General features: G+C 36.0%; 1 long non-coding RNA gene and 1 pseudogene across 1 annotated transcript; one reads left to right on the forward strand and one right to left on the reverse strand.

Annotated features, from left to right (window-relative positions):
- The first annotated feature begins 11,919 nt into the window (after nucleotides 1-11,919).
- On the forward strand, nucleotides 11,920-13,331 carry LOC140498564 (citrate synthase, mitochondrial pseudogene; annotated as a pseudogene).
- A 687-nt stretch (nucleotides 13,332-14,018) lies between these two features.
- Nucleotides 14,019-38,773, reverse strand: LOC140498566 (uncharacterized). The gene is made up of 4 exons (XR_011965132.1): nucleotides 38,492-38,773; nucleotides 19,973-20,136; nucleotides 17,549-17,608; nucleotides 14,019-14,814 (listed from the first exon to the last, which is right to left on the reverse strand). It is a non-coding gene; the product is annotated as an uncharacterized lncRNA (long non-coding RNA).
- Nucleotides 38,774-72,089: the final 33,316 nt, after the last annotated feature.

The raw sequence follows: 72,089 nt of genomic DNA on the forward strand, positions 1-72,089 counted from the left end.
TTTTTTTTATGACAACTTCCAGGTAGTTTGACTATTCTTCTATTTCCTCCACTTTATCTGTTCTCCAAATCAGTTATTTTTTTTTATGTTACTTTTTGTTTTATTTTCTCATGGTTTTCCCCATTCATTTTAAGTCTTCTGTGCAACATGACAAATGTGAAAATGTATATGTAGATATACATATACATGTACAATGTATATGTAGAAACCATATAAGATTGCATGTCCTCTTGGGAAGAAAATTAAAGTGATTGTTGAAAACAGAAAACAAGTTAATTATTAAAAATAGTGATAATTATTATTCTCTATAATAATAAAGAAACTGCCCTGCCCTGCTCTCCCACCCCAGCCCCTAAATTCTCATGAGTCAGCAGCTCTTCCTCATTCCCTCCATATTTGAGCTATAGGTAGGAAGGTCTGAGAAGTACAGAATGCATGAGAGAAGTCATCAGGGAGATGTAAGTTACCTCCTGACAGAGGGAATCTCTTAAGTGGAGCTAAACAAATATGGGTTTAAGGGTTGTTAGAAGACCCAGGTTCAACTCTGGCCTTTGAGAGATTTGAACTTGATTCTTAAACACAGTGCTTAATTTGGACTTTGTGGTATCCTGAGGGTGATGCTAATAGCTGGTGTCTCTAATAGCAACAAAGTCAAGTGCAAGTCATGTCATTATTTCTCTGATGGCACGGTCTTTTCGGCAATGAAGGACAAACACTCACTTCAAGATTTGGAAAGCACTTGATATCTGTTGTGTCATTTGATCCTCAAGACACTCTGTGAGGCAGGTGCTATTACCATCCCCTTTCTACAGATCTTGATCTTTAGTTGTCTCAGTCTAGCTGAGTAGAGTTGGAAACTTCATTCCAGTATATAAATTTCAGAAAACAACAAAAATAATTTTAAAGATATGGACTATGCTTCTAACCCTGAGCAGGCATTTTTCTAATTGGTGGCACTGTGTAAGCTGAGGGATCCATCAGTGCTTCATAGCAGTGAAAGGGGAAGTCACAGTAGTGAAGGGATTTGAAATGAGGTAGAGGAAGAAGAGGGTTTGATTGCCTTTTGTGGGGACCTTAACTCTTTTTTTTTTGATGATGTAGATTCTTTTTTTGTTGTTGTCTTTTTAAATTAATTAATTTATTTAACTTTTAACATTTATTTTCACAAAATTTTGGGTTCCAAATTTTCTCCCCATTTGTCCCCCTCCCCCCACTCCAAAAAACCTAGCATTCTAATTGCCCCTATCATCAATCTGCCCTCTCTTCTATCATCCCTCCCTTCCTTTGTCCCCATCTTCTCTTTTGTCCTGTAGGGCCAGATAACTTTCTAAACCCCATTACCTGTATTTCTTATTTCCTAGTAGCAAGAACAGTACTCAACAGTTGTTCCTAAAACTTTGAGTTCCAACTTCTCTTCATCCCTCCCTCCCCACCCATTCCCTTTGGAAGGCAAGCAATTCAATATAGGCCGTATCTATGTAGTTTTGCAAATGACTTCCATAACAGTTGTGTTGCGTAAGATTAGTTATCCTGTCCCCCATTGCTTCTATTCTTTCTTTTGATCCAGTCTCTCCCCAAGAATGTTGACTCTCAAATTGCTCCCTCCTCCCATTGCCCTCCCTTCCATCATACCCCCCAGCCTGCTTATCCCCTTCTCCCCCAGTTTCCTGTACTGTAAGATAGGGTTTCATACCAAAATGAGTGTGCATTTTATTCCTTCCTTTAGTGTAATGTGATGAGAGTAAACTTCATGTTTTTCTCTCACTTCCCCTCATTTTCCCCTCCACTAAAAAGTCTTATGCTTGCCTCTTTTATGACAGATAATTTGCCCCGTTCCATTTCTCCTTTACTCCTCCCAATATATTTCTCTCTCACCACTTAACTTCATTTTTTTGAGATATGATCCCATCCTATTCAATTCACTGCTCTCTCTCTCTCTCTCTCTCTCTCTCTCTCTCTCTCTCTCTCTCTCTCTCTCTCTCTCTCTCTCTCTGTGTGTGTGTGTGTGTGTGTATGTGTGTGTATATAATTTGACCCAGTACCCAGATACTGAAAAGTTTCAAGAGTTACAAATATTGTCTTTCCATGTAGGAATGTAAACAGTTCAACTTTAGTAACTCCCTTATGACTTCTCTTTGCTGTTTACCTTTTCATGCTTCTCTTCATTCTTGTGTTTGAAAGTCAAATTTTCTTTTCAACTCTGGTCTTTTCATCAAGAAGGCTTGAAAGTCCTCGATTTCATTGAAAGACCATTTTTTCCCCCTGAAGTATTATACTCAGTTTTTCTGGGTAGGTGATTCTTGGTTTTAGTCCTAGTTGCTTTGACTTCTGGAATATCATATTCCACGCCCTTCAGTCCCTTAATGTAGAAGCTGCTAGGTATTGTGTTATCCTGATTGTATTTCCACAATACTTGAGTTGTTTCTTTCTAGCTGCTTGCAATATTTTCTCGTTGACCAGAGAACTTTGGAATTTGGCCACAATGTTCCTAGGAGTTTCTCTTTTTGGATCTCTTTCAGGCTGTGATCAGGGGATTCCTTGAATACTTATTTTGCCCTCTAGTTCTAGAATCTCAGGGCAGTTTTCCTTGATAATTCCATGAATGATGATGTCTAGCTTCTTTTTTTAATCATGGCTTTCAGGTAGTCCAATAATTTTTAAATTGTCTCTCCTGGATCTATTTTCCAGGTCAGCTGTTTTTCCAATGAGATATTTCACAGTATCTAGCGTTTTTTTCATTATTTTTTGTGGGGTTTTTTGTAGTTTCTTGGTTTCTTATAAAGTCATTAGCCTCCATCTGTTCCACTTTGATTTTGAAAGAACTATTTTCTTCAGTGAGCTTTTGAACCTCCTTTTCGATTTGGCTAATTCTGCTTTTGAAAGTATTCTTCTCCTCACTGGCTTTTTGAACCTCTTTGGCCAATTGAGTTAGCCCACTTTTAAAGTATCATTTTCTTCACCATTTTTTGGGTCTCCTTTAGCAAGTTGTTGACTCACTTTTCATGACTTCCTTGCATTTCTCTCATTTCTCTTCCCAGTTTTTCCTGCACCTCTCTAACTTGATTTTCAAAACACTTTTTGAGCTGTTCCATGGACTGAGCCCATTAAATATTTATTTTGGATGTTTGGGATACCTAAGCCTTGATTTCTATGTCTTTGCCTGATGGTAAGCATTTTTCTTCCTCATCAGAAGGGAAGGGAGGAGATATACGTTCAACAAGAAAGTAACCTTCTATGGTTTTATTTTTTTCCCTTTTCTGGGCATTTTCCCAGCCAGTGAGTTGACTTCTGAGCTTCCTCTCCACACCCATCTGGCCTTCAGATGCACCCATGCAGTGCTTGGGGTCTGAGATTCAAATGCTTCTTCCCAGCCTCAGGGCTTTCAGCAGGGGTGGGGCTGCTATTCAGTTGAGATTAATTTCAGGTGCTCAGGTGGGGGCAGGGTCGCTTCAGGAGGCTCAGTTCCCTCAGGGGGTTTATGTGGAGACCTTCAATAATGGATCCAAGCTCCTGTCTGCTTTGGAAGCCCTTGTCTGCTGCCTCCTCCAATGCTGCCTCCCGAGGGGGCCTGAGTTATGGAGATACCCCACTCTGCTCTCAGCCACCCAAAAAGATTATCTCACTGACCTTTGTCTCCTGTGTGTGGAGGGACCTGTACGGCCACTGGAGATTCTGTCCCTGGAGCCTGTTCAGATATGGTCCTTGCAGTGCTGCACAGCCAAGGCAGGGCTGGGCTCTGCTCTGGGTCTGGAGACCAACGGACCTTTTAGGTCAGTTTTTCAGGGCTCTCTGGAACAGAAATCTCCTCCACTCCTTTGTTCTGTGGCTTGTAATGCTCCAGAATTTGTTAGGAGTGTTTTTCTACAGGTAATTTATGGGCTGTGAGTTTGGAGCTAGCATATTTGCATCTTTCTACTCCGCCATCTTGGCTCCTGCCCAAATCAGTTATGTTCTTATGAAATTATTCACATTTTTTTTCAATATTTTCATTCTTTATACTTTGTTTTATTATTTTTGGGTCTCATAGGTGGTACTGATTTTCTCTTGCCTAATTCTAATTTTCAGGGAATTGTTTTCCTCCTTAAGATTTTGGCTGGGGGGGAGCCAAGATGGCAGAGTGAGAGCAATAACTCACTTAAACTCTTAGAGAAACTCCTTCAAATACCTCTAAGAAGAGAATGTGACCAAATTTTGGAAGTTAAGAAACCAATAGGAGGCAGACTGTGGCAGATTCAAAGTCCAAGATATACTGAAAGGTACACATGAAGGACCTGTTCCACAGGGTGACCCCACCATGCACAGCACAGCATGTCAAGCACAGAAGAGTGGGAGGGCCCCGGAAAACCTGAGACAAAAGCAGGCAAAACAAGCTGAGCCACCACAGCAGCTCCATTAGACTTTCAACCTGGAAGATTAAACGTCTGTAAGTCACCTACTTGAATTTTCAGGAGCCAGGATGGTGGAGTGATCAGTAAATACTCTCTCCTCCCCCCTTGATGACCTTGAAAGAAACACCAAATAGTTCCCCAGGAAAATCCTGGATCAGTGGAAACAGCAGAGGGAGCAAATAGTCTTATAACACCTGAGGCTAGGAAAATAGTTAAAGGGGATTCCTCCTACTGTGGCAGAGGCCAACTAGAAGGAAAGGGGACACAGGGAGGAGGAAACTTGCAGTAGAACCCAGGAAAGTCTCAGGGCTAGGAGAGGTACCCCAGGAGGGGTGGAAACTTGCACTAGGATATAGGCATGCCTCAGCACTTCAGGGGAAATGGGAAGAAAATAGGACAGCAGGGATCACCATCCCCTGAGTTTGCCTTTGCCCCAGTTCAGCTGAGGAGATCTCCTGTGACCAGACCACCCCTCCCCCACACTTAAACAAGCTAACCCCAGAGCTGATAGGAGAAACACAAAACAAAAACCTGCTCTTAGCTTTTTCACATATGTCAGATCAACACTAAGTTCAGCAGCTTCTAACTGAAAAAAAAACAGAAGTCACAAAACACAATCATTGTCATATACAAGAAAAAGCAAAAGAAGGGTGAAAACACCATAGAATCAAATAGCAAAGCAAATACCAAAGAGGTCAGAGGTGAGACAGTATTTCCATCTGAAACTTCAGAAGGGACAATGAACTGCTTGTACACACAAACACCTCTCCTGGAACAGCCAAAGAAGGAAATAGCAGAAAAACTGGCCAATGATTTTAATGATTTTAAACATATATATATATATATATATATATATATATATATATAAGAATTCACTGATGAGAGCATCTCTTTCGAAAAATTGAACAAATGGAAAGGGAAGTACAAAAATTAGCTGAAGAAAACAACTCATTAAAAGGAACAATTGGACAAATGGAAAAGGAGATGCAAAAGTTAACTGAAGGCATTTGATAAAAATTAGAATTGGGCAAGTAGAAACATATGACTATGAGACAGCAATAATCAGTCAAACAAAATAAAAAAAATGAAAAGATAGAAGAAAATGTAAAATATCTAAATGGAAAAACAACTAACCTGGAAAATAAATCCAGTAGAAAAAATTGTAGAATCCTTAGCTTACCAAAAAGCCAAAATGAAAAAAAAAGGGTCTGGACAATATTTTCCAGGAAATCATTAAGGAAAACTGTCCAGAAGTGCTAGATCCAGAAGGCAAAATAGTCATTGAAAGAATCCACTGTTCACCTCCTGAAACGGATCCCAAAATAAAAAACCCAAGAAATATCATTGCCAAATTCCAGAACTATCAAGTGAAGGAGAAAATACTACAGACATCCAGAAAGAAAACATTCAAATATTAAGGAGCTGCAGTCAGGATCACACAGGACCTTGGAGGTTCTACATTAAAAGACTGAAGGAATTGAAGTCCAATATTTCATAAGGCAAAGGAGTTGGGGCTAAAACCAAGGATCAACTACTCAGCAAAGTTCAGTGTAACATTTCAGTCAAGGAGATGGTCATTCAGCAAAGTAAGGGATTTCCATTCATTTCTGACAAATGCCAGAACTTAATAGAAAATTTGATCTTCATACACAGGTTTCAAGAGAGGCATAAAAAGATAAACAGGGGGTTGAAAAAAATTGTAACTCAATTTGAGCGAACTGTTTACCTCCCTATAAGGTAAGATGATACCTGTTAATCTTAATACTTGCACATCTATTATGAAATATAAAAGGGATATACTTAGAGTGAATGGGTATAAAGTAAATTATGTCACGTGAAAAATATGATTTAAGTATGCAAAGGGATTGTAACAGGAAGTGTGAGAAGGAGCAAGCAGAAAATGGTAAATTACACCAGAGGAAGAAGTACAAAATTACAGTGGAGGGAAAGAGGGGAGTGAGATGAGCATTGTTTGAAGGTACTGTCATCTGATTTGGCTCAAAGAGGGAACAATAAAGTTAAGTATATAATCCTAACTAGCTCCGTAGACAGTAAGAGGGGAAGGGAGAAGAAAGGGAAGGGAAGCCAGAAGGGTGGGAAGAGGCAATAAGGGTAAAGTGGAGTAAAAGGGAGAGGGGATAAAAGTAGGAAGGGAAGTCTGCAGGAGGAGGTGGTGAACAGTGAATACTATTGAGGAGAGGAAGGGAGGTGGGAGAGCTAAAAGCACAAACTGTGGGAAAGAGGATTGAGGGAAATACACAGAATGAAATCATAACTGTGAATGCGAATGGAATGAACCCTCCCATAAAACAGATAAGTATAGCAGAATGGATTAAAAGCCGTAATCCAACAATATGTTGCTTACAAGAAACACATTTGAAATAGGGGGGTATACACAGGATAAAGTTCAAAGTTTCAATCAGAATATATTGTGCTTCAACTGATGTAAGAAAAGCAGGAATAGCAATCTTAATGTCAGACAAAGCAAAAGCAGAAATAGATCTAATCAAAAGAGATATGGATGGAAACTATATTCTGCTAATAGGCACTATGGAGAATGAAGCAATATCATCAGTAAACATGTATGCTCCAAGTGGCATAGCATCTAAATTCTTAGAGGAGTGTTTGGGGTAGTTGAAGGAAAAAACTAACAGCAAAACTATACTAGTGGGGAATGTGAACCTCCCCCTCTCTGAACTTGAGAAATGTAACCTCAAAATAAACAAGAAAGAGGTGAAGGAGGTAATTAAAACTCTGAATAAGGTAGATACGGCAGATCTCTGGAGAAAATTGAATGGGAATAGAAAGGAATGTACCTTTTTTCAGTTGTACATGACACATATACAAAAATTGACTGCATACTGGACATAAAAACCTCACAATCTGGTGCAGAAAGGCAGCAATAATCAATGCATCCTTCTCAGATCATAATGCAATAAAAATTATATGTAATAAAAGGACATGGAAAGATAAAGCAAAAATCAATTGGAAACTAAGTAATCCCATCCTAAAGAAGGAGTCGGTTAAAGAAGAAATCATAGAAACAATTAACAACTTCATTCAAGAGAATGACAATAATGAGACAACCTACCAAATATTATGGGATACTGCAAAGGCAGTTCTTAGGGGAAGTTTTATATCTTTGAATGTCTACATAAATCAAATAGAGAAAGAGGAGATCAGTGACTTGGGCATGCAGATGAGAAAACTAGAAAAAGAACAAATTGAAAATCTCCAAGGAAATGCCAAATTAGAAATACTGAAAACCAAAGGAGAGATTAATAACACTGAAATTTATAAAACTATTGAATTGGTAAATAAATCAATAGTTGATTTTATGAAAAAACTAATAAAATTGACAAACCTCTGTTCAAATTTGATTAAAGAAATAAGAAAGAGGTAAATCAAATTACTAATATTAAAAATGAAAGGGGCAACTCACCTCCAATGAGGAGGAAATTAAAAGAATAATTAGAAATTACTTTGCCCAACTTTATGACCACAAATTCAATAATCTAAATGGCATGGATGAGTATTTTAAAAAATGCAAATTGCCCAGATTAACAGAAGAGGAAGTTGAATACTTACACAACCCCATTTCCAAAAAAGAAATTGAACAAGCCATCAATGAACTTCCTAGGAAAAAATCTCCAGGGCCAGATGGATTTCCAAGTGAATTCTATCAAACATTCTAAGAACAGTTTATTCCATTACTATATATACTATTTTTGAAAATTGAGGAAGAAGGAGCACTCCCAAATTCTTTCTATGACACAAATATAGTTTTGATAATTAACCAGGAACAGACGAAACAGAGAAAGAAAATTATAGACCAATTTCTCTAATGTATAGATGCAAAAATTTTAAATAAGATTTTAGTAAAATGAATACAGCATCTTATCACGAGAATAATACATTATGATGAGGTAGAATTCATACCAGGAATGCAGAGCTAGTTCAGTATTATTAAAACTATTAGCATTATCAATCATATCAACAAAAAAACTAACAAAAACCTCAGGATTATCTCAATAGATGCAGCAAAAGCTTTTGACAAAATACAGCACCCATTCCTATTAAAAACACTCTAGAACACAGGAATAAAGGGACCTTTCCATAAAATAATAGGCAGTATCTACCTAAATCCTTCAGCAAGCACTATACGCAATGGAGATAAGCTAGACACATTCCCAATAAGATCAGAGGTGAAACAAGAATGTCCATTATCACCACTATTATTCAATATGGTACTAAAAATGTTAGGTTAGCTATTAGACAAGATAATGTAATTGAAGGAATAAAAACAGGCAAAGAAGAAACTAAGTTATCACTCTTTGCATATGACACGATGATATACTTAGAGAATCCCAGACATTCAAGTAAAAAACTACTTGAAATAATAAACAACTTTGGCAAATTTGCAGGTTATAAAACAAACCTGCACAAATCTTCTGCATTCCTATGTATTAGCAACAAAGTCCAACAGCAAGAGATAGAAAGAGAAATTCCATTTAAAGCTAGGGTAGACACTATAAAATACTTAGGAGTTAACCTGAAAAAACAAACCCAGGGACTATATGAACACAATTACAAGATAATTTTTGCACAAATAAAGTCACATCTAAGTAAATGGAAAAACATCAGTTGCTCATGGGTACGCCAAGCTAATATAATAAAAATCACAATTCTACCTAAATCAATTTACTTATTTAGTGCCATACCAATTAAACTATCAGATAATGATTTTCTACAGCTGCATAAAGTAACATCAAAATTCGTCTGGAAGAACAAAAGTCCAGAATATCAAAGGTACTAATGAAAAGAAATACAAAGGAAGGTAGCCTAACCCTACCAGATCCCAAATTGTATTATAAACCAGCAATTATCAAACTCACTTGGTAATGACTAAGCAACAGAAGGGTAGACAAATGGAATGGATATGACACTCAAGACACAGTAGGCAAGGAATATAGCAACCTCCTGTTTGATAAACCCAAGGAACTCAGCTTCTGGGATAAGAACTCACTCTTCGACAAAACTTGCTGGGAAAAGTGGATAACAGTGTGGTGAAAATTAGGCATCGACCCATGCCTGACACCGTACACAAGAATAAAGTCCAAATGGGTACACAACCTAGGTATAAATATCGATATCATGGACAAACTGGAGGAGCCAGTAATAGTATATTTATCAGATTTATGGAGAAGGGAAGAGTTTTTGACTAAAGAAGAGATAGAAAGCATTATCAAGTGCAAGACAGATAATTTTGTTTACATCAAACTGAAAAGTTTTTGCACAACCAAACCCAATGCAACCAAAAATTGAAGGGATGTAGTAAATTGAGAAAGAATTTTTACAGCTAATCTTGGGGATAAAGGCCTCATTTCTAGAACATATAGAGAATGGAGTCAAATGTACAAACAACACAAGTCATTTCCCAATTGATAAATGGCCAAAGGATATGAATAAGCAATTTTCAGATGAAGAAATTAAAGATATCTACAATCATATGAAAAAATACTCTAAATCACTTTTGTCTAGAGAGATGCAAATCAAAACAACTCTAAGGTACCACATCACCCTATTAGATTAGCAAACATGACAGAATAGGAAAATGGTAAATGTTGGAGAGGATGTGAGAGAGTTTGAACACTAATTCATTTTTGGTGGAGCTTGTGAGCTCATGCAACCATTCTGTAGAGCGGTTTGGAATTATGCTCAAAGGCTTTATAGCTTCTATGACTGTATCCCCAAGAGATCATAATAATGAGAAAGGGTCCCACATGTACAAAAATATTTATAGCAGCACTGTTTGTAGTTGTTAAAAACTGGAAATCAAGGGGATGCACCTTAATTGTGGAATGACTGAATAAATTGTGGAATATGAATGTAGTGGAGTACTATTGTGCCATAAGAAATTTTGAACAAGATTTCAGAGAGGCCTGGAAGGACTTACATGATCTGATTCTGAGTGAAAGGAGCAGAACCAGGAGAACTGTGTGTACAGCAACAACCACAATGTGTGAGAGTTTTTTCTGGTAGACTTGGAACTTCATAACAACGCATGAATTTGAAAAAGAAATTCCCATTGGTCTTCTAAGGCAAAATACCTTTCCAGAGAAAGAACTATGGAACTCATTTGCAGAATGTAGCAGATTGGTGTGTGTGTGTGTGTGTGTGTGTGTGTGTGTGTTATGTTTTGATTTGTTATATGATTTCTTCCATTTATTTTAGTTTATCTACACAGCATGTCTGTAGTGAAAACGTATTCAGTAGGAAAGTATGTGTAAAAGGTATATAGAAGTGTATGCTGTCTTGGGGAGGGGGGTTGGTAGGGGGTAGATAGGGGGGAATATCTAAGTTTTGTGGTAGTGATTGTTGAACATTAAAAATAAAAAAAATTATAAAAAATGATTTTGCTTCTCTTTTTCTAATTGATAAGATTTCTTTTCATAAGCTTCTTGATTTTCTTGGATTGTTTTTATTTTTTAAAACTTTTCCTAATCTCTCTCATTTGATTTTTAAAGTCATTTTTAAGTTCTATGAATTCTTTTTGGGCAGATGACCATTTGACATTACTTACTTTTTTGGCATGAGAGGCTTTGTTTTTTTTCCTTCAATATCTTCCTTTGAAGATTAACCCTGTCTTCTCTATTTCCATAGTAATTTTCTATGATTGGTGTGTTTTTTTTCTCCTTTGCCTGCTTTTAAAAAAGTATATCAACTTGATGTAATTACCACTAGTTCTAAGGTATGGGGGATACTGCTTCTGGCCTGATATATTCTTACAGTTCCTCTTGTTTGGAGCTGAAACTAAGAATTCCATTCTCCTGTAACTTCTCAGAGCTATAAATGTCCCCTCCCTACTACTTCTCCTCTCACCAAACATGCTAAATTTTTCTCACCCAAGACCTCATCTTGGTGGCACAGTTGAGCTAGTGTCCTTTATCAGCATAGGTTCCCCCAAAATTGTCCTACTCAGGGACTCAGATGCCCAATTCCCCAAACTGTACAGGAGATAAAATTCCTGTAGTTAGGGCTAAGGCTACCTCTCAACTCAGCCAGACCAGGGCTTGCTGCCTATTGTTTAAGTGGAATTAACCTGAAATTGTTTCTACTTCAAGAGAACTAAGCCTCAGTCCTGAGATTTTACTTTTGTAGGGGAAGGGACTACTTTTCTGCCCTCAACATTTTTTTTTAGTTTTTCTCCTCTACATTTTCCCTGAAGTATTATTTTGTCTTGATTGTGGGGAATGTCTGGAGAATTTGGAATTTTCTGATGTACTTTGCAATCTTCCCAGAATCCTCTCCCTGAAAGAAAAAATTAAAAACTGAAAGCAAACTACAAGTTCAGCTTTTCAATAATTACAACACACACACATATAAAGATTCAATATGCATTATCTTGAGAATAACCTAAAAGAAAGTAGACAATGAAAGAAATGGTGTCCACTCCTCCACACAGCCTCTGATGTGGCCATGGCTTTGGTTCATGCTGTGGGTCCCCTCTTCCCTCCCTTGCCAGCAGCTCCTCAGGCTGTCTGCCATGGCCTTATTCACAGTGGCTACCCAGCTCCTTGAGGCCAAGAATGCATCCTGTCTTGTTTTTGCTGCCTGACAAACCAGTGGTTCTGCAACAAATTTGAAGTACATTCTCAATGACATGATACCTAAGGAACAAACTAGAATCAAGAACTTCTGGCAGCAGCATGGCAAGACTGTAGTGGGGTAGTTCACTGTGGACATAATGTCTGGTGGCATGAAGGATATGACAAGATTAATATATGAAACATCAGTTCTGGACCCTGGTGATGGTATCTATTTCCAGGACTACAGTATACCAGAGTGCCAGAAGTTGCTCCCTAAGGCCAAGGGAGGGGAAGAACCCCTTCCCAAGGGTTTCTTCTGGCTGTTTGTGACTGGAAAAATTCCAACTGAGGAACAGATGAGCTAGCTCTCCAAAAATGGGCAATATGAGCTGCTCTGCTCTCCTATGCGGTCACCATGTTGGACATTTTCCTTACTAATCTGAATCCAGTGTCTCATCTCAGTGCATCTATCACCATCTTCAACAATGAAGGTAACTTTACTCACATTTATTCTGAAAGCATCAATCAGGCCAAATACTGGGAGCTGATTTAGGAGGACTACATGGATCTCATTTCCAAGCTACCTTGTGTTGCAGAAAAAAATCTACCGGAATCTCTATCATGAAGGCAGCAACATTGGGGTTATAGACAACAAAACTGACTGGTCTCATGACTTTACCAGAATGTCAGGCTACAGTGATGCCCAGTTTACTGAGCTCATGTGCTTATTCCTGACATTCCACAGGGATCACAAGGATTGCAATGTAAATGTCCACACTAGCCATCCGGTAGGCAGTGCTCTTTCAGATCCCTATCTATCCTTTGCAGCTGTTAAGAATGGACTGGCTGGGCCCCTCCATGAATTAGTCAATTAGGAAGTACTCATCTGGCTGAAACAGTTGCAGAAAAAAGTGGGCAAAGAAGTAGCTAATGAAAAACCATGTGACTACATGTGGAACACACTGAACTCAGGCAGAGTGGTCTCTGGCTACGGCCATGCTGTTCGAAGAAAAACTGATCCACAATATACCTGTCAGCAAGAATTTGCTCTGAAACATATACCTAATGATCCTATGTTTAAACTAGTGCCTCAACTTTATAAAATTGTACCTGATCTCCTTTTCAAGCAGGTCAAAGCCAAGAACCCCTGACCCAATGTAGATGCCCACAGTGTGGTGCTTCTGCAGTACTATGGCATGACAGAGATGAATTACTAGACAGCTCTTTTTGGAGTTTCATTGGTGCTGAGATGCTGGCACAGTTCTTTTGTAGCAGAGCTCTGGGCTTCCCCCTGGAAAGGCCAAAATCTATGAGCACAGATAGCTTGATGCAATTTGTAAGGTCAAAGTCGTAGGGCAGGGAGGGGAAAGAGAATGTCTGCCAGAGTGAAGAGACATTTAAGAGAGACATTATACACTTTTTTGTTTTCATTTCAAGGGCCCTTTAAAGACTTTTAGGATTAAATTATATTTGAAGCACTGATATTAAGTTTGAGGTTATTTAAAGTGCAAATTAAGATTTAATAAAAGAAAAAAACAGAGATGAGACTATCTTTCTTAACTATCCCCTCTCCCCTGCCCAATATGAGAATTGCTAATTGACTGTAGGTTGAATTACACTATTACATATGTGGGCCAGGATGAGTTCCCTGCCTCATCTCTGGCCCAACAGAGTCAGTGCTGGTTACTGAGTATCTGCAATTATTTCTTGACTTTGGAGATTTAGGGATTAAATGTTTTACTTAGCCTATCCCCATCCCCAAACAAACATCTCCTCATCAGTAGGCTAAAAACCAGAATTCTGACCACCAAATCACTTTTCCATGGAAATCATGTTGGAGTGTCAGAACTAAACCCAAGCACATTAAAACTGGCTCCACTGTCACCTCTTCTCTTCCTTCCCACCCCCAATCTCTCTCATGAACACACACACACACACACACACACTTACACACTCACATACATACACATATGCTTGAGCTCTTGGTGGGACATTTTGGCATCCTCTGTCACCAGTTGAACAGAGGCAACAACATTGTTAAGATTTTGACTGTTTTTGTTTTATTTTTCCTGTGAAAAGTGAGATCTTGGGTACCTTTCACTACTGTAAAGAAACTACCTTCACTTGGATTTTAAGTACTTGTTACTCCCTGGGCTAAAAGAACTTTGGACTCACCATACTGGGGACTTCTCTTACCCTTCATTTTGTTCATACCAATAGTTTTGGCCTCTTTCTGTCACAGTCTCCTGGTCTTCACCCTCCCATCCCCACCCCATGCTTACTGTGAAATGTGTTCTCATTCATATAGATAAGTCCACAAAATTCTACCCATTTCTTTTTCCCTATGTATTCTAAAGAGCAGTGGTCTGTGTATGGCCTAGTATGTTGTCTTTACAATATGCTTACATAAATAATTTTTTTTCAAACCTTGGAAGTGAAAATTATTTGAACAGATTTCATTATTTTTGTATTAGACCCCAGGGCTTAGGGCATTATTAATATAAATAACCACAACTTGCTATCCCCACCCCTCCAAAAAATAAACTTTCTTATCCAAATGGTCTCCTTCCCACACCCCCACTCCGCCAACATTATTCCTTATTCTCTAATAATGAACATTTGTACAGGTTTTTCAGTGATTCAGAATGCTCTGCTGCCGATTTTTTCAGAAAGGACTGAAATACACTCCTCTCATCGTGTCCCCTTCATCCAGTCCATCCAACCCTGCCTGTGTTTCTGTGGATCCTCTATCTCTAGAACCAAGCTGTTGAGATGGACACATTGTCTATGAACCCCTGAGTAACTGTTGAGAGTTCTGTTGCAGACTTCAGGTCTTTCTGTTTAAAACACAAAATAAATGCTTTTATTAACAAACAAAAAGATAAAGAAACAGATAGTCATTTAGTGTGTATTGTCTCTTTACACAGATACTTTATATCATGTACTAACTGCACAGGACTAGAGGATGGATGTTCCCTCAGGAAAATTATACATTTGTTATTGGGAAAGTGAAAGTAGACAAATTTCTTTCTCAGTGTAACTAGTCAGATGTAGGATGGCAATATTACTGGCAAGTATAACTGAATAAAAATAAAACTAAGGATATAAGTCTGTGTGTGTGTGTGTGTGTGTGTGTGTGTGTGTGAACATAGCTGGTTCATCTTAAAACTAAAGGGAGAACGGTTACTAAATACTGACCAGATTAAAAATGCAAGAATGATTATCAAATTGGAAGAATATAACATATTTTAACTTTATGTAGCAGAGATGCACTATATTAGATCTGATCTCTTATCATCCCCAAAATACAAGAGTCATGAAAAGTAGAGATGAGGAGTGACTGTTGCAGGGGTATAAATACGTAGTGATTGTAACCAACACTTGCCATATCAATTAGGTATAATTTTATTTTAAGTGCTTGGCCAGTAGATAACATACTCAGAAAGACTAATACATTGAGTTTCAACCTCAGAACTCTTCTCATTTTATTTCTAAAGGAAAACTAATCTTAAACCAGACCTCTTATATCAATGACATTCAGTTCAACAAATGTTTATTAAACAGCAAACTAAGAACCTTAACAACATAGATCATCTACTCATGTTTACTGGGATGTTGAATATGGGAAAAATTAACTTAAAATGAGATGATGGCAATCTTTACAGTTGAGTTTAATCATTAGCACAATGAAGACTTGGATAAATTCATTTCATGACAGCAGTCAGTGCTAGAAGGAACCTCAGAGATTAGATGATTTCAAAGTTATGTTTTAGATCATAATTCTATTTTTAAAATGATCAATTGTTTACTTTTTATCTCTGCCATAGTACTTTAAGATTCTTAGGTTTTGATCAATTCAATAGATTTCTATTTGGTCATTTTGCCTTGAGTGTCTTTCTACCCATTCCAAAGTAACCTTAACTCTACTGTCAATTGATCTTCTTAAATGGCAGGCAATCCAGTTAACTCTCCTCACTCCCCATTACATTCAGGGTAAAATAAAAAATATTCTAGAATTAAAAAAAAAAAACCTAAAAACTTAACGTCCTGAAGACCTTCCTACCTCTTTGATGTTCCTCATACAAAATATTCCATCATCCTTCTCTGTTCCTTCCCACCGGCTGCCCTGTATTTCTGGATTTCTCTCCCTCAATGCATCTGTCTCCTGGGTCCCTGACTTCATTCAAGGTCTAACTAAAATGTCATTATCTGTATGAAACCTTTGAAGAGAGATCCCCCTTAATGCTGCTCCCTTCCAGCTATTATTATCTCCAATTTATTTTGAATATATCCTATTTATACATAAAACAGTATATGTAATACTTTGCATGTGGTTTGTTCCATGCTATTATGAGCTTCTTTGGAGTCAGCACAGCTTTTGGCTTTCTTTGTATCCCTTTCACTTAGCACAGTGTCTGGCATACTATAGGCATTTAATAAAGCCTTATTGACTACTAATTCTTAAAAGATATTTTTCATTGAATACAGAAAGGGAAAAAATGTTAATATGGGTGAATAGGGGTATAGAAGAATTATCAGTGAAGATTTTAGTCATTTAAGTATATATTAAATTATTTACTCAAGAAATATTTCTTGAATGTCTTCTGTGTACAAGGCACTGAACCAGTTATGTCGGGAAATAGAGATATGAATAAAACATAGTCCTTGCCATCAAGACAATGCAAGAGTAGGAGAATTGTTATTGGTTATTTTAAACACTTCCTAAAATTGTAGTTTGTAATGATGCTTCTTACCTAGGAAGAGTTTGGCTTGAAATTTTTAAGATACATCTGTCATTTGAACATGCACAGGAAAATAGAAACAGAGGCCATTTAAACCGTACCAAATATATCACTAAGAATAAGGTCTATATAAACAAGGACTATGTTAATATTTATAAAAACAGTGACAGGAGGGTGGAGGGCTGGCCTGGAGACCAGAATAAAGGTTGAAGAAACATCTCTGAAACAAATTAACAGCAGGATTCTGGGCAAGTAAATGAACCATTTCTTGCTTCAGGCAACACTAAGCCCTATAGTTAGGGAAAACAATTTGTATTTGTGGTGGAAATTTCCATAACTTGAGTGTCTCACACATTCAAATTATATGGGGGCAGGGTTTACATTTTTCTTTTTTTTTTCCACTTAAAAAGTGAAATAAAAGATCCTTGTTCTCCATTGTGCTTTTTAAGAAGTTCAAATTTATTTGGTACTAAATGCTGATATAGGAAACTTATAAGATAGTAAGAAAACTAAATTAGATAATTGGGGCGTAATGTTTGGAATATAAAGAAAAGTAAGGTATATTTGCAGTTAGGTAACATAGTGGATGGAGTGCCTGACCTGGAGTCAGCAAGACTCATTGATTTAAATATAGCCTTAGACATTAGCTATGTGATCCTGGACAAGTCACTTAACTGTGTTTGTTTCAGTTTCCTCATGTGTAAAATGAGCTGGGGAAGGAAATGTCAAATCGCCACACTATCTCTACCAAGAAAATCTTAAATGGGGTTGTGAATGGTTGGACATGACTGAAAAGCAACTGAGCAACAAGAAAGATTTAATTAAATACCTGAGAAATGCGTTGTGTTGAGTTAGTATATAGGACATATGATGAAAAAATCGAACAGTTCTAACAGGGAGAAATAATAAACAGAAGAGATATTCTATGATTAAATATTATATATTAACTTTTCGAAAGAAAATGTTTTTTGTTTCTTGTTTTTTTTTTACAAATAGGGAGGATAGAACATCATTATTACTCTTCGTTTAATATCTTAATATCAGTGCTCATTTTCTTTCAGGACCACACAGTCAGTTAGCCAAAGAAAATCTTTGTCTTTTCCTACTTTTTTTTTGAGTGTGCTTTTGTCGTGGTGGGTTTTTTTTGAGGGGGTAAGGGATATCTCCCATTATATTTACGTTATCTCCATTCTTTTCACCTATCTCATACTTTTATCTTATCAAATGTACCTGTTACTAATTTTCTGCATTTTTTCTTCACTCCCAAATCCCCACATTTTCCTAATTTCCGTACAAAAATTAATGGAGTGGAAAGCACATTGAATTCTGAAAGCTAGTTATGTATTTAGAATAGAAAAAGGTTCTATAGGACATTTAATCAAACCCCTTCAAGGTATTTACAGTTAAATTGATGTCTAGAGAAATTCATTAATTTGTGCAACGTCAGTTAAGGAGCAAAAGTCAAGGCTTGAATTTCAACTAAGATCATTTGATATCAATTTCAGTGTCCAGTGCATTACATCAGGAGTCAGCTGACCTTGATTCAAGTACTAGCTCTGACATATACTACCCAGGGCCATTCATTATTCCATATCCCACCTACAGTGTTATATTCTTCTTCTGGAAAATGGAGATAAAGATCGTTAGGCTGCCAATGTCAAGGAACATTGTGAACTTTTGTAAAATCATAATAAATGAGCTGTTACCCTTTCTGATGTTTTCTTTTTCCTGCTATTGGCCATGTAAATGAAAAGAAGGGATACAAACTGGGAGCCATGAAATCCAGAGAGCCCTATAATATTTCAACTCTCAGACATTAAAGGGCATTGTAAGTCTTGGCAGTGGGATCTCTATTTTGTCCATCAAATAATCAACTACTTTTGTTTACCCAATATTTCACTCTCTTCTTGCATGATTCTCCTTTGAAATAGTTGACTAGAGGACTGTTGCTAGATTCTTGAACTTTTGCTCTGCCTCCCATCCACCTCCAATCCACAATTGCTAGTGTTCCTGCTCTATTTCTTCTGCATAGTATCTGACACTTCAGCAATCCAGGCCTGGTTTTGTAGCCTGTCATGTCAAAAATTGGAGAAATGATTTTGACTGTGCTGATAGCCTTATATTCTTGAACCACATGACACTGCAGATTGACTTCTCACAGGATCAAATGTATTTTTTCTTTTGATCTCTGCAATACTAGAGTCAGAAACAAGTGGCAGGCCCAGAAATCTACCAAGGTGAGTAATAGCCCTGAAACTCTATGGACATACCTAGCACCAGTAAAGAGACCAACGGTGTCATTGTGACGTTCAAGCAAATACCAAGTGGACATTACTAAATGCTGAATTTGGATGCATTCCCATTGCCAGTACCCCAAAGTAAGGAAGAAATAAGCAACTTGAGATCAATCTATTTCATGAAAACAACTCTAGATGGACAAATTTGAATAGTATTTCAGAGTCCTTTGTATTGAAAGGGGTCATATAGGGATTTTAATTTCAGTCTTTTAGAAGTGAAGAAAGCCTCCAATCTGTTTACACTCTGACTGCTTAATTTGCAATTCAATTAGGATGAATAGCACTAGAGACAAATTACTGTGAATAGCATTTCTAGATTCATTTATGAAGATACCTACTAGATAATGGAAACTCAGTATTTAGAAGTGAGGGTGCTATGGAAACCTAGGTAATCTATGGAGAATTACAATCCTTTCTAATCAGGAAAATGTATGCAAGAGGTACTTCAAGCCAGTTTATTCATCATTCTTGAGCTGCTGACAAAATGCTTAAGGGTCTACTCTTCCAGAAGGGAAATAAGAAAAAAAAATCCTTTCTTTATCATGCACATATACAAGTATGCAAGTACAAACAAAATACTGTACCTAAGGTCCATTTTTTTAATGACACAATGCAAGTTTTTTACAAAGTCATGGATTAGCTACTACTGATAATCATCTCAGTACTTTACACATAAGCATAGTGCCATTTGGGAAATATGCATGCATCTTTGTTCTCAGAAAGACTTAATAGCCACCTAATTCAGTCTTGAATTATTGTAATTGACTAGAAGGACGAATTATAGTTCAATATTTCCAGAAAGTAGAGATTTTTCTTTTCTTTTTTCTTTCAGTTCTGTTCCTTTCTGAGGTCAATTCTTAACTTTAGACATTATAACACTTGCAAACTATAAACCATATATGAGCAACTCTGAATTCTAAAACATGACTTACTACTTTATGAAGCAAATAGCTTACCTTGTAAGAAATGTACTGGATATTATGTTGCTTCCATATGAAAATGGGATTATAATTCAGAAGTATATGAAATTACACTTGGAAATCCTTTGATACTTGTGGTTTACTTTTAACGTTGCAAATAAAATTTGACTTGGTCCTTTGGTGATGTTCCACCAGCTTCCCTGAAACAATATGTGTAAAATTCTGGTAAGCTATAATTTTATAAAGGCTTTAAAATGTTTTTTATTATTTATATATTTTAAATTAGATTATGAATCTCTGAGAAGTGAAATAATATCAGATTAGTATATTTTGCAGAGTTTTAATTTTCCAAATTGGAGTGGAAATTGGAAGAATTCCAACAGTTTTAAATGACTCTCCATCATCTCAGGCCAAAGTCTTGATCACCATTAAATGAAGTGCTTATAAAAATTTAAAGTGCTCTAGTAATTCTCAGCTACTATGTGCATTGATGCCCAGAATTGAGATTGCCTCCAAATTTTACTTTCAATAAATTTAAATTGCTTTGTGCAGTGCAGAATAATTTAAAATTATTAAAGTGCTTTAAATTCCATAATGGAGTGTCCATAAAATTTGAAGCTCTCCAATAATTTTGAATCATTATATACACTTCAGAGTAATTTAAACCCATCAGCTGCTCTGACTTTTTTTTTCCCCCAGGGCTTTAATTTGAAAGAGTGACAAGCACCAATCCAAAATGGCATTTGTAGGCATGTGAAAAATGTAACTCCCCTGAACTTCACTTTGCCTAAAAGCATTTGAAATATGACATAGAGAAACAGTATCCTTTTAACTTCATTTTTCAAAAGTAATTTTGGCTACTCTGAGTCTTTAAAAAAAATACAGAACAATTATGGAAATGGATTAATTTTGTGACTGTCATACTTTCAAATTGATCAATATTGTCTTTTCCCATTTTGTAGACCAGGTTACAGGGCTTTCAAATCTGAAAAAGGATGCATTAATAACATATGATAATCTTTCTTTTACAGTAAGGGCTCCTTATAATCCTTTCTATAGTAGATACAATTAAATTTAAAAATGTTAACAAAGAAAAAAATGATGTAGGGGAATAATTTCTCCTTCCCATGTAAGTATCCTGGAACCAGATATTCTACTTGACAATCCTGAAGTAGTAAGCTACTATGACTTCCCCCCATGACTAAAGTAGATTTGGCAATTAAAAGGACATTTTACATGAATAATAAGACACAATAGAGAGTGAAGAGAGTAAGAGGAGTGGAAGTGAATGCACCTATTATAGATGAATTTCCTCTATTCATTAGCAACAAGTGGTGGGAAAGATATGAGATGATAACTAGTGGGGATATATGGAACTTTTTTTTTTTTGGTTGATCAAGGCATGGTAATATTTACCAGCAGTAAGGAAACAGACAATAGACAATAAGATGAATTAGAATGGGGGTGACAGAAATTGAAATACAATGGAGAAGACAGATAGGGAAGGAATCATGTGTGCATGTAGAGGGACTTGCCTTGGCATGGAGGAGAACTACCTTATTATGCAAGATGGATGAAGGAGAAGAAAGTGACAGAAGGCATCTGGATGATAAGAGATGAAGAAGAGGGTAGAAGAGAAGACTTCTGTCAAAAATCCTTGGTTTTTCCAGTGAGCTATGAGTCAGAGTTCTCAGCTAACAGGATTATGAAGAGACATGAAAATTTCTGGAAAAAAAATAAAGATGTTTTACAGAGTAGAATAGTGAATCAACTAAGGAGACTTAAGATTTCCTTGCTGTAATGAGGGTCCAACTGAGATTATTCGATATAAATGTTAGTGTACACAGCATTTTATTGATTTTCCTTAGCTTACTTCAGAAGTAAAAGGACAGGAGTAAAAATAACAAGTATTATAAGCAATCCTAAGCAGATGCTTGGCAGTGCAAAAATAATGATAGAATAAGGGGACAAGGGATTCAGGAGAAAAGAGTAGAGGTGAAGTGGTTCACTAAGGAAGGAGTCAATATGGTGGAAAGGATCTAGTGTAGCCAGGTTAGGAATGATGTACTTGGGAATAACTGAGGAATGAAGATGTGGGACAGCTTATTGAGCCAAAGGAACATATTTTGTGATTGTAAAGCAGAAGGAGAGGTAGAATGACAACAGATTGTGATCACATAAGAAAATTTCAGAGATCATGAAAAGGAAAGTGGAAAATTTGGGTGATAGCAAGATGAAGAGTACGAACATCTGTGTCTCCCTGAGATCAGGTGGAAGAGTAGGTCATGGAAAATGAGTAATTTGAGTTAGGTAATTAGAATTTTAAGGGAATATAATATATATGTATATGTATGTATATATATGTATATATATATATGTATATGTATGTATACATATATATGTATATACAAATGCTTATATGTACATATCTATATATACCCATAAATGTATACATACATATATGCATATGTATGCATATATTGAAGTTCCCTAGGGTGAGGGCATGTCTTGAGGAGGAAAGACTGTGAACTTGTTGAGAAAGAGATTGTCCAGGAGGTCAATAGGTAACAAGTACTAGAATCTTAATTGGGTGGTAAATATGGATTGAATGAAATTGAAAGGAAAGTGCTTACTGAGTGTAGAACAAGAGCCTGGAAGGAAAAATTCAACATTCACTCCTCCCAAGTTTGGCCAGTGAGTTATGATGTATCCAGAAAAGTATAACCACTTATGGAAAGGGATTGGGGGACTGTGTCATTGAAAGGGGAGTGGCTTTCAGTGAATGCAAGAATACAGAAGGGATAGAAAAAAGAAAGTCTGTAAGATGTAAGAAAGTTTGTAAACTATGGAATAGACATTTCAAAGTGCACACTGGAAGATACAGAGAGCTTTAGAGAGTAACATTGTTGGGGTTGGGTTGATAGAGATGACAATAAGGAAGTAGGCAGTGGAGGACAGTCAATAGAATTTTGATAGTGATGGTGCGGTGTTTAGAATTAATGAGATGTAGAGAATATAAAAGTGTGGGGAGTATGATAGTCTTTAAAGAATGAATTCAAACAGATCGTCAATATCCTGACAGTTCAGGGCTCAGGATAAAGATCTCCCCTGACTTTAGACAGAAGCTATAAAGCTAGAAGTCTATGGTGGAAGAGTGTCTTTTTCCTGTGAAATAAAATTAAATTTCCATTAATCCAATATTATTAGTCCACTATTTTCTTGTTTGAAAAACTGGAGGGGTTAGGGGTAGCTAAGTAACACAATGAATAGAATACTCTTCCTGGAGTCAGGAGGACCTGAATTCAAATCTGCCTTCAGACACCTACTAGTTGTGTGACTCTGGGCAAGTCATTTAACCCTGATTGCCTCAAAGAAAGCAAAGGTGAAAATAAGAAAAATAAAAACTAAGAATGCCTTTAGATTCACAGAACTTTAGAATTTTAAAAATGGAGGAAATTTAAATGGCAGGTAGCAATATGTTTTATGCTAGGCCTGTAATGCCATTAGCATAAGGTTAGTGAGGACCCTCTGCCCCGAAGAGGTTAAGTAACTTGCTCAGGGTCACATAACCAAAAAATGTGATTACCTTCTTCACCCAGATCTTCCTAACTTAGAATCCAGATCTTCATTCACTACTTGCTGTTGTCTATTTTTCTCTGTCTCCTCTCTGGTGAAGACTTCTTCAGCAACCATCCATTTTTAATCTCAAAAGAGAATGGTTTCTCAGAAATTGTGAAAGTAAACCTGACTTTTGAGGAGGAAGTCTCTCTAAAAATGAAATAATGATTTTGGGAATCCATAAGAAGTTGCAATTTTATGTTGATTAAAGAGAAAGATACAGTTGCTTTGAAATGTTTTAAGTTACAAATCCAACATGGGTAGTCTCTCTGGTCTACCTTTCATTCAAAATCAGCTGATCCTTGACAGTTGTTCTCTTGGACTTAAAATTTTGAAATCATATACTGGTACTAAGGAATAAAAGTTTAGAAAAGGCTCATTTTAAGTGCAAAATAGGGAAGAAGTTTCTAATTAATACTCATCTTTAATAAAATAGGCTACTTAGGGGAAATAATAAATTACTTTTTATGGGTAATATTCAAAGAAATGTTAAATTATTATATGTTAGCATTACTAAAGAAGATATTGCTTGTTACTGATGAAGTTTCTCTAAGTGACATACTATATGCCATATAGAATAATTAAAATTCTAAAGCTCTAAAAACCTAAAGATTATCCTACATGTTTAAAATCAAGAAAAAAGGAGGACAATGGTAGTGTCTTTCATGATTACATGAAAATTATTAAGATATGTCTGAGAATGTGACCTCAGACTAGAAATTTTAAGTTAAAATTGTGAGTGGTACATATAAATGATATATTTTACAGATAATTAAAGATTGAAATAAAAGATTTAAGATAACTTAGACAAGGGAATGTCTAGATAATTAGTGGAGATTATCAGTTCTAGAGAAGAAATAATAAATGTTAAGAATCTTTTAAGAAAGAAATGAAATTAGGCAAAGTATTCAGGTTAAGAAGACAATAACAGGATTGTTTTTTATTCATAAATTCTGCATTAAAATTGGTGGATTTCTGGTTACAAAGGTAGCTTAGAGGTTGTACTCTCCAATGCTTGATTTTATGTACAATCTAACTGAGAATCAGAATTAAGTGAGAATCAGTCTTAGCACAGTTCCTTTAACCACCTAGTCAGCTACCTTTTTCCAAACAAACCTTGGTTTCCTTCAAGTCCAGTTTAAGTTTGCAACTATCCATGATCAGCTGTATATGAATATCATAAAGAAAGACTAGTCTCCTCATAAAAAAACAATGTCAGTATTGTTGTGACTGGTGCAGATGAAATGAATTTAAAGATCTGCTTATTGAAATTGTCCTTGTTTCCATAAAAGTTAAAGTAAATGGAGAGATGACGGATTTTGAGCTTGTCAACCTTTATCAAAGGACCTCAAACACTGTCTCTTGGATTATATTATAGTTTAAAATATTATAGTGTACACTCTAAGCCAGTTAGTGCCACAACTCGAAACCAGAAAAACTAGAAAAAGAAATTAAAATGTAGGTCTTCATCATTTGTTCTACTGCAATGTGAATATAATAAATGAATGGCCTGAGAACTTGTTCATTATGCTTTTTCAAACCAATGGGTATTTGATATCTGTGACCTAGAAAATAAATGACCCCCCCTTGCCATCTCACCAAAAATATGAAACATCTTATTGTATATGGCAAGATGGAAATTGGATCCCACTTATTTCCACTAACTAGTAGGGGAGGGACATGAGGAAGTCTTTGGGAAACATGAAGATTTTAATGTGCCATAATGGAGTAGGGCAAATATTGCAGGAATCTGTCTGATGAATCTGTTTTCTACCAGTAAGTTAAGCAGCTAAGAAACAACACAGAGTTATGCATTAACAGCTGAATGAAAATTGTTATTGTTCATCGTTCATTTTTTAAATGGACAAATGACATCACAGGGCAATTTCTTGACTTGGAAGTGAATTACATTTGAGTGAAGCAGTTAGTCATCAGCATCATTCTCTCTTCTATTGTCATTGCAATTCCGTAACAAGACAAAAATCAAGAGGACTAACAATTACTTGGGTTACAGTGGATGACCTTGGCATTCTTGATATGTGACCAAGTTCTAAGCACCTCACAGAGTATACTTCTACCACCTTTATGGCCCTTGGAACAAATTGTTTTCATCAATCCTTTTCATTCGGTGAAGTCTTCATGTTCTTGGAGTAGACAGTCCCTCAACTCCCCAGTGGGTTTGAGACTTGTCAGGTCCTCTCAACCTGATTTAACCTTAGTTAAAACTATTTATCAGGGTGTGGCTGATACACATGCTGCAGCTTCTCAGAAGTACAGGTTAGAATTAAATGGCAGGTGAAGACTAAAGTTGAATGAGCAGCCCTGAAAAGGGCTCAGCAAGCTTTCATTCCTCCCTTAATATTTTTTGCTTATGAGGTGATCAGCCTGAAAGGATACACAACCTGTGCTATTAGTTTAGCAGGTAAGAACTATGAGGAAGCACATTTAGAGAGTGAAAGCATTTTACAATCATGATTCAGGGGCTCTGTGAATTACATACCATTCCTCATAAGAGGTAAACTAAGTGATTTTCCTCAGTGATCTCAGGACAGAGTTCTATTTCTAAATGTTAAGAAGGTAAATCTTATTCCTGAGAAGTAAGCCTGTCTGAAGGAGAACAAAAGCATACTTTGGAAAGTCCAGAAGAAGTTGTGATTTTTAAGCCTTTTCACATCCCATTACTTTCTTGTCTAGACAGTATGACAATATTTAAGGATAAGTGTATGTTGCCCTTTGCAAGGCAATCAAAACCTTTATATGATTTGTGATTGAGCACCATATTTAAAGCTGATGTCTGTGGACTTATGGTAGTCTCCTGAGGTTAGAAATGGGATATGAAAAGATGGCTTCTGTGGCTTGCCTACTAATTTTGAATACTACTTTTGGATTTTAGTCTGGATAGGTTAAGAAGAGAGTGAGATATATACTGAACTTCTGCAGTAGCACTGACTTTCTCAAAGAATCACAATAACCCTTCCATTCAGAAGATTATATGTACTCATTGATTTTATTGGAAAATTTACACTTACTTGACCATTAACCACCTTACATTTACTTTTTGTTGATTAATTTCATTTAAAATTGCATTAGGATAGCAGCATATTTCTAAATTAAGTAAATACATTTTGACATACACTAATGCAAGCAGCTTTTAAGTTTGAAGCCAACTAACAAGTCAGATATTTTTTTAACATAAGAAGAAAAGAAATGGCTTGCTCTAGGTAGCAAAGGTAATAAGTTGCATTGTTTCTTGGATCCATTTCTGACTCCACATCTAGCACTAACAATTCCAGTATTCCACACAGAGCCAAAATAACATTTAATCTTTGTTATTGGAATGGAGTGAACTATAGTCACTCAATTTAAAAGTAAAAAGGGGGAGGAGCCAAGAGGGAGGAGTAGAAGGATTCATATACGCTAGCTCCAAACCCACAGCCCATAAAATATCTGTAAAAAAGAACTCCCAAAAATTTTTGGAGCAGCAGAAGCCACAGAACAACAGAACATAGGAGATTTCTGTTTCAGAGAGCCCTGAAAAACTGATGAAAGGTACTTTGGGCCCCGGACCCGGAGCTGAGCCCAGCCCTGCCTTGGCTGGGCAGCACCGAGAGGAACAGATCTGGGCAGCCTTCAGGGACAGAATCTCCAGCAGCCAGTCAAGTCCCTCCACCCACAGGTGACAAGGGTCAGTGAGACAGTCTTTTTGGGTGGCTGACAGGGGAGTGGGGTGTCCCTGTGGCTCAGGCCCTTTTGGGAGGCAGCAGCAGGGGCGGCAGTGGTGGACAAGGGCTCCCAAAACAGGTAGGAGCTTGGATCCATTGTTGAAGGTCTCCACATAAACTCCCTGAGGGAACTGAGCTCCATAAGGCAGCCCTTCCCCCACCCAAGAACCAAAACTAATCTCACACTGAATAGCAGCCCCACCTCTGCCCAAAGCCTGGAGGCTGGGAAGCAGCATTTGAATCTCAGACCCCAAGCACTGGCTGGGCGGATCTGCAGGTGAAGTGGTTGTGAAGAGGACATTCAGAAGTCGTCACTGACTGGGAAAATGCCCAGAAAAGGGAAAAAAAAATAAGACTTTAGAAGGCTACTTTCTTGGTGAACAGATAATTCCTCCCTTCCTTTCTGATGAGGAAGAACAATGCTTACCATCAGGGAAAGACATAGAAGTCAAGGCTTCTGTATCCCACACATTCAACATAAATATACCATGGGTTCAGGCCATGGAAGACCTCAAAAAGGATTTTGAAAATCAAGTTAGAGAGGTGGAGGAAAAACTGGGAAGAGAAATGAGAGAGATGAAAGTAAAGGATGAAAACAGGTCAACACATTGCTAAAGGATATGCAAAAAATGCTGAAGAAAATAACACCTTGAAAAATAGGCTAACTCCATTGGCAAAAGAGGTTCAAAAAGCCAATGAGGAGAAGAATGCTTTCAAAAGCAGAATTAGCCAAATGGAAAAGGAGATTCAAAAGCTCACTGAAGAAAATAGTTCTTTCAAAATTAGAATGGAACAGATGGAGGCTAATGACTTTATGAGAAACCAAGAAATCACAAAACAAAACCAAAGAATGAGAAAATGGAAGATAATGTAAAATATCTCATTGGAAAAACAACTGACATGGAAAATAGATCCAGGAGAGACAATTTAAAAATTATGGGACTCCCTGAAAGCCATGATCAAAAAAAGAGCCTAGACATCATCTTTCATGAAATTATCAAGGAAAACTGCCCTGAGATTCTAGAACCAGAAGGCAAAATAATTATTGAAAGAATCCACAGATCCCCTCCTGAAAGAGATCCAAGAAGAGAAACTCCTAGGAACATTGTGGCCAAATTCCAGAGTTCCCTGGTCAAGGAGATAATATTGCAAGCAGTTAGAAAGAAACAATTCAAGTATTGCAGAAATACAGTCAAGATAACACAAGATCTAGCAGCTTCTTCATTAAGGGATCGAAGGGCATGCAATATGATATTCCAGAAGTCAAAGGAACTAGCACTAAAACCAAGAATCACCTACCCAGCAAAACTGACTATAATACTTCGGAGGAAAAAATGGTTTTTCAATGAAATAGAGGACGTTCAAGCATTCTTGATGAAAAGACAAGGGCTAAAAAGAAAATCTGACTTTCAAATGCAAGAATGAAGAGAAGCATGAAAAGATAAACAGCAAAGAGAAGTCATAAGGAAATTACTAAAGTTGAACTGTTTACATTCCTACATGGAAAGACGATATTTGCAACTCTTGAAACTTTTCAGTATCTGGATAGTGGATGGGATTACACACACACACACACGCAGAGACAGAGAGCACAGAGTGAATTGAATAGGATGGGATCATATCGTAAAAAAATGAAGTTAAGCGGTGAGAGAGAAATATATTGGGAGGAGTAAGAGAGAAATGGGGTGGGGTAAATTATCTCTCATAAAAGAGGCAAGCAAAAGACTTTTTGGTGGAGGGAAAAAGAGGGGAGATGAGAGAAAAACATGAAGTTTACTCTCATCACATTCCACTAAAGGAAGGAATAAAATGCACACTCATTTTGGTATGAAAACTTATCTTACAATACAGGAAAGTGGGGGATAAGGGGATAAGCAGGCTGGGGGGGATGATGGAAGGGAGGGCAATGGGAGGAGGGAGCAATTTGAGATCAACACTCAGGGGGAGGGAGAGGATCAAAAGAGAGAATAGAAGCAATGGGGGGCAGGATAGGATGAAGGGAAATATAGTTAAGTCTTATACAATACGACTATTATGGAAGTCATTTGCAAAACTACACAGATATGGCCTTTATTGAATTGCTTGCCTTCCAAAGGGAAGGGCTGGGGAGGGAGGGATGAAGAGAAGTTGGCACTCAAAGTTTTAAGAACAACTGTTGAGTACTGTTCTTGCTACTAGGAAATAAGAAATACAGGTAAAGGGGTATAGAAAATTATTTGGCCCTACAGGACAAAAGAGAAGGAGACAAGGGCAGACAGGGATGATAGAAGAGAGGGCATATTGGTGATAGGGGCAATTAGAATGCTAGGTTTTTGGGGGTGGGGGAGAGGACAAATGGGGACAAAATTTGGAACCCAAAATTTTGTGAAAATGAATGTTAAAAGTTAAATAAATTAATTAAAAAAATTAAAAATACAAGAAAATAAAAGTAAAAAGGGAGCATACAGATAACCTAGTCCAAGCCTTACTTGAACAAATATCTATTCTATAACATCTTCCTTATGACCATCCAGCTTCCACCTGAATAGCTTCAGTAACAGAATCTATGTCCTGAGGGAGGCCATTCCACTTGTGGGAATTTATACATGTTAAGAAGCAGTTCTGAATAGCATGTCAAAATTTGGGTCTGCAACAACATCTCATGGTTCCTACTTTTTCCATCTGAAGCTAACTAAACAATCCCGTTTCTAAATGACAGTATTTCTATTTATTCAAAAACAAATCATATATGTGTGTGTGTGTGTGCATATATATATATACACACACATATATATATATACATGTATGTGTGTATATATACACACACATATATATATACATATATACACAAATATATAACAATCTTTGTTATATATGTGTGTGTATGTGTGTATGTGTGTGTAGTGATATAGAACAATGTTTATTGTTACCCTAAACTGGACTTGCTTCAATGTCTTACTGCTTTTCCCATAAAAGTAGCCTCTTATCTGAACATATGGTCTGTTTGTTTATTGAGCAAAGCAGAGTATAGCAACACTAACATTTTCTATATTTTAGAAAATATTCCATTATTATTCCTACATAATACCATATTCACTACTTTTCAATGTGACATTGTTGACATAAATCAGACTGAAATTCCTCAAACACAGATGTTCAAAACCCCAAACTCCTAGCCATTTTTTCTCATCTTGTACTCATAATAATATTGTGTACTGTCCATTGTGCCCCATTCCTTGGGTAAAGAAGACTGGGTCTGCGTAAATTCAATAGTTTTACTCGTTTTTCTCTCCTTATTTTCTGAAACCACTGCAATTTTCTTCTGCTCAAATCATTAAGTGAAATTATTTTCTTTAAAGTTAACCTAGCTAATGACCTCTTAAAATTTCTGCAGACTAAGTGACTTACCACATTTATCTACACTAGATTTCCTCTTGTTACGTTCTAAAATTTCATTTAATATGGTTTTATTATAATATTGTTTAAATAACTTCTCAGTTTCTAGAGCTTCTAAGGAAATGTTCATCAACTCCAAGTTAAAAAAGCCAGGAAATATTCAACAGCACAAGACAACAAATAATTACAATACCTAACAGCACTCTTGGTTTTGACCACTGAATTACATATTCTTTTATTTTTTTCTGGCATATAAGTCAGGGCAGCAACCATTTAATAACCACCTATTAAATGCAAGGCAATTATAAGAGTTATGGATACAAAGAAAGGCAAAAATACCCATTTTTTAAGTGGGTGAGACTAATAGTAATTCTTATACTCTACAAAATATACAACTAACACTAGAGGTAACATTGTATACTGCATAGAGCATTGGGTTTGGAATCAAGAAGGGTTTTGATGAACTTTTCACATAAATAAAGTCATATCTGAGTAAGTGGAAAAACACCAGTTTCCTGTGGGTAGGCCAAACCAATATAATAAAAATGACAGTTCTACCTAAATTAATTTACTTGTTCAGTGCCATACTAATCAAACTACCAGAAAAATTATTTCCAGAACAAGAAAAAATGATATCAAAATTCATCTGGAAGAACAAAACGTCAAGAATATTGAGAGAACTAGTGAAAAGAAATGCTAAGGAAGGAATCCTAGCACTACCACATCTGAAATTGCATTATAAAGCAGCAATCATCAAAACCACTTGGTACTGGCAAAGAAATAGAGGAGTAGAACAGTGGAAATAATTAGGTACTCAAAACACGGTAGTCAATGTATATAGCAATCTACTGTTCGATAAACCCAAGGATCCCAACTTCTGGGATAAGAACTGTCTGTTAGACAAAAATTGCTGGGACAACCAGATAACAGTGTGGTGGAAATTGGACATAGACCAATTTTTGACACCATATACAAGAATAAAGTCCAAATCAATATATGATCTAAGTATAAAGACTGATACTATAAACAAATTACTGGAAAAAGGAATAGTGAATTTTTCAGATATATGGAAAGTGGATAAATTTATGACCAAACAAGAGATAGAGAACACTATGAAGTGCAAAATGGATAATTTTGATTACATTAAATTGAAAAAAATTTCCAATAACAAACCCAATGGAACCAAGATTAAGAGAGAAGCAGAAAACTGTAAAATAATTTTTACACCTAGTGTCTGTAATAAAGGTCTAATTTCTAAAATATATCAAGAAGAGAATCAAATGTAAAAGAATAGAAATCATTCCCCAATTGATAAACTGTCAAAGAATGCAAACAGGCAGTTTTCAGAGGAAAAAATTAAATTATCTATTGTCATATGAAAAAATGATCTAAATCCCTATTGATTAGAGAGATGCAAAGCAAAACAATTCTGACATACCACACCGCACCTATTAGATTGACTAACATGACAAAACAGTAATATGATAAATGTTGGAGAAGATGTGGGAGATTCAGAACACTAATCCATTGTTGGTGGAGCTATGAACTAATTCAATAATTCTGTAGAACAATCTGGACCTATGCCCAAAGGACTACAAAAACATGCATACCCTTTGACCTAGCAATACTGCTTCTAGTTTTGTATCTCAAAGAAATTATAAATGTGGGAAAGGATTCCATGTGTACAAAAATATTTATAGGAGCTCTCTTTGTGGTGACCAAGAACTGAAAATCAAGGGAATGACCATCAATTGAAGAATGGCTGAACAAGTTGTGGCATATGAATGTAATGGAATACTATTGTGGTATAAGAAATGATGAAGAGTAAATTCAGAGGGGCCTGGAAGTATTTGGATAAACTGACTCTGAGTAAAAGGAGCAGAACCAGGAGATCATTGTGCACAGTAGCAACCACAGTGTGCATGGAATTTTTCTGGTAGACTTAACCCTTCAAAGCAATTTAAGGAAATAAAACATTCCCAAAGGACTCTTGAGGCAAAATGTCATTCACATCCAGAGAAAGAACTATGGAATTGGAAGAAAGAAGGAATCACAATATTTTGTCTTGTGTTATTATTTTTATTTGGATTTTTCTCATTATTTCTCCTCTTCATTTTAATTCTTCTGTGCAACATGACTAATGCGAAAATGTTTTTTAATAAGAAATATATGTGTAGGACCCATATAAGTTTACATGCTGTCTCAAAGAGGAATTGGGGAGAGAAGGGGAGAAAATCTAAGACTTATGATTGTAGCAAACTGAAAACAAATTAATTTGTAATAATAATAATAAAGAGTTGTCTTGAAATTCAGCTTCTGCTACTTGTTAGCTTTGCAAGTCTAGGAAGATGTTAGCTTTTGTATGACTCAAATGACTCCACTGAATTTATCTACTCAATCACAGAAAGGTTAGGATCTTCATTGGTCAGGAGTTCTTAATACTGATGAAATCACATTTTTTTATATTCATGTATTAGAATGCCCTGAATTGATGGACCATTCTAAGTAACCCCAAAGAAGTTACAGACATAGACAAAAATTATTTCAAAATATTGTATGGAATACATGCCAGTCTAACTTTTGAATCTTTGTAAAGATAAAAAAAATGCAGAAAGACTAATGAATCTAATGTTTTATACTGTAGTTCATATCATTGGGTTGTAGTCCTTAAAGTAGGAGACAACACATTTCATGGGGGATTGCTGTCATAGAAATGTGGGTTTCATCAACTGAGAGATGTATATTGAATGAAGGAAACCTACATGGGCCTTCACAAATCCATGACAAAAATACTTTATATTTATTGACTGGGCATGACTAAAATGTAATAAATTTGTTGCTTCTTTGTTCTTAACCTATATGTGTTCTGCTATAACAAATACACAAAATATATCCTTTAAAAATTGAATTATGTCTTGTGGGCAGTAATCACATTTCTCACCCCAAGAGAATCAAAAAGTATTAGAGATTCTGATTTTGTGATGAGGAACTAGAATTAATGTAATAGTATTCATGTAACAAACCAGAAAAAAAAAAAGAAAACCTCTTTGAATTGAGCCCCAATGAAGAAAAATAATTAAGTCCAAATTTTTCCCTTTTTGGTTTATTTTTTCTGTTTTGTTTTGTCTTGGTTTTTGTCAGGTACATACCTTGAAAATCAGAAAGTCTATCCTCAAGATCACCAACTATTCTAGGTGGTAACAAATTTGATAGGCTTTGAGGGAAGATTGGACTCACAGTGAATTTTTTTTTTATCATTTCTCAATTACTTTAATTATAATCTCAGACTGATAAAAGTGAAATAAAATTTTGATCAACACTTTAACTATCATTAACTATCAAAAGGCAAGTCATAAAGGGATTACATTCCCCATCCTTGTATACAAGAACTATATCAATGAATCCATTGCTCTTGTAAGCATTGATTTTGATCCTAATTAAGGATGCAATATACCATGGATCTTTTTCCTATTATTCTTAAAATTTCTTTATTTTCAAATTAAAACAGCTCTGAGATACCACATCATACCTATCTGATTGGCTAACATGACAAAATAGGAAGATGATAAATGTTGGAGAAGATGTGGGAGTGTTAGAACACTAATTCATTGTTGGTGGAGCTGTGAGCTGATCTAACCATTCTGGAGAGCCATTAGAACTATACCCAAAAGGCTACAAAAATGTATATTACCCTTTGATCCAGCAATAGCGCTTCTAGGACTGCATCCCCAAGAGATCATAAAAATGGGAAAGGGTAACACATGCACAAACATATTTATAGAGACTCTCTTTTTGGTGGCCAAAAACTGGAAACCAAGGGGATGCCCATCAATTGAGGAATGGCTGAATAAATTGTGGTATATGAATATAACGGCATACCATTGTGTTATAAGAAATGATGAACCAGATGACTTTAGAGAGGCCTGGAAACACTTATATGTACTGACGTTGAGTGAAAGCAGCAGAAGCAAGAGAACTTTGTATACAACAGCAACCATGGTGTGAGAGGAAGTTTTCTGGTAGATTTGGTACTTCATTGCAATGCAAGGACTTAAAAAATCCCCAATGGTCTCTTAAGGCAAAATGCCTTCTGCATCCAGGGAAAGAATAGTGGAATTTGATTGCAGAATGAAGATCATTTTCTTTTGTATTATGTTTTGGTTTGTTTTACGATTTCTCCCATTCATTTTAATTCTTCTATGCACCATGACTAAGGTGAAAATATATTTAATAGGTATGTATAAAACCTATATAAAATTGTATGCCATCTCAGGGATGCAGTGGGGAGGTAGGGGGAAGGGATGTGAGGAAGGGGAAAATTTCAGATATATGGAAGTGACTGTAGAACACTGAAAACAAATAAAATGATAATAATAAAAAAAAACTTCTTATAGTTATGGTCAACAATAACCACCTAAAGTGACTGTTTGAAAGTTCAGGTACAAACATGTTAACTTGAACGGGATTTATCGGGGCCGTTCACCCCGAGCCAACAGGTTTACCTGACCAGCAGGGCCTGTTGACCCTGAAGGAGCTTGCTGTGAGTAACGGATGAGGCGAGAGGCAAAGATGTAAGGCAACTCCATTTATTCCAACTAGCTCAGGCACTTATACAGTATCATGTACGCCTTAGTTACGTAAGCAGCACAAGCAAGATTAAACTAGTTTAAGCAAGTTTTGCTACTGCTTTCCAGCCACGTTTCAGGAAGCATCTGGTGGTGAACAGGGGTGGAAGCCTTCCTCCCAGCACCATCTTGTTCATGCCTTACCAATCTCCCCTCAGATTACCTGAGCCATGATTGGTGTACGCCGTCCAAGAGAGCTGAGGGTTGGCAATTCCCTTACATTAACCCTCTAATCAATAAGTTCACTTGACTCCCTCTCTCTTTCAGAATCAGATGAAAAATCTGTTTGACATTTAAACATTTAATATCATAATCTCACCCTCTCATACCTTTCCCACATTCTTATATGCTATTTCCCACCACATACTTTTCAATCCAGTGACACTGGCCTCTTAATTGTTATGCAAACCAGTTGCTCCATCTCTCATCCACAGCCATTTCTTCTGTCTCTTCCCATGCCTATAATGCTCTCCATCTTCATTTCTACCTACTTCCTTCCATTGCTTCTATTCTCATAATCCCATCTTATATAGGAAGTCTTTCTCCATCCTTCTCAGTCCTAGTGCTCTCTCTCTCTCTTCTCCCTGTATCTCTTTGTCTCTATCCCTCTGTCTGTCTCTGTCTCTCTTTCTCTCTCTCTGTTTCTGCCTCTCTGTATCTATCTCTTGTTTTTCTCTCTCCATCTCTGTCTCTCTGTCTCTTTCTGTCTCTGTCTCTCTCTTTCTGTTTTTCTCTCCAATTATTCTATGTGGAGTTTGCTTATACATTGTTCTTTTAGTTTTTATCCATAATCTCTCTGCCAGTTAATTTCTGCCTGTCCACTTGAAGCAAATTTGGTTAGGCCACAAGTATAAAAGAAGACAAAGTTCCTCCCCATATGCTGAAATCGTTTTATCTTAATAAACTGTAATCTTGGTGTAATAGTAATTTAAAATGGAACAATATTTCTTATTAATTCGTAGGCCTATATGATTTACTAAAAATTCCTGAAGCCTGGGTCACATGTGGTGGGAGAAGTTTGCTGAAGAGGCAGAACAGGAAGGAGCAGAACCAGAAAGAAGTGAATGAAGAGGATCAGATCAGAGGGGACACAGGCCAACTGACAAGAAAACTGACATATTGTGACAGTTGATAGTTGAGAAGGGCCTGGCTGGGGAAGGGAAACTTTGAGAATAGATTTGCCCTCTGCTATGATCATGTTTATTAACTTCCTGGTCACCATGATGGATTTTGGTTTCTGGTTCTGGGAGTTGGTTTTCTGAAGTTTAAATAAATGTTTTTCTTCTGCCTTCCATATGGATAGTCTTTTATATTTTGTGATTGAGAACTACACAGGCTTATTCACAGTCACCACCAGTGCTACGAATATTGCTTTGGTCATATATTTGGTGTAAGAAACAGCATCACAAAGTGAAAAATTTCTATTGGGAGGCAGAAATGATTTAGAGAAAGACAGTAATGTCCCAGGATGGGAGAATTCACCATTCTCCTAACTTGCAGGGGAGTGGACTAAAAGCACTGTACCCTGTGAAGACTGGGAAGTGAGGCTACAGGAAGGAGAACCTGGAGATTTAGAATGATATTTGCAAGGAATACCAATAAGACCAAGGAAGGAGCTGGCAGGGGTAAGTAGGAGAGGCTAGATTTTACTAACGACTTACCTTATTACGTGTAGAAACAGATGAGCTGCTTAAGGAAAAAAGTCAGATGGAAAAAGAGTACAAGAGCAATCTGGGGAGGTGGGGTCTTCAAGCATAAGGAAAGACTGTTCATTAAACTCAGAAGAAGCTGAAGGCTGACAAAAGAAATGTGCATCGGACCTTTGTGGAGACGTAGCCCAGTTGCCACAGTGACAAAGGAAATGAAATAATTTTAGAGGAAGAAGTTACTCAGTCAGAAGCACACCCAACAGTGAGGCAGAAACAAGAGAACAAGGAGGTAGGCCAGTGTTCAGGGAAATAACTGAGGATTTTCCTTAGCAGGAGGTCACAGAAATTTTGAGTAAATTCACCCAAAAGGTGGGAGAATTGTTAATATCTTTGATGGTGAGAATCAGTGAAGATGGAGCTGGGGAAATAACTATTGACCTTGTTGACTGTCTGAAATTTATAGGTGTTAGTCATAATCCTTTTGTACATCAAACTTTTAGAGATTACAATATACGAGGAGGTAACAATACAACTAATTTGTTAGCTTTGGGTGCAGAAGGCTGCAGTAGGCAGTATTGTACTGACTCTATATTCCCTAATGAGAGAGATCATGGTATTTACTTGGGGACTGTATGAGAAAGTTAAAGGAGGAGGTAATGAGGACCACCCATAATGATTAGAAATGCAGATGGATATAGGAATATAATAGTGAAGATGGCTCTTCCTACTTACCAGCACTTGATTTTGACTCTAATAATTGGGGAAATAGGGCACCCTCTTTTAGAGGTACTGGACAGGATTTCCCAGTTAGGTGACTTAGAAGACTGGGGAAAAGACAACATTGCTAGAGAGAGAAGAGTAAATAGCCAACGAATTCAAAATCAGAAAAAAATTGAATAGGAGAAATTTGTTTACTACTCCATTTAGATCAGGTGTAGATTTTAGAAGCATAGATGGTATTCCAACTAATGAACTATACAGAATGTGCTGAGAAAAGGGACTTGATGTTACACAGAATAGAGAAGTAAAAACTGTCCCTATAGATCCTGCTGAACCCTTGTATCCAAGTTTGTCACACCTATAGGGAGAATAAGAAGTTTGTCAACCCCCAGTTCAGATTAAGATTAGCAGCTCGAGGAATACATGTATTGACTGGAGTGATATATTATAATTATCAAGGAGAAATTAATGTAACATTCCAAAATTTAGGTGATAGACTCATACAGTTTTGTAAAAATGATAGAATGATAGTTCAAGTGATTACTATTTCTTGTGAAACAAGACCACGTATGAAAATTTATCCTCCTTCTGCAATAACTAACAGAGGAAATGAAGGATTGGGTTCTAGTGATAGAATGAAATAGAGAGCCAAAGTACAGGTGAAGTGGAAGCCAGACAAGATTCCAAAGGCTGCAGAAATTATAGCACACGGGAAAGAAAATATTGTAACTGTTGTTTATTAAGGAGAGGTTGATTACCAAATTGCACCCTTAACTCATATACTCACTGTGAATGAGCCTGTGATAGTGAGTTTTTGGACTCCAGAACAGTTGATCTTATACCTACCCTGCTTCTGGTTATTGTTTCCTTGGTTTGTTTCTTTGTTTCTTTTTTTGGCTCTTCATCTGTTAAACTTGTTTGTGAGACTTGTTTCTTATAGGCTTAGTACTCTCCACCTGCAGATGCCTGATCACTTAAGCCAGATGCCACCTCCTATCCATGATGGTGATGTGTCATCTCTGAACCTGAAGTTGACCAAACTCCATATGCCAGTTACAGAACTGATCTCTCAAATGGGACCTCTTGGGGCAGAGGCAGCTTTACATTTAGTCTCAGCAGAAAGTAATTATGGAAGAAGAAACCTTTGTCCCTTACCCCAAGATTTTGAACCCCATTTGTTGAGTGAGTATGATGGGGTGTTTGTAATACTAGATGCCCCACCAACCTATGTAATGAATATGAAAGATCTTGGGGACAATTGTAATAGTAATTTAAAACGAAATATGATCCACTTAAATTGCCTGGAAGCCTGGGTCACATGTGGTGGGAGGAGCTTGCTGAAAAGACAGAACAAGAAGAGTGGAGGAAAACTGAGAGGAAGTGAGTGAGTGGGGTCAGGTCAGAGAGGAAAGAACACAGGCCAACTGACACAGGTCAACTGACACATTGCCACAGGTGATATTTGAGAAGGCCCTGGCTGGGGGAGGGGAGCTATGAGAATGGTTGTGCCCTCTGCTGTGATCATGTTTATTAACTTCTTGGTTACCATGATGGATTTCGCTTTTTGGTTTTGGGATTTGGCTTTCTGATGTTTAAATAAATGTTTTTCTACCACGTTCTATATGGAGAAGAAGAGAGGTTTCAGTGTAATACCACATCTAAGCCTTCTGTTCAGGTTCCTTGGGCTACTAAAACTTAGGAGTTTAATCAAAATTAACTTCAAATTTGTGGAAGTGAATTTCCTGAACATTCTGACTCTTACAGAGGAAAGAGAAACTGTTAAAAAAATAAAGATATCAAATATATAACTGAAAACTTTTGGCCCTTTAGGAATCACTGCTACCTGCTACCAATTCCAAATTGGTTCCCACTGACAGTTAATGCAGAGTTTTCAGGACTCTGGGGACCCTGTGAGAAAATGAAAATTGGTGGAGAGGAATTTTGTTAATATTTGTGAGATAAGTGGTTTCGATAAATGTTTATGTGTTTTTCAGAGTCTTTGGTATCTTCTATATTTCCTTTGCAGTAAAGTGAATGTTCACTTATACCATATACCATTATTATGTCAGCCCACTCATGAAATCTGTGGAAACTAAGCACAATCTATGCATGCAAAAGAAATTTCCAGGAGTGAATTTCAGATGCAAAGAAAGAGGGACAAAATTTGTGGAAGAGTGTGCTTTCTGTTTAGTGTCCCTTCAAAAGAGTTTAATTTTTACTCTAAGACAAACTATTATTTAGAAAACTTATACCACCCCACCTTCTAACAGAGAGTCAATGAACTCAAAATGTTTAATGAAATATATTCAGCTTGTGTACATATAATTAAAATTGTTTTTTGAACTAAAGGGAGGTGGAGTGGGAGAGAGAAATAGATATTTTTTAATTAAAGAATTACGTTTCAAAAATTAAAATTAGTGAGTAAATATCATTAAGCGCTAGTGAATTCTCCATCTTTTGAGGTCTTTTATTTTCTTTTTTTTTTAAATTTATTTGTATAACTTTTAACATTCATTTCCACAAAATTTTGGGTTCCAAATTTTCTCCGCTGTTGTACCCTCCCCCCATCCCAAAACACCGAGCATTCTAATTACCCTTATCACCAATCTGCTCTCTCTTCTATCATCCCTCTCTGTGCTTGTCTCCATCTTCTCTTTTGTCCTATAAGGCCAAATAACTTTCTATACCTCTTTACCTGTACTTCTTATTTCTTAGTGGCAAGAGCAGTACTCGACAGTTGTTCCTAAAACTTTGAGTTCCAACTTCTCCTCATCCCTCCCTCACCACCCCTTCACTTTGGAAGGCAAGCAATTCAATATCTGTGTGGTTTTGCAAATGACTTCCATAATAGTCGTGTTGTATAAAACTAACTATATTTCCCTCCTCCTATCCTGTCCCCCATTACTTCTATTCTCTCTTTTTGTCCTGTCCCTCCTCATGAGTGTTGACCTCAAATTGCTCCCTCCTCTCCATAACCTCCCCTCCAATCTTCCCCCCACCCTGCTTATCCCCTTAACCCCCATTTCCTATATTGTAAGATAGGTTTTCATACCAAAATGAGTGTGCATTTTATTCCTTCCTTTAGTGGAATGTGATGAGAGTAAACTTCATGTTTTTCTCTCACCTTCCCTCTTTTTCCCTCCACTAATAAGTCTTTTGCTTGCCTCTTTTATGAGAGATAGTTTGCCCCATTCCATTTCTCCCTTTCTCCTCCCAATATATTTCTCTCTCACTGCTTGATTTCATTTTTTTCAGATATGATCCCATCCTCTTCAATTCACTCTGTGCACTCTGTCTCTGTGTGTGTGTGTAATCCCACCTAGTACCCAGACACTGAACAGTTTCAAGAGTTACAAATATTGTCTTTCCATGTAGGAATATAAACAGTTCAACTTCAGTAAGTCCCTTAAGACTTCTCTTTGCTCTTTACCTTTTCATGTTTCTCTTCATTCCTGTGTTTGAAAGTCAAATTTTTTTCTCAGCTCTGGTCTTTTCATCAAGAATGCTTGAAAGTCCTCTATTTCATTGAAAGACCAATTTTTCCCCTGAAGTATTATACTCAGTTTTGCTGGGTAGGTGATTCTTGGTTTTAGTCCTAGTTCCTTTGACTTCTCGAATACCCTGTCCCATGCCCTTCGATCCCTTAATGTAGAAGCTGCTAGATCTTGTGTTATCCTGATTGTATTTCCACAATACTTGAATTGTTTCTTTCTAGCTGCTTGCAATATTTTCTCCTTGACCTGGGAACTCTAGAATTTGGCCACAATGTTCCTAGGAGTTTCTCTTTTTGAATCTCTTTCAGGCGGTGATCTGTGGATTCCTTGAATACTTATTTTGCCCTCTGGTTCTAGAATCTCAGGGCAGTTTTCCTTGATAATTTCATGAAAGATGATGTGTAGGCTCTTTTTTTGATCACGGCTTTCAGGTAGTCCCATAATTTTTAAATTGTCTCTCCTGGATCTATTTTCCAGGTCAGTTGTTTTTCCCATGAGATATTTTACATTATCTTCTATTTTTTCATTCTTTTGGTTTTGTTTTGTGATTTCTTGGTTTCTCATAAAGTCATTAGCCTCCATCTGTTCCATTCTAATTTTGAAAGAACTATTTTCTTCAGTGAGCTTTTGAATCTCCTTTTCCATTTGGCTAATTCTGCTTTTGAAAGCATTCTTCTCCTTGGCTTTTTGAACCTCTTTTGCCAATTGAGTTAGCCTATTTTTCAAGGTGTTATTTTCTTCAGCATTTTTTTGGGTCTCCTTTAGCAGGTAGCTGACCTGCTGTTCATGCTTTACCTGCATGTCTGTCATTTCTCTTCCCAGTTTTTCCTCCACCTCTCTAACTTGATTTTCAAAATTCTTTTTGAGCTCTTCCATGGCCTGAGCCCATTGGGTGGGCTGGGATACAGAAGCCTAGACTTATGTGTCTTTCCCTGATGGTAAGCACTGTTCTTCCTCATCAGAAAGGAAGGGAGGAAATGCCTGTTCAGCAAGAAAGTAACCTTCTATAGTCTTATTTCTTTTCCCTTTTCTGGGCATTTTCCCAGCCAGTGACTTGGCTTCTGAGTATTCTCTTCACACCCACTTTGCCTCAGGATCCTCCCAGCCAAGGCTTGGCGTCTGAGATTCAAATGCAGCTTCCCAGCCTCAGGGCTTTGGGCTGGGGCAGGGCTTCTATTCAGTGTGAGATCAAGTTCAGGTGCTTAGGTGGGGGCAGGACCACCTCAGGGGCTCAGTTCCCTCAGGGGGTTTATGCAGAGACCTTCAACTATGGATCCGGGCTCCTGCCTGCTTGGGGAGCCCCAGTCTGCTCCCACCTCCACTGGTGCCTCCCGAGGGGGCCCGAGCCACGGGGACACCCCACTCCCCTGTCAGTCACCCAAAAAGACTCTCTCTGACCCTTGTCACCTGTGGGTGGAGGGACCCTCGCGGCCGCTGGAGATTCCGTCCCTGAAGCCTGCTCGGATCTGCTCCTCTTGGTGCCATGACCATGGCAGGGCTGGGCTGGGCTCCTGGGTCCGAGGTTCAAAGGACCTTTCGCGTCAGGTCTGTCTGGAACAGAAATCTCTTACACTCTGTTCTGTGACTTCTGCTGCTCCAGAATTTGTTGCTCCAGAATCTTTTTTAAAGATATTTTATGGGCTGTGGTTTCGGAGCTAGCATATCTGCATCTTTCTATTCCACCATCTTGGCTCCGCCCCCCTTTTGAGGTCTTAAAAAAGAGATTGGATCTTACACTTCTTGGTGTGATGTTAGATGTAATTAAAAATTTTGGTTACAGTTAAAAGAAAATTTATTAGATAGCTAAGCTTTCTTCCAATAGTAAAATTATAAGTTTAAATTATACCAAAATGTTCTTAGTTTTTAAAGTGTGAACTAGAGGTATATTATAAACAAAGCAAACAAAAAGAAAATATCTCTTAGTGGACTAGGTGAATACCATTCTGTCTTATTAAATGAAACATAAACAAGGCCTGGTTCTCAAATAATTTCTTGGATGTAAGATCCAAGCAATATATACATTGCCTGGAGATATACATTGTTATATTTCCACAGGTTCTTGAGACATCATGTAAAAATAAGAACAAAAGCTTTTTTAACTGGTTAAATTATGACTGTAAATTTTTATACTCTAAAAAGACATCTGTACTCCAATACTGTCATATAGACTGCATATTTTATTAAAAGCAGTGAATTACATTTTAAAAGTTGAAATTCCTTTGTCAAATAATGGAGCCTAAGCATATGTATTTGTTACTTTGTGCTAAAATGTTTTAATTGTGAAGAAGAAAAATTTTGAAAAAAAGTTCATTTGATTTATGGCATTCAATTGGAGTATTTTTAAAGAAAATGATTTTCATTTGATGAAATATTTTCACTGCAAAAATGAATTACAAAGCTTGATTCTCTGATTTTTTTCAGTTATAAGTAAAAATTTCAGTTTCTAAGACATTAGGACAAGTGTTCTGAATTTGTGTAATAACAGACATTTGCAAGACAAATTTAACAATTTTATCAAAGATTATAACTCATAGGAATTTCAACATTAACATATTTTCAGACTCACTAAATTTGTATAGTAGAGTCATCACACTCATTTTAATTCATACTTGGAAGCATTTTCTCAAATCATTGATGATTTCTTTCTGTCAGAAGGCAACTTACATTTGTGAGATTTTGAGGCTGTTAATCTATTTGCATCCTACCAAAATAATGAATATATCCATACTAAAAATAACAACTTGTGAAATCATCTTCAGATGTGGAGTTAAAATAGATACTTCCTTTTCTTTTAAATATTGTCTTTGATAAATTTAGGGAGAGGAGCATTTCATTTTAAAGAGATTCATCTTGCTGCAGAAAATACTGTTTAGTGATATCTTTTTAGAGGAGTAAAATGCCTGAACGATTGAAATCATTTCATAATTCTTCTTTGCTTTTAGGATCTTCCTCCAATACATCTCATTGTAGATATTGCAGTTAGATTAATCTACATAAATTCCAGGTGGGTTAATTACATTTCCCAGCTCAAAGACTTTCAATAGTCCCCCTTTGTTTTCTAAATTAAGTCAGATTCCTTAGGCTGTCATTAAATGCATTCCATTAGGAAAGTATTAAAAATAAATGTTAAAGTATTGTTTTTACATGCAACTGGGAAATTATATACATGCAACTGGCTACAGAAATCTCTTTTGCCCTTTAAGAAAATAAATGGAAATGGAAAAGATGGGGGATGATAAAAGGGAGAGCAGACAGGTGGAAGGGGTAATGAGAATGCATGCTATCTCAGAGTGAGGTAGGGGAGAGATGGAGAGAAAAGTTGGGACTCAAAAAAGAACAACAAAGAACCATTTTAACTACCAATTCCACCATGTAATCTTCCTTGATTTCATTCAAGCAGTTCTGGTTTCTTCCTTTTAAACCCTGTATCATTTTAAATTTCGCTATGATACTTAACCATGGACTGTTTTACTTTACTGCATGGCAACCCAAATCCTGCACTTCCACTTAATTATACATTGCTTTAAGTTAGGATCCTTGTTTTACTCGATTTTAGGCATGAATAGCACCTGCATCCATAAATATAGCAGTAATTAAAGACTAATTTCAGAAATGAATAAGTAAAAATTCTATATCATGTTAGGACATTTATAAACACAGTAGTCCTACTGTGTGTGTGCTCATCCTTCACCGCTGAAGAAGACCATGACATCAAAAAAATAATACCATGACTTGCACTTGACTTTGTTTTGAGTGAGGGCTGCGCAGGTCACCAGCCTCACTCTTCCTCCAGAGTCATCTGAATTAATTGAGCAGATATTTATCAGGTTGACTAGAGATTAGCCAGGGTTAGGTAATTGGGGTTAAGTGACTTACACAAGGTCACACAGCTAGTGAGTGTCAAGTGTCTGAGGTGAGATTTGAACTCAGGTCCTCCTGACTCCTGCACTGGTGCTCTATCCACTGTACCACCTAGCTGCCCCAATAATCAAACTGATTATTACCGGGATAGCATACTCAAATGAAATCTATGAAATGAAAATAAAAATTGTCCAGAATTCAGTTAATCGATTTTCCGCCTTTTAGATCCACCAAACTAAGGAATATAATAAGAAAAGTCCCAGACAGAAAAATCTGTATGGTGAATTCCCACAAATGCAAAGGCCCCAATATTTGTCCTCAGCCTTTTTCCTACATGAAGTCCATAAAAAGCCTCTGAAGTTCACTTTCTCAACTGCAACAGTGATGGAAATTAGACCTCTGAACAAGGCTATGTCTTACCTTCTGAGTTCTGGATGTAACCCTGAAAGTTACTGGAGACTTTTTGACTTGAGCTACTATTCTGTGTGCCTCCTCAATATAAATTGCCAGCTAATATCTCCTCAATATCATAGATATGTAATTAATATCATTTGACTTTTTAAAATTGACTAATAGCTGATAAAATAAACAAGAGCAGAAGTAAATAATTGTTTTCCTCTTCCTTTCTGAATCAGTGAAAGATTTTTCTTTAAATGGTTTTTGTCCCTGAGGAGAATGAGTTAAAATTTAAAGCTATTGCTGTACAGCATTGGCTCCCGTCAAGTTCACTTCCAATTACAACATCACTAGTAGATACAGCTACTCACTGCTTCTAAAACACAGCGTTCTGCCTCCTGGATTATTTCACCATTGAAGTGCATACCATAATTTTCTCCTTAGAACTGCACTGTTATCTTTCCCCAAAATCAAAATTGCTTATAAAAATCCCTTCCAAGGGTTCCTGTCACTGAATCTCTTCTGACTATTCCAAATTTTCAAACTCACAAGGTCATTCTATTTCCAAAACTCATTCAACTAAAAAGAGAAAATTAATGACATAACTAAGACAGGAGCAACATAGCCACTATGTGGCTTTAAAGTCACAACATAACCAGGTAGAGAAGTTGCTCCAAGGTATGCCAAGCCGATAAAATGAAAATGAAGATTCAACCTAAAATAATTTACTTCTTCAGTGTCATACCAAACTACAAAAACACATATGCTTATATACACACATAAAAAGCATATATATTATATACATACACACATATATGTATATATATATATATATATATATATATATATATTTAATAGAGCTAGAAAGATAAAAGTAAAATTCATCTGGCATAAAAGTAAAAACATCAAGGGAATCAGTGAAAAAATATGAAGGAAGGTGGTCTAGCTGTCCCAGATCTCCAAGTGTATTACAAAGTAATGGTCATTAAAACAATCTGGTACTATATAAGAAATTAGATGTTGATTAAGTGGAAGATTAGGTACATGATGCAAATAGTAAATGACTACAATAACCTACTATTTGATAAACACAGACATGGAAGCTTTGGGGGCAAGAACTGACTTATTTAACAAAATCTGCTGGGAAAAGTGGAAAATAATTTGGCAGAAACTGGGAATAAACAAATCAACACCCCATACTGTATATACCAAGATAAATGAAAATGGTTTATGATTAAGACATAAAGGGTCATGTCATAAGCAAATTATGTGAACATGGAATAATTAACCTGTCAGATCTATGAATATAGAAGCAATTTATAACCAAACAAGACATATTGAGCATTTCAGGATATATAATGGAAAATTTTGTTTAAATTAAATTTTAAATATTTTGGCAGAAACAAAATCACTACAGTCAAATGCAGAAAGAAAGCAGAAAATTGGGAAGAGAGTTCTACAGCAAATTTCTGTTATAAGGTCCTTATTTCTCAGATTCGAAGAGAAATGAGTCAAAATTGTTAGAAGTCACTCCTCAGTTGTTAAATGGTCAAAGACAGTTTTGAGATGAAGAAATCAAAGCTATCTAGAGTCACGAAAAAATGTTCTAAATCACTATTGATTGGAGAAATTCAAACTCTGAATTATCATTTCATACCTCTCAGATTGGCTACTATGACATAAAAGGGAAATACAACTGTTGAATGTAATGTGGCAAAATTGGAATACCAATACACTTTTGGTGGAGCTGTGAATTAATCCAGTCATTCTGGGTGAATTTGTAGCTGTCCTCAAAGTGTTGTAAAACTGTGTATGCCCTTTGATTCAGAAAAACCACTAAGAGATTTAACAAAGAAAAAAGAAAATGGAAATATGTGTATATAAATATACATATATATATATATATACATACACACACACATATATATGTGTGTGTGTGCAATATAATGTAACATATAATATATGTATATATACATATATATACATATATATATATATATATATATATATATATATATATATATATAATTTTATAGTTGCTCTTTTTGTGGTAGTACAGAGTTAGAAATTGAAGGGGATGCCTACCAATGGGATAATGGCTGAACAAGTTCTATATGACTGCATTGGAACACTGTTGTACTATATGAAGTGATGAACAGGATACTTTCATAAAAAAAATAACTAGAAAAACTTACACGAATCATTTCAAAGTGAGGTAAGCAGAATCAGGAGCACATTGTAGACAAAAACAGCAATATTGCATGATGATCAACTATGAATGATTTAGCTATTTTTCTGCAATGAAGTAATCTATGACATTTCCAAAAAAGTATGCTGAATTATGCTATAGAACTCCAAGAAGAAACTGATAGAGTCTGAGTGAAGATTGAAGCATACATGTTTCCCCTTCACTTTCTTATTTTTCCTTCTTTGGTCTGATTTGTTCTTTCTATGTTTTATTTTGCAACATGACCAATGTGAAAATATGTTATTCATTGTTTCAAATTTATAACCTATGTTAAATTGCTTGCCTTTTCAAGGAGGGAGTAAGGGGGGAGGAAAGGCAATTTTGAACTATTTTTTTAAAAGAATGATTAAAATTATTTTTATATGTAATTGAAAAAACATTTTCTTAAAAAGGAGTACATCACTTTCTCTGAGTCTTTTTTTAAAGCACCTTAAACATCCCGAGTTCTTTCAAATGAATATCATTAGGCAGTGGCTCAAGACACTTCGCTCTTCTATTTTGCCCCTTTCTGGACACTTTTCACCCGATTAATGAACCGTACTCCAGTCTGACTAGAACAGTGGAAAACAAGAAAATCAATTCATTACTCCTAAAACTAATTTCTCTTGGATTACCTGCTTCCTCTCTGTAGAATCAGGAAGTGGGAGCAAATAGTTTCCATGGCCCCTTTTTAATAGTAACTTTAAAAAAAAATGAGCTAAGAGGAGGGGAGATATAACAAAAAAAGTAGTCTCAGTTCTAAACTCTTATCACTCTTACTTGCTGAGACGTGCTATAATGTACCTCAGTTTTCATTGTCTTAATCTATTAACCTTTACTACTACTACTACTACTACTACTACTACTACTACTACTACTACTACTACTACTACTACTACTACTACTACTACTACTATTACTACTTTTATTGTTGCTGTTGCTGCTCCTGCTCCTGCTGCTGTTACTACTACTACTGCCAGGTAATATTTGTATAGTGCTTACTGTCTTCAACACACTACGAAATGCACCTTACAAACATTATCTCATTTTATCCACACCACAACTCTGGCAGGTATGTGCTTTATTATCCACATTTTACAGGTGATGACACTAAGGGAAACAGAGGTTAAGTGATTTGCCCAAAGTCACTTATCTAGTTAGTGTCCAAAGTTGAATACGAATTCAGAACTTCCTGACTACAGCCTTAACTCTCTATCTATTGGGTCACATATGTAACATTTCATTACATTGTTCATTCCTTCGGCATCCAAATCATTTGGGAACAGTACTTGCACAGTCATGCACTATCTTTTGGCTGTCTAACCAAGTCTAAAGGGATTTAAATGTTCCTACATAAAAAAAACAAAACAAAACATGTTAATGAGTGAACAAATGTATTTGTTTATTTCCTTATTTTTCATTGACGTGTGAGGTGTTACGATAACTATCAAAAAAGTATCAAACAGGTCCTGCATCAATGAATGATTAGAAGAATGACTTGGAAGCAATTATTGTTTCTTAGTGACTTTTATCTGACAGTGAGTAACTCTGAATAAGTAGAGAACAAAGGAGAAGTAAAGGAGAGATTTATTAGTCATTTCCTTTTTCAAAATCCTTCTGAGTGGACGAAGCACTACCATTTTCACATTTCCGAATACCTCATATTGTACTTTAAGGGTTGAACTTCAGTAAAGTTTAGGATTTAATACATATTTTATTGCACTTAACCCAGGATCAATACATTTAATCCATACTAAAGACTCTCCTTGTTGTTCTAGCTTTCAGAAATGATTCTGAAGGTTCAAAATGCAAAGCCTCTCCCATTAGGTGCCCACTCACTAGACTTAGAAATGACTCTGGGAGTCTATATCAAGTGACTCTTCATTTTCACATATAATTTTGCTTTCCCTATATATACACATACATACATATCTAACCCATTCAACTGTGTAAAATTACACAGGCTGTAATATACTCTTCAACACTTTGTCAATTCTTTTTGAATGTTACTACTGGATATGAACACTGAATGTGATATCTTGAAAATTATGCAATAATTAGACAAGGTGTCAGCTCCCTATGCCTATCATATCACTGTAGGTTTGGCAGTGTCCTCATTGTTTCCAAGTAATTTTCAGCCTTATCAAAGACATTTTTATTGTCTCATGACTCTCAATTAAGATAAATAGAAAGGTATAACATGTGTGCAAATAGAATTCAATATGTTATTGATAATGATTTACATGTAAGAAATTCTTAAAAAGTAATTTCCAAGGACACATATAACCAGGAGAAGAGGATGTTTAGTAATGTAGCAAGAGAGATTCCATTAAGCCTAACTGAGTATTGTAATGTCTTTAATAAAATATTAAAGTTTCAGAGGAAGACACATTGGGTAGCATCCCATGGAGGATTAATGAAATAAAATTGACCAGAAATACACCCTATCTTTCCAGAGAAATCAGAAATCACTCTTCTTCCCATATTCTGTAATTGAAACAGTTTTCCTTACACATGTAATTCCACCTACCATTTATATGTCTTTACATTGGTTTTCAACCATGTATGGAATGCTTTCTCTTTGCATAGAAACTTTTCTTAACTATATGAACTTTCCCTCATCACCATAAGTGTAAGTTCTTTCACTTCTTCAATATTTTATATCTAACTTGTATTTATTTGAATGTAGCATGTGCATGAGGAACACTCAATATGTAGCATCTCAGACCACTTGTACAGGCAAGTAGGTACCTGTTCACTTTTTGGACTGGCTCACTTACTCTAGTATTTGTGCCATTGGCATGTAAGGTTCTTGAGAGAAAAGCCTGGAATATAGTAGAAGCTAAATGAGTATCTATATGTTAAGTGACTGAATTAGAAATCATGGATAGGTTACTCTGGTATCAATAGCCACAGAAAACACTCCATTGTAATGTTGAACTATAATAATACATATACACAGTGCTTTGTAGTCTTTAAAATTATTTTCTTCCCCCAACCCTGCAAGGAAGATAGTAAAGTAATATTACTCTCATTTTAGAAATGAGAAAATTGTGAATCAGAGGTTAAATAATTTTTTTCACTGTGATCAAATAATACTTCATAAACCTGAGAAATTAATCTAGGCTTTTCATAGAATTCTCAATGAAATGTATCTCCTATTTCATTATGAAATACAAGAGAAATATTTTTAAATGTACAATTTACTCACTCTTATACAAGTTAATTTTGCAGGCTCTCATCTATTCTCTAAAGTGAAAGATAACACTAAAGTTTTCCAAAATTCTTTATGTAGTTATCATAAGCATATTCATGAGTGCACTCACGAGTGAGCAGGTGTGTGTGTGTGTGTGTGTGTGTGTGTGTGTGTGTGTGTGTGTGTGTGTGCCATAGCCATGGGGTATACTTTTTAATACGAAAGGAAGAGGCCAAAAAGCTCAAGACTGATTATAGGTAGTTTTTAAATCAATTTGGGTTACTTACATTTGGGACAGTATGATTAATACCTGCCAAGATATATATCATCCTTGGTCTGGGGTGGCAGCCAGACCAGTCATTGAACGCATGCTATGGTGATGGCATAGCTTACCAAGAGGAGCAAGTCTTATGCCTGGCCAGCAGGCTGCTAGTCCTCCTGTGGAGCTCACAAGTAAAAGAATGAGGAGGGAGAGCGTGTCAGTGAAGAAACTCCAATTTATTCAAGCAAGCACTCTGATTATATAGTCTTTGCCAGCTAGCCCAGTGAACCATGGTAACACACATAAACAAACCCGAAACTATAGAAATGAACACAAGCTGGAACTATAGTGACAACAACAAACCAGGGGTGGGGCCATCCCTTCCAGCACCATCTTGTTCACCCTTCTCTGCACCGGACTCAGTTTACCTGATGTCCGTCAGTGTGGCGTCCCAGATGGTGTGGCGGTCAGTGCCCCTTACAAACGCACACTCCAGAACGACAAAATTCCTGTGGTAATTATATAAAACAGACAAAGGCAGGAGAAGCTAGATAGTGGATGATTACTGATTGGTAAGCATTTTGGGTTTTCTGTTGAGTAATGAGCTTGAAAGTTAAGCCAATGTTATACCCAAACATAAGTTTGTGTATGGATCATGTATCAGTCACATATGAGTCATAATTTATTATGGTTTTCATAGGTCATAGTATCTTAAGTTTTGACTCAGTGTCTAAAATATAATAGATCATCATGTTTGAGTTTCCACCTTTCATAGAATTTAAGTGTTTTTTTATGGCTTATCACTTATTTCTGTATTGTAGGTCTTTTCATCCAATATGAACCCTACAATGCTTGTGTATGTGTGTTTGTGTATGTATGCAGGTATGTGTGCATGCATGTATGTATGTATATTTATAAGTGTGTGACTATATGTATCCATGTGTGTATATATTGATACCTATATAGACATTTTACTTGTTAAGGACTGAAATAATTACTTTTGAAAAACAAAAAGAACCTAATTTGACCTCGTCTGATTTCAACAAAGATTTTTTGTTCCCATATCTCAATGGAATCACATATTATTATCTCCAAAGAAAATTGTACTTGATTTGAGGGTAAAATATCAGGTTATATAATAATAGCAACATCAGCATAATAATTGTTCAATATTTCTTAACTTTTCATTAAACTCTTGAATTGAAATCCCGATTACTGAATTAAACAAGGTAATAAAATAATTTCATTAAAAAGATAAAGGATGTAATTTAAGTCCCACAAATGATTTTAAGACGATGATGGAAAGAGACAACCTAGGTGACTAATGTTATATACCAGGAACAAAACGATATTAAAATATTTGCTTCTCTCCAGTGCCTTCTAGTTAATACCTGATTCACTCAATGACAGTGTCATTCCAGCAAACATCAGCTTTAAAAATGAATATTCCCAGGATTAGTATTATGGTGCCAGCAAGTCAATTTTTCCCATTCTGTAACATGATTCCCAGAAGAATTATCCTGACAAATGAATGGCTTACTCAATACTCACAAAGCATATTTTATTAGTACTTCATAGGGAAGGAAGAAGTCTAACATTCCTAATCTAATAATCCTTGCTATATATCTCTGAGTATATACCTTATACCACTGAAAATGGTACATATTTTCCTTTTATCCCCTTTTTCCTTTATTCTAACTTCTTACAGAATAAACAGTTTATGACTATGGGGCAATACTGGCTAAGAAAATGATGCTGCAGCTTGTGCCTGTCAAAACAGGAAATCATTATAACTTGTCAACTTCACAGATTTTTTTGGCTCAGAATAGCCATGAGTGTCCCTGAATCAAGGCAGCTTCATTCAGGCTCTTCAGAAAAGATCAGCAATTTAGAGTTGGAAAAAAAATATCATTATTGAGAGAAGAAAAATTGAGAAGTCACAGAAAAGAAAAAGAAGGGTAGTATAAGACACTGTACTTTATTAGAGGCATCCTAACTGTAATGAAAACAAGAAAAACAAACAATATTAGACTTGTAATGAGAAGACCTGGACCTAAATATTGATTCTGACACAAAGAAGTTCATGCTGAAATTTGTGAAATGGGAATTTAAAAACAATGACAGATTTCTACTTGGCACTAGCCAGTAGCAGCCAAGTGATGGTATGTATATGTATATGCATACATATACACCATATGTATATGTATATATATATATATATATATATATATATATACACACACACAAACACATATATAATCATTATCTCTAAATATACATGTACATAGATATGTATATATAGAGAAGAAGAGGCATATTTTACATTTGGTTAAACTCCTTAGCATTTTCTCTATCAGTTTCTTAAGTTCAGACAATCAGAAAAACCAAGTCCTAATTTGTAACTTATACCAGGTTCCACCACCTTGTAAAAGCTCACACTGAAAATTTAGCAATCTGTTCTGGAAAGCTGGTCTTAGTTGGTTCCACCATAAGCCTGTATCACAATCTGGTTTTGAGGAAAGTTCTTGGCAAACATGAAGAAGTCTTAAAAAATGGCACCTTTGTGTTTAATTTCAGGTTTCCAAATATGTTTCATGATTAAGCTACTCAGAAAAATTTTACTATCTCTTTTTGATTGGCCAATGCTGTCCTGTGCTTAACAAGAAGTCACTGTTTTCCACAAATCTAAAGTGTAAATAGTTTTCTGTCCAATGCTGGAGCTGAGTTTCTGGTACCTTAAGTTAGGAATCTTTAATAGTGAAATAATGAAGTTATTGTGAAAGTGTTGTCTGGGGCAGGTTTACATGCTTGTGTCATCAATAAATGGGAAAAAATATGAAGTAGCTCAAGTAGCAAGTGCTTAACATAACTAGAAACTTGTAATGAAATTAAGCCACACATAGTCATCACTGATGCCTTTTTGTTCGCTCACATCATCAAGGATATTAGCACAAACACATTAATAAGCAAGAACCTAAAATAGCCATGGGTTGTGTGACATGGGAGACACTGGCATGGGATCACTCACCAAGGTGTGCATTCATCAGAGAAGGTGCTGTGCTGTATGAGCAAGGCAGAATTGAAGTAACTCAAAAGAAATGGGAGATGCACAAATTTAGAGAATCCTCCCCAAATGGGGAGGATTGTAGTATTTATGCCCAATCTGTTGTATGTTGGGGCCCAGCTCTGGACCGTGGCCTCCTGTATGGAAAGTAGAGACACCTGGAGGTGTTAACCTGCTTACGTAGCGTGCTAGCTGGTCTAGTAAGGTACGAGGTACTGGGAACGCCTCAGTAACAGGATAGGCTCCCCCTACCGGGAGGAACATGGGAGGAACTCGGGTACCTAAAGATATACTGGGGCATTAGGGGGATCCCGGGGGGAGTGATGTAGCCATTAAAGTGTGTGCAGCTGCCAACTCGGGTGCTCTGTCTAGTTACTCCCCTCCCCCACAGGAGGGGCCAGGGATGCCTGAAGACCAACAGAAATCTAGATCTAGATCTTGAGGTAAGATTGCAAGCGAAGCCCAGGGAGGGAAAGTTAGCGTAGGGAGCCCGGGATATTTAAATTAGTGTAGAAAGCCCAGGACAGTTGTAGAACATTCTGAGCTGCTATTAGTCTGATCAGCGACACACTATAACTTTACTCAAGCATTTTGATGACATTTTGATCCTCTTTGAGAGTGAAAGACAACAACCAACCAATCAAGCTTAAGGAGAAGAAATAGCCTGTCTGTTTGTATTGTGGTTTGTGTTTCCATGAGAATCAGTTCTGAAAGGCTTTTAAAATAGCTTATTTGGTCTGTTGATATAGGGGACAATAGAGACAAGCTAAGCTGTAGGTTATTAAGAGCAGAACAAGGTGGCATTAGGAGGGCTGCAGGGTAGTTTAGAGGAAAAGATATTGAGTTTCAAACCTGTGCCTTCTATTTGTTAGCTGATTGACCTTCTAATAGCTAATTTTTATGCTTTTCTCATCTAGAAATAACAGGTGCTTGGAACCTAAAAGTGCTGTAAATGTAGACAGGACAAAGGTTGTCTTAGCAGTTTATTGAATCTCAAAACTATTTCAGGGTTGATGTTAATAAAATTCAATAAAACAAACATGCATTGATCACCTACTATATTCACAGTACTTTCTTATAGGCCAGGAATAGAAGATACATATGAAGCAAATCCTCTTCTAAGAGAATTTGAAATCTAATGGGGTGGAAATAGAAACATACACAATGAAAAAATGATGTAAAGTGAATATATCATGTATAAGGAAAAGCACAAGGCATAGACACGAATCTGAAAGTTAGTGCAATAGCCTAGACATGAAGTGATGATGACTTGCATGAAGTCATAGAAGTTAACGTACATAAAAGATACTGCCCAGGTAGAATCTATAGGACTCTATAAGAAATTTGATGTGATGGGGGGGGGGGAAAGATGTTATAGAGAGTGAGGAGTCAAGGATAAATATTAGATTGTGAACCCAGCTTAGTGGGCTATGCTGGCAATAGTAATAAGGGAGTTTGAAAGGCGAAGTTGAAAGACAATGAAGTAAATTTGGATGTGCTGAGTTTAAGATGTCTACAAGATATCTGGTTTGAGATGTCAAATTGGCAGTTGGAGATATGCAAATAGAAATAAGGAAGAGAATACTAAATCTGTGGGCTATCATGAATTAAGTTGAATCCATTGGGAACTAAATCTGTGGGAACTAAGGAGATTAACTAATGAAACAGTATAGAAGAAGATACATAGAATATTGGCAGAGATTTAGGGAATAGCTGAGATTAGTCAGTAAGACCTGGGTGAAGATGGAGCAAAGGAAACTGGAGAATAGTATTATAGGTACTGGGGAAAACCAGAAGAAAATAATGTGACAATAATAACAACAACAACAAAAATCCCACCAACAACAAAATACCTAGATAGAAGAGAGTATCAAGGATAAGAAGGCAACTAACATAGTCAAATTCAAAGGCTACAGAATAGTTAAGAAACAGCATATTTCACCATATTATCATCTCACCTTGTTTTTAATTTATTCTAAAAATGTTTTATAACCATTTATGGTAATTGTCACATGGTATAATTCTGTTCCTCACACTATTTAAAAGGTAAATAGAGTGCCAATGTACTTCCCAGTGGCATGTGGATACATATTTATCTCTCACATATAATGAGAAGCTAGCATAGAATTCTCAGTGCCTGTACATTGGCTTCTTTAGAGTGCTGCAGCACAACCAATACTGTCACTCAACCCAGTGAGCAGCTGTTGGTGAAAGGGGCACAAGCAGTAAGGTGAAGCTGCAATGAATAAGTCATGTGATATGGTAAAACTTGCATTTTCCCATGCTAGCTAGTTCATCTGCCAGAAATATAGCTTAGGAATAAATGGTTTTTAAGAAATAACAGCACATTTTTTCAAAGCTTCACATAATGGTTGCATCACATGTTTTTGCAAAATTTTTTCAATCAATGTGAGATCATTATGCAGTGAAAGTAAAAGTTAAGAAAGGGTTTTGGTAAAATAAAGCTCATTGGAAACTAGAAAGAGAAATTTCAGATTAATGCTGGAATCAGAGCCCAAAATGCAGAAATTTTAAAAGATAGTGAGAAAAACTCAGTGGAGGAATCAAGTACAGACTGCCTTCTCAAGAAGTGAAGCCACAAAAGCAAGGAGACATATTACTATATCAATCAAATGGATGACATTAGAAGATATAAAATACTGGGAATCCATAAAAATATATGGAATCGGTCCTTTCTGAGAAAGGAGAAAAAATAGGTGAATGAGTTACCATTAGTTTATAAAACAAAAGAACTACAAAAAGACAGAGTACAAAAAAAATGGAGGAGGAAAAGAAAAGCAAATTCACCTATTTTATAGCCACTTCCTGCATTTTCAGTATAACAATTAAAACTCTCTCCCCAATATTCAGTGATAGAAAAGCTATGATGGACGGAATCCTTTTTTTTCTTCTTTTCTTTTTTTTCCTCTAGAAATGGCTAGGAATTCCTAATGGTCTCTCATAATTTAGGTACAATTCTTTTTGGTAATATTTATTTTGATAAACTCTATCAATTGAAAACACATAGGTACTTCTTTTCATAAACTCAGAATATTCCATTAACTCCATCCAGGCTTATATTCACAAAATTCAGGCAAAATAGCTCTTACTTTCTACAGTATGTGTTTATATAGCTTTGCTTCATTTTTAACAAGTCTACATTGTTAATTTGAAATGTTTCAATGTTTCAATTATTGTCAAAGGGATGATCAATTCATGTTTTATATACCTATGATTAACGTCCTAACACACAAATACATATATACATACATACACATGTGTATGTATGTATATAACCATGATTGTGTTATTTGTACTGAGACTGGAATATTTGGACTACTTTCTGATTCTTCTTATCACTTACTGAGATATGGTAATGACTGGTTCCCTTGCCTATACAAGAGATTTTATTTCTGCATGAATCAAAACCATTAATTCTCAATAGTATTTAACTATTTTGAATACATTTTTTTTCACAGGAATTGCCATTTAGATGTGCTTGCCAAGAAACTTGTTTATTGAAACATTTCAGACCCTTTCAATTTCTAATTGATGCTTTCTCTTGTGTTCACCACTCCCATAGGTTTATCATTATCATCATTATTTAATCAGCTGAACTATTCATACCAACTAAAAAGAGGAAAGTCAACTCTTTCTTTGAAATATTACACAGCATTGTCTTTTTCTTTGCTTTCCACTCTCATAACCCTAAATCAGCTCTTATTAACATCCCCAGATTATTACAATGGCTTCTGCATAGAACTGCCTGTTTCAAATCTTTCTTGGTTCAGGGAAATCTTACATAGCACTTTCAAATGTATTTTCCTAATGCTCTGTTTGATCATGTCATGCCCTGCACACCAAGAATTTTGTCTCATTACTAACAAAAGGACAAAGAATGTATACTTTATCCTGATATTTGATAATTTTCATGATCTGTCTTTGATTTATCTTTTACCTCCTACTAATCATCTACAAAAGATCTCTACCCAAATCATTTAAATTTTTTATTTCCTCATTTCTGTAGCTTTGTGCATGCCATTTCTTTGACTTAAAACATAGTTCCATCTTCTCTCCATCAGTACAAATCTAACAATCCTTCTTGAGTAACTAAATTCCTTCCCAAATCATTAAGACTCTCTGAAGCAGCTCAGATGGAAGTCCCATCTAAAGGAGATAGAATATCATGATCTAAAGAAAAACAATCACAGTCAAGAACTTGAGGTTTTACTATTTAGCTTTGGGCAAGTCACATAACCCCTGCCATTCTCATCTATTTCACCTATAAAAGTGTGGGGGGGAATTGCATTTGCTACAGCATGGACAGTGGGGAAACCACTCTGTTTAACTTAGAGTATTGTTAAAATTGAAGGCAACATTATTACTATTATTATTATTAGACTATAAATTTTCAAAATACATAAATTTTATTTTATACTTTTTTAAATATTTGCTCAGCACCCAAAAATCAAACATATGTAGAGACTAAAACATAAAACTGTTAACTGATTTATAAAAGCTGATTGAAGATTTAAGTGAAATATTTAATCTTTTAGACTGTTCCTTTAATAAGAAAAGAGTATTAGACACCTGCAAAGTGATTTGTTTGATTTGTCTCTACTGAAAAGACCTATTTTGGGATTGAATTATTCTGGCTTTAGGTAGAAGCAGCCCAGGAAGTGGAGTCACAGTGATAATATCTGAAACTGGAGGCTTCAGAGAAAGAGCTGCTGTTCAGCAGATATTTGGTTCCCAGGCACATTGGCATACAAAACAGTCCTAGCCTATAGCAGAATCTTCAATTAAGAAGGATATTGGCAGGCATGTGTAAATGAAACAGATATATAAACATAGAAAACAGTTATTAAAATATACTTTCTTTGTAGTTACATTTGTGAGAAAATGTAACACATAGCAAAGACGGAACTACAAAGAAAGAGTGGAGTAAAGGATGAAGTCAAAGAAAAGTATGATTAAAAAGAAAATGAGGTGATCAGGTGAAGAAATCAAAGGAGAATTAAAAGATGTGCGCCCTACAAGTTAGCCTAATTTTCTTAAAATGTCAAGATATCTATATCTATATCTATATCTATATCTATATCTATATCTATATCTATATCTATCTATCTATCTATCTATCTATCTATCTATCTATCTATCTATCTATCTATCCTTCCATCCATCCATCCATCCATCAATCTATCTATCTATTTATCTATCTATGCAATGCTTGGGTTATTTAGCCAAAGGGTGAATTTGGTCTCAGAAAATAAGATCATATAGTTTCAGTTTGCATCACTGGGGGAAATACTCAAACCTGGGAAATTACAGACTGGCTACCTTACCTTGTAAAAGCCTACGTGGCACAGGGGATAGAATTTTGGATCTAGAGTTAAGAAGACCAAAATAAAAACTCACCTTCATTCTCTCACTAGTTATACAAATCATTCAACCTTCTGTCTCAGTTTTTTAAATTATAAAAAGGAGGTGATAATAATAGCAACAACCAACCAGGGTTATTTTAAGGATCAATAATAATACATAACATTTATATAGCACTTACCATGTGGCAGGTACTGGACAAAGCACTTTAAATTATCTCATTGAACCTATTAACAACTCTCAGAAATTATCGCTATTTTTTTATTCTTTTTACAAATGAGGAAACAGAGACAAAAATAACTTAAGTGGTTTGCCAAGGGTCATATTGTTGGTAGAGTGATTGTGGTCACAGACCATACCACAGAATAGGAGAGTTAACAATTCTCCTTAGATCATACCAAAGTGGAAGAACTCAAAACTTACATGTCTGTAGAAGTATCTCTGAAAACAGCTCCACATAACTCCTGAAACTTTGGCCAGTTTACCCTCTACCCTGGAAGGAGAATCCTACTTTAACCTTAAAATTCAAGTAATAGGCTTGGAAAATAAGCAAACTAATGAAAAAAAAATCTGAACATAGAGTGTTACTACCAGTGACAAGGAAGAGCAAAACACACAGTCCAAAGCAGATAAGTAATTCTAAGCCTCTATATCCAAAGCATCCAAGAAATATTTGAATTGGTCTCAGGGCACAGAAGAGATCAAAAAGCATTTTAAAAATAAAATAAGAAAGATGAGGAAAATTGGGAAAAAGAAATGAGCAGTGGAAGGAAATCTTTAAAAAGATCCCTCAAAAGCTTGGTAAAGGAGATACACAAAACATACTGAAGAAAATAACACCATTATTTTTGATAAAAAATAAAAATACACATTGTTCCAAATTGCTCTACAAAATGGCTGAATTCACAACTCCAACAAGAGGGCATCCATGTATCATTTTTCCTACATCCTCTAAACTGCTTGTCATTTTTGTTTTCTGCTCAATTAGTCCATCTAATAGGTATGAGGTTAAAAAAATAAAAAATATAAAAACATATTAGACCAAATTGTTAAAAAAAATTGTACAAAAAGTCAATGAGGAGAAGATTGTCATAAAGTAGAATTGGAAAAGTGGTAAAAGTGGCACAGAATTTCACTGAAGAAAGTAATTCCTTAAAAATTTAAATTGAGCAAATGGATGCTAAGGACTTTATGAGAAATCAAGAACAATAAAACAAATGAAAAGAAAGAAAAAAAAAATAAAAAGTGATGTGAAATATCACATTAAAATGCCACTGACCTGGAAAATAGATCCGTATGAGATTTAAATAAAAATAATGTACTACCTGAAATTCACAATCCAAAAAGAGCCTAGACATCATATTATAAGAAACTACCAAGGAAACTGCCCTGATATTCTAGAACCAGACAGTAAAATAGAAATTTCATGAATCCACCAATTGCCTCCTGAAAATGATCACCAAATGAAAACTCCCAGGAATATTACAGGCAACTTAAAGTGCTCTCTCTTCAAGGAGAAATATTGCAAGTAGCAGAAAAAAAAATAATTCAAGTGCTTTGGAACCATATGCAGGATAAGACAAGATTTACCAAGTTCTGCATTAAAGGACTGGAGGGCTTGGAATATAATATTTCAATGGTAAAGGATCTAGGATTATACCCAAGAAACACTTACAGCAAAACTGAGTATAATCCTGCAGGGGAACAAATGGATATTCAATGAAATAGAAGACTTTCAAAGATCCTTGACAAAAACACTTGAGTTGAATAGGAAATAAATACATATATATTCTGAAACACAAGACTCAAGGGAGGCAAAAAAAGGTAAAGAGAAAGCGAATATCATTGCGGACTTCGAAAGCTAAAACTGTTTACATTTCTACATGGGAATGTGACACTTGCAAGGCATAAGGACTTTCTCATTCTTAGGTCAATTAGAAGGAGTGTTTATTCGGAGAGAGTACAGGAATGAGATAAATATGAAGGGATGAAATTTTAAAAAATAAAATTAAAAAGTGAGAGAGAAATGTACTTAGAGAAAGGTATAAATAGAGGTAAAATCTCACATAAAAGAGGCAGGAAACAGGTTTTACAGTGTTGGGGAATGAGGCGATTAAAGGAGAGAGAGTGAACCTTACTCTCATCAGAATTGTCTCAAAGAAAGAATAATATGCACACACAATTGGGAATGTAAGTCTATGTTACCCTACAGAAAAGGAGGAGAGGAAGGGGATAAGAGAAGTGGGGAAAGGTGATGGAAGAGAGGGCATATTGGGAGAAGTTCGAAACAAAATGATTTTTAAGGAGGGACAGAGTGAAAAGAGAGAGAGAAATAAGACATACACTTAGCAATAGCAACTGAAAAAAATTTTAAGTCAGCTTCTCTGATAAAGGCTTCATTTCTCAGTTATGTAAAGAACTGAGTCAAAATCATGAATTAAAAAAAAATAAAATTCTTTGCCCAACTGGTAAATGGTCAAAAGATAAGAGTAGTTTTCAGATGAAAAATCAAATGTATCTTTAGTGTTATTAAAAAACAATCCCTAACTCAGTTTTATTGTAAAAATGCAAACTAAAACAATTCTAAGGTATTGCCTTATACATATTAGTTTGGTAAATAGTACAGAAAAGGAAAATGACAAGTGTTTTAGAGAATGTAGGAAAAAATGATACCCGGATGAACTCTTGGTTGAGTTGTGAGCTGATTCAACAGTTCTTTAGAGCAATTTGGAATTATATCCAAAGGGCTATAAATCTATGCACACAATCTGACTAAGCCATACTACTACAAGTTCTATATCTCCAAAGAAATTTTTTAAAAAAGGAAAATAACCTATAAGTACACAACATATTTATAGCATCTCTTTTTTTCATGGCAAAGAATTGGAATTTGAGGGGATGCCCATCAATTTTGGAATAGCTTAACAAATTGTGCTATATAGTTATGGTGGAAATAATGTTATGCTCTAAGAAATGATGAGCAGAATGTTCTCAGAAAATCCTGGAAAGACAGACATGAGATGATGCAAAATGAAATTCACTGCGTACAAAGTAATAGTAATATTGTAAGATGATCAGCTGTGAAGGACCTAGCTATCCTCAGAAAATCAATGATCTTAGAAAACCCAGAACACTTATGATGAAAAATACTATTCATCCCCAGAGAAAGAACTGATAGTGTCTAAATACACATTGAAGCATACTTTTAAAACTCTTTTTTCTTAGAGTTCTTTCTTTATATTTTCTTTCACAACATGACAAGTAGGCAAATATTTCATGACTATACACCTGTATACACCTATCTTATTTAAAAATATTTAGCAATTTATTTTTTTCCAGTTACATAAAAAGATTTTTAATATTTACTTTTTAAACTTTAAGTTGCAAATTGTCTCCCTTCCTCCCTCCCATTCCCCAGAACAATTGAGAAGGAAAGCAATACTACACAGATCATATATGTGTAGTCACGTAAAACATTTCCATCATAGTCATGTTGTGTATGCTTTTATCTGTAGCAATCTACTGTGCCACCTAAGTACTAGCTACTGGAAATAACAAAAATGGAACCAGAGGGCAAAAGATAAGTTGAGTGAATCGAACTATCATCTAAAAACTACCAGGAATATTATACCCAAATTCCAGAGCTTCTAAATAAAGGAGAAAATATTGAAAGCAGCCAGAATGAAGCAATTCAAGTTAAATGGAGCAAGGTCAGGGCAACACAAGATTTAGCAGCTTCTACATCAAATGTCTGAAGGCTTGAAAAGTGATATTTCAAAAGTCAAAGGAGCTAATATTACAACGATGATCCTGCTCTCCCAAAAACAGCAGCAACAACAACAACAAAATGATGGACATTCAATGAAATAAAGGACTTTCAAGCATTCCAAATAATAGACCTGAGCAGAATAGAAAATCTGAATTTAAAATAAAAAAAAGAGAATACAACATAGATGAAACTATTTAATAATTCAAGTATTTGAGTACTAAGACAATATATAATCATTCACTACATTTGCATCCTCTGAAGTTAGATTGATGTGGCAGAAAACATACAACCACATGGAATCATCAGACTCAATGAACACGACATGAATATTCAGAATGTAAAGTTCTGATTATGCTCCTTATTTTATGGGTCACTTTGGAGAAGACGCTTCACTAGGGCTAGCATTTAAAAGCTAACATTTATGGAGTACTCACTATCTGCTAGACATAATTCTAAATGCCTTATGACTGTCTCATTTGATTCTCTTAACAATAACAGGAGACACTGTCATTATCTTTATTTTACAGTTGAGGGAACTGAGGCAGACAGAGGTTAAGTGACTTGTCCAAGGACATAAAAGTAGTTAATGTGTGCAGCTGGATTCTAAAGTCACATTTCTCTTTTAAAATTACATTTCTCTCTGGCTTCAAAATACCATCCTAAGGAGTTTCTCCTCAGTTCAAGGACACAGCCTGCCCCAGCAAAATAAAATAAAATAAAATCTCCCTTACTGCTACAGTAACCAGTTGCATCTATAGTATTTATTAGTCTGAACCAGCTGTGTCCTGGTTGAACTAGCTGTGTTCTGGGTCATGACTTTTACCACTCACTGACAAATCATATGTATCCTAGATTCAGACATACACATACTCACTTACATTTATTGTGTATAACATGACACTGATGAAAGCAGCCTGGTATTCCTTAGTCAGCCCTGACCATTGGTTGACTTACTGATGTTTCAGGTCCAAAACCACACCTCTATGTAACGCCACTCCCCTTCTTGGGCTATTTCCTGGTGAACTTAGGGTAAAACACCAGCACAATAGATACTAAAAGTGCATGTTCGTTTAAGAGCTAACGATTCCATAATCCTTTCCTGAACCATCTAGTTAGCATATTTAGCACATGATTTAACTATTCAATATCCTTTATAAACTTTAACTGTACCCCTCTAAGTTGGCAGTTCCTTAAGAACTCTTGCCAACTCAACAATGATTCAGTCCATAAATTCTTTTCCAAATGGCCCACGAAGGGAATTCCAGTCATGGAGTTCCTGTACCTCTACTCTCCAGTCCTTGTCAGTTGGATTAGATATCCTCTAAGATCTCTTAACCCTAAGTCTTTTTAAATCTTTTTTTGTATGTCATTTTCTTCATCCATCTAACATAAACATATAACATAACAGAACACACACAAATACTTTGAAAATTCATTATTTTATTGTTTGGTATTGACATTGCTCTTTACCAAACAACCGCAGATGATGACCTCAACTTGACTATTCAATAGAGGGATAAGAAAAGTGTACTAACAAATATAATACAAAACAATGTTAAAGTGTATTAAAAAATGCAAACTTAGAGATCACAGAAGCAGGGGCAGGGGAACTTATCTGTGAGTGGAACAATGGTGGGACAGGAGAAAGGAATATAACTGGATGTGTAATAATTTCTGATATGTGCCCAGAAAAACCCTAGTTGTGATTCCTCAGTTTGAATTAGTTTAATTGTGTCTTAAGCAATCCACGAATGAATAATGTAGTGACCTGCATCAATTTGATCTAAGTCTAAAAGTATATTACACATGCAGACACATCTGCTCAGCCTCACTTGATCATATCAACCCAATGATAAAGTTTCATCTGGGCATCTTGGTCTGACAAGTTGTCTGCAATAATGTCATTTGTCTTCCTTTTGAAAGATACAAACATTTAACCAAAATTAAATATTTTCTTGTTGGTCATTAAAAACTCTTGTCATTTTCTGAAAAAAAAAAAAGGAAAACAGTATATTTTGACTTTTGTATTTATTTCAAATGACATAGTTTGAAATATTTATAGTTCTCTAAATTTGTGATACTGTGTCAATATTTTAAATGAAAACCCTTGATTTTTCTAAAGTTGACTTCTCACAGTAATAATACATGAAAGCTCATGTTTATGTAATATTTTATAAAGCAGTTTTCTAAAAATTACCTTTGTAAATGCATGTATTGCCATTTTACATATAAGACAAATGAAGATCAAAGAAGTTGAGTGAGAAATATCATCATTTATTTAGCCAAATGATATAGAAATTGCATCCCCTAAGACTCTTCACTGAAAAGTCCAAAAAGAAAGAAATATGTGCCAGATGGAGTACTAAAAGCTTAGTTCACAAGAAAATAACACAGAAGCATCACAAAAATAATAGCTTCATCAATTAACATGAAATAACTGAAATAGTGTTTCTCCCACACCACGTTTAACACAACATGCAGCCAACTCTGTTAGATATAGCCTATACAAGAAATCTCAGTGGGTTATGATTCAAGGCCCATCCATGGGGATCCCTTAATATTTGGTCATAGTAGTGAAATTGTAAATTTCCTACTCCTACCTATAAGAGGTAGAAGGGACTGATTCAGTCTGGCCATGTGGAAAAGAAATAATACTTTAATGGGAGGAGGAAAGGAGGATATGTAAAACACAGCACAACACAAAACATTCTGGAATAGTTGATAGAAGTAAAATAGCCTAGATGTGTCAGTCTTACCAAATGAGAGTTTAGTAGCCCTTCCTTTATTCCCTAAAATGACAACATAAAGAATTCAGAGAAATAGAAGAAGCATTAATTCATTCAAAGTGAAGTAAGCAGAACCAGGAAAAGAACATATGCAATGACTACAATGGGAAGAGGAGAAATAATGAAATGAAACTGAATTATATATAATTATATGTGTTCGATAAAGAATTGAAAATAATTATTTCTTCCTCATTCAGTTGGAGAGATAGGGTATAAAATATGTAGCATGCTGCATATGCTGTCATACATAGGAGACATATCTCTTGTCTTTGCTATTTGTTTTGTAATCTTGTTCTTTTTTTGTTTGTTTTAGTTATACAGAAAACATTAATGAGGTTGACAGAGGGACATTAATATGATGGGGAAAAAAACTAACTATGAGCATGAGTAAAATGAAGGCAAAACATAAAAAGACCAGGACAATATGGTCAGTAAACATAAATAAGTCAGAAATTTGCATCCTGATTTTCTGTTCCCAAGTCTAACGTTTTGTTCACCATGTGAAACTGACATTTCCTTGTTTTCCTCAGTGTATTTAGGGAATCTTGATAGATACTTTGATTCATGCAAAATATTAATACTATTAAGACATTTTAAAAAATCTCTGCTTTGGGATTTTCTTGATATTTCAGAGCTAATTTCCAACTATGGTTAGCAAACTGGTTTAGTACCTAGCTCAAAAAGAGTAGTATAAAACAGCAACTAGTTGGTTGGTTGGTTGTTGTCCTTCATTTTCGAAGAGGACCAAAATGACATCATCATGACAAACTGCAGTTTCAATGTGTTTGACTGTGGCTGATCAGATCATTATGAGCTAGGGATGCTTTAGTACAGGTTGGGCACAGATAGCTCGTATGAATATTTAGGGTAGATACTCCAAATTTTCACATCCTACTTATACTTTGTGCTGTCTCAATTCTGCTTTGCTCACAGAGCAGAGGACCCTTTCCGATGTGGCCATGACATCCTGAGTAGTCCTGTGCTAGTTTCTCCTATGTTGCATAGTCAAATCTAAAGTTCTTTTTAGAGACCTTGGCAGTGTCCTTGTATCACTTCTTCTGACCACCATGTGATGGCCTGCTCCATGTGAGTTCTCCATAAAATAGTCTTTTTAGCAAGCGTATATTTTACATTTGAACAATGTGACCAGCCCATTGAAGTTGCACTCTTTGAAGCATAGTTTCAATGCTTGGCATTTCAGCTCGAGCAAGGACTTTGGTGTCTGGTAACTTGTCCTGCCAGATGATCCTCATAATCTTCCTAATACAATTCAAATGGAAGTGATTCAGTTTCCTGGCATGGCACTGGTAGATTGTCCATGGTTCACAGGCATACAACAATGAGGTCAGCATAGGGTCTGTAGACCTTCAGTTTGGTAGTCAGTATAATACCTCTTCTCTCCCAAACTTTTCTTCAGAGCCTCCCCAACACTGAGTTATCTCTATCAATGCATGCATCAATCTCGTTGTCAATCTAGTTGTATATCCTTGAAAAGTACACTACCGAGGTAAGTGAATTTATCCACAGCATTCAAAACTTCTCCTTTTGTTGTAATCAATGATTCCATGTATGAATAGTGTGGTAGTGGCTGATGGAGTACCTGTTTTTCCCTTGGTGTTAATTATTAGGCCAAAATTAGCACAGCCAGCAGAGAATTGATAGATACGTTGTTGCATCTCAACTACAGAGGTTGCATGGAGTGCACAATCATCTGCAAATAAAAAAATCATGCACCAACACCCCCTCCACTTTGGGCTTGGCTTGCAGCCTTTTAAATTTGAAGAAGTATGCTACAATGATGAAAATTACTTACTTAAAATGTTCTATCTTCTTTAGAGACCATAAGTATATGAATGCAGTTTAAAAATATTTTTTAAAATAAAAGTAAAATATAAGTAACTGTTTGCCACATTTGATATGTGTTGTTTCCGCAAGGGCTTTACTGGTCATTAATAAATGAATACATATGTAGTTTTCACAAGAAAGTGTGAATTCTTTCATTTTAGTGCACACTATATACTTTGTGAAAACTATTTATTAATACTGAATAAAAAATTACTTAAGAAGAAACAAAGCCGTGATATAGTAATACCATATTTGGCAATTTTCTGCTAACTTATGCCACATTGAGGATGAAAGATCAAGAAAATAGAAGATCTAGGTGTTCCCCAAATAGCTGTTATAAAACCTGGTTTATTTCCTCCTTGGAATTGTACTCACAGCATTATTGGCTTATAATCAAACTAAACTGTTTAAAGACAATACTCAAAATGTTGATATCATACTCACAAGAAACAGAAAACAAGAAATTTTAAACTTGTAATATAAAAGAGAGAAATCATACCACTAAGTACCATTATAACAAAAGAAATAATAGATGACCACATTAGGTGATTATAAGAGGATATTCTTGTTCACATGCTATTTGGATCATATGGTCACTGAGGTCTCTTTCAACTGTGAAATTCTGCATCAACCTGAAATTGATACAAGATGTAGAGAAGAAAAAACACAAATATTATCCACAGAAAGCTTGCCTCTTTGACCACACCTTCTCTCCTCTCATTAATTTATTCTTCTTTATTGACTCCTTTGTGATCTGAAATTGTTTCAGTCTGTTAAGCAATAAACATTTATTAAGGATCTGCTATATGCAGGACACTGTGCTTTTAAATGCTAGAGTTACAGAGAAAAGAAAGAAAAAAAATAAAAGTCAGTTCCTGCGCTCAAGAAGTTCACAACCTAAGGGGAGAAGACAAAACATAAAATGAGAATTATCTTGGGATGGAGGGAGGTATCTAGCCTCATGGCATGTTGGAAAAGTTCAGAGGAGTGTAGTGGGCTACAAAATACATAGCTGGCTTTCCTGAGCATTGTCATACATGGAGATCCTGGCAGAAGTTACCTGTTGTTGACCCTCTCATCAGGGAAATCAAAGGATCTCAGGGGTAGCGAGAACTAAGTAGGTATAACAACAAGGGCTGAAATAATTCAAACTTCAAATCTCTCCTTACCAAGTCTTTCTATGCCACCTAAAGACATGTCAATCCTTAAGAGTTGAGCACCTTGAAAATCTTGACAAGCTTTCTCCTACCTGTCTGACCAGTCCTCATCCAGTCTTCATTCCTTTTCTTTTTTTTAACAGATAATCCTCTTCCTACCCACTAAGAATGGATTTTGGTATCCCTCTAAAATTTTTTCCTGAACTCTCTTTTCTTCTCTTCTCTTCTATTTTTCGTTCTTTTCTTTCTTTTTCATCCCACTATGTGATCTAATACATTTTTATGGCTTCAATTGTCTTTAATTTTCATCTACCAACAAATGGCTCCCAACTCTATGACCAGACTTCATCTTCCCCCTCCTATTCCCAATATTCATACAATATGTTGCATGGAGGATATGTTCAAAACTGGATACTCAAACAGAAGTCTCAAGAGAGGCAAGAAAATGTAAAAATGGGGAAAAAACTTGTTATTCAATAGCAGCAAACTGTTCACATCCCTAGAAGTGAAGATTGTATTGTTGAGCTTGAGAATCATATATTTATTATGATATTTTGAAAGAGAGAGAGAGAGAGAGAGAGAGAGAGAGAGAGAGAGAGAGAGAGAGAGAGAGGAAAGGAGGGAGGGAAGGAGGGAGAGAGGGAGTGGGAAGAAATTAAATAATCTGATGAAAAAATGTGATTTCAGGATGTGAAGGGATTGTAATAGGAGATGTGAATATCAGGAGGCAGAAAAAAGCAAATTGCATCAGAGGAAGATGAACAAAAATATATTACAGTAGAGAGAAAGAGGGGAGGGAGATAAGCACTTTTTTAGATTTACTCTCATCTGATTCGGTTCAAGGAGAGAACAAACTCAGTTAAGTATAGAAATCTAACAAGCCCTATAAGCAGGAGGAGGGGTAAGGGCAATGAATAGGCAGGGGAGGCTAAAAGGGAGGGAAGAAGCAGTAAGGGAAAAGGATATTAAAAGATAGGGGGACTGAAAGAAGGGAGGGAAGCCTGAGGGAGGTGGTCGTAAAACATTAAAACTCTATTCTGGAGGGAAAGAGAAGGGAGACTAAAAGCATAAACAGGGAGAAATAGGATGTAGGAAAGACACAGATAGAAATCATTATTGTGACCGTAAAAGGGATGAACTCTCCTGTAAAATGGAGGCAGATAGCAGAATGGATTAAAAATCATAACTCCGCAATATGTTGTTCACAAGAAACACGTTGGATACAGGAGGATACACAAAGGGTCAAGGTAATACGTTGGAGCAGAATATGTTGTGCTTTAGCTGATGTAAAAAAAAAAAAAAAGCAGGGGTAGCAATCCTAATCTCAGATAAAGTAAAAACAGAAATATATCTAAGCAAAACAGATAGGAAAGGAAGCTACATACTGCTATAAAAGCACCATAGACAATGATGCAATATCATTACTAAACATATATGCACCAAATTCCATAGGATCTAAAATATTAGAAGAGAAGTTAAGGGAGTTACAGGAAGAAATGGACTGCAATACTACAATAGGAGGATATCTCAACCTCCCCAACTCTGACGTTGATAAATCTAACCTCAAAATAAACAAGAAAGAAGTTAAGGAAGTGAATAGAACTCTGGATAAGGCAGATTTGATAGATCTCTGTAGAAAATTGAATGGGGATAGAAAGGAATATACCTTTTTCTCAGTGGAATATGGCACATATACAAAAATTGACCTTAGTCTAAGGAATAAAATCTTTACAATCCAGTGCAGAAAGAAAGCAATAGTCAATATATTCTTCTCAGATCATAATGCAATAAAATTTATACATTATAAAAGGTCATGGATATATAGATTCAAAGGTAATTGGAAACTAAATAATCTAACCCTAAAGAATGAGTGAGTTAAAACAGTAAATCACAGGAACAATCAATAACTCCGTTCAAGAAAGTGACAATAATGAGACAACCTACTAAACTTATAAGATTTTGCAAAAGCAGTTCTTAGGGGAAGCTTATATCGTTGAATGCCTACATGAATAAAATGTTTGTTCATCCTTTGTTCCCAAAGAAAACTGCAGAGAATATTTCCCCAGGAAATATCCTGAAAGAATGGAATCAGAAGAAGGAGCAAACAATCTCTTAGCCTGTGATGGTAGGAAAATTGCAAAATGGGAATTCCTCTTGCTGTGACTGAGGGGACAAGTTCAGGACCAGAGCTGTCCCAAAAAGCCCCACCTCAGGCATCCAGAAGGAGGTACTGTGCCCCAGAAGGTTGGATCCCCCAACTGCCAGTAGCTGGACCTCTGGCATGCCTCAGCAGAGCCATGGGAATGGGGAAGACAGTCATTCAGATAGGGAATAACCAATATCTGAGCTTTCCTATGTTGAATCTAAGCAGAGGAGACCTCCTATGGCCAGACCATGCCTTCCCCACACTTAACACAACTAACTCCAGAGTAACTCTGGGGAAACTCAGAAAGAATTCACCTGGCCTCTGCTTTGGCACACAAGCCAACTCAGTACCAGGTAAGCTGCAACATTTTAGCTTCTAGCAGAAAGAATCAGAGGTCACAATACACAAAGCCTCAAGTTCTAAGCAAAGAATGGTGGAAAAGAGCATCCTGTGCCCCAGAAGCACAGATCCATGTTGAAAACCAGGAAAAGGGTAATTATCATGAGCAAGAAGCAAATCAGAAAAGAAAAGACCATAAAATCTCTCTTTTGGGACAGGGACCAAAATACAAGTACCAAAGAGGTGAAGATTGAGACTGTAATTCAAATTGAAACTTCAGAAGGGAACACGAACTGGTATCAAGCATAAAGAGCATTTTAGAAGAGTTCAAGAAGGATTTTAAAAGTGAAATTAGAGAAGTAGAGGAAAAACTGGTCGAAAATTTTATATATGAAAAAAAAACTACTAAATAGAACACGTCCTTAGAAAGGAAAATTGGACAAACGGAAAAGGAAGTACAAAGTCTAACTACAGAAAATTACTCCTTAAAAGGAACAATTTGGCAAATGGAAAATGAGTT

The sequence above is a fragment of the Notamacropus eugenii genome, chromosome 4, assembly GCF_028372415.1.
Source record: "Notamacropus eugenii isolate mMacEug1 chromosome 4, mMacEug1.pri_v2, whole genome shotgun sequence".
Classification (NCBI taxonomy): domain Eukaryota; kingdom Metazoa; phylum Chordata; class Mammalia; order Diprotodontia; family Macropodidae; genus Notamacropus; species Notamacropus eugenii.